Source organism: Caretta caretta, chromosome 14 (assembly GCF_965140235.1).
Source record: "Caretta caretta isolate rCarCar2 chromosome 14, rCarCar1.hap1, whole genome shotgun sequence".
In the NCBI taxonomy this organism is placed as follows: domain Eukaryota; kingdom Metazoa; phylum Chordata; order Testudines; family Cheloniidae; genus Caretta; species Caretta caretta.
This window is the reverse complement of record NC_134219.1, coordinates 37,611,239-37,683,327: the sequence shown is the minus strand read 5'-3', so window position 1 is coordinate 37,683,327 and position 72,089 is coordinate 37,611,239. Positions and strand designations below refer to the sequence as shown.

At 47.3% G+C, this 72,089-nt stretch overlaps 2 protein-coding genes and 1 pseudogene across 2 annotated transcripts; all 3 read left to right on the top strand.

The window, feature by feature from the left end:
* Positions 1–15,843: 15,843 nt before the first annotated feature.
* Positions 15,844–16,826, top strand: LOC125629708 (olfactory receptor 6N1-like). The gene is given in 2 exon segments (XM_048835110.2): positions 15,844–16,773; positions 16,776–16,826. Coding segments are annotated over 2 exon segments (981 nt in total).
* A 20,864-nt stretch (positions 16,827–37,690) lies between these two features.
* Positions 37,691–38,709, top strand: LOC142068929 (olfactory receptor 10A7-like; annotated as a pseudogene).
* A 23,779-nt stretch (positions 38,710–62,488) lies between these two features.
* Positions 62,489–63,519, top strand: LOC125621817 (olfactory receptor 6N1-like). Its single transcript, XM_048819153.2, is given in 2 exon segments — positions 62,489–62,509; positions 62,512–63,519. Coding segments are annotated over 2 exon segments (1,029 nt in total).
* The last annotated feature ends 8,570 nt before the right edge of the window (positions 63,520–72,089 follow it).

Below are 72,089 nucleotides of genomic sequence, written 5' to 3'. Positions count from 1 at the left end.
ACCTTTTGTTTTTCTCCCTCCTCCCAGCTTTTGAAAGTATCTTGTCTCCTCATTGGTCATTTTGGTCAGGTGCCAGTGAGGTTACCTTTAGCTTCTTAACCCTTTACAGGTGAGAGGATTTTTCCTCTGGCTAGGAGGGATTTTAAAGGGGTTACCCTTCCCTTTATATTTATGACAGAGCCCCTGATGGTGCAGCTGATGTGGTTGGATCTTATGATGGTGTTGCTAGAGTAGATATGGGAACAGAGCAGGCAACAGGGTTTGTTACGGGGATTGGTTCCTGGGTTAGTGTTTCTGTGGTGTGGTGTGTAGTTGCTGGTGAGTATTTGCTTCAGGTTGGGGGGCTTTCTGTAAGTGAGGACTGGCCTGTCTCCCAAGGTCTGTGAGAGTGAGGGATCATTTTCCAGGAGATGTTGTAGATCGTTGATGATGTGCTGGAGAGGTTTTAGCTGGGGGCTGTACGTGATGGCCAGTGGTGTTCTGTTATTTCCCTTGTTATTTCCCTTGTCTGTCTTGTAGTTGGTGACTTCTGGGTACCCGTCTCACTCTGTCAATCTGTTTCTTCACTTCCCCAGGTGGGTATTGTAGTTATAAGAATGCTTGATAAAGATCTTGCAGGTGTTTGTCTCTGTCTGAGGGATTGGAGCAAATGCGATTGCATCTTAGGGCTTGGCTGTAGACAATGCATCTTGTGATGTGTCATGGGTGGAAGCTGAAGGCATGTAGGCAAGAATAGCAGTCAGTAGGTTTCCGGTATAGGGTGGTGTTTATGTGACCATCACTTATTTGTACTGTAGTGTCCAGGAAGTGGATCTCTTGTGTGGGCTGGTCCAGGCTCAAGTTGATGGTGGGGTGGAAATTGTTGAAATCCCGGTGGAATTCTTCAAGGACCTCCTTCCCGTGGGTCCATATGATGAAGATGTCATCAGTGTAGCGCAAGTAGAAGAGGGGCACTAGGGGACGAGAGCTGAGGAAGCGTTGTTCTAAGTCAGCCATAAAAATGTTGGCATACTGTGGGGCCATGCAGATACCATAGCAGTGCCGGTGACTTGAAGGTATACGTTGTCCCCAAATCTGAAATGGTTGTGGGTGAGGACAAAGTCACAAAGCTCAGCCACCAGGTGTGCCATGGCCACATCAGGGATACTGTTCCTGACAGCTTGTAGTCCATCCTCATGTTGAATATTGGTATATACAGCTTCTACATCCATGGTGGCCAGGGTGGTGTTTTCAGGAAGATTACCAATGCATTGTAGTTTCCTCAGGAAGTCGGTGGTGTCTCAAATATAGCTAGGAGTGCTAGTAGCATAGGGTCTGAGGAGAGAGTCCAAATAGCCAGATAATCCTGCTGTAAGAGTGCTAATGCCTGAGATGATGGGGCATCCAGGATTTCCAGGTTTATGGATCTTGGATAGCAGATAGTCTACTCCTGGTCGGGGCTCTGAGGGTATGTCTGTGTAGATTTGTTCCTGTACTATAGCAGGGAGTTTCTTGAACAGATGGGGTAGTTTCTTTTGGCACTCTTCAGCGGGATTGGAGGATAGTGGCCTGTAGAATGTGGTGTTGGAGAGTTGCCTGGCAACCTCCTCTTCATAATCCGACCTGTTCATTATGACTACAGCACCTCCTTTGTCAGCCCCTTGAATTATAATGTCAGAGTTGTTTCTGAGGCTGTGGATGGCGTTGCGTTCTGTGCGGCTGAGGTTATGTGGAAAGTGATGCTGTTTGTTCATAATTTCAGCCTGTGCAGATCTGTAGAAGTCCAGGTCGTCATTTCGACTGTCAGGAGTCCACAGAGAATTCTTCTTCTTGTAGTGTTGGTAGGAGGGTTCCTGTGGGTCAGTACACTGTTCAGTGGTGTGTTGAAAATATTCCTTGAGTCGGAGACGGCAAAAATAGGCTTCCAGATCACTGCAGAACTGTATCATGTGCGTGGGGGTGGTGGGGCAGAACGTTAAATGGCCACTCAGTGGCAGCATGTGGTAAGGTTGATATATGGGCAGCTATTTTCAGAAATGCCCACTAGATGGCAGCATATATTGAATATTAATAATGGGGTGGTGCAAGTACATCAGGCCATAATATTGGTCAGGCATCTCCCAAATGTGTAAGCTGGTGTTTAATCACGATCTCAAAGATTTTCCACACTGGAGCATTAGACTTTAAAAAAGGTGCAATTATACAAGTCCCATTGTACAAGTCCCATTGGGCATTGTTGGCTACAAAGCTTTGAAGACACAAAATGAACCAAGTGGAAAAAGGTTGAAGTGGGACCGTACTAAAAAGTATGAAGACCGAATACAAATATGAGGGAGCATTTACACATTGTAAATTGAAGGGGAAACTCATTTTCCAAAGGTAGATCAAATGTACCTGCTTATTCCTTCAGGTAACTGCAGGTCTCTTTACTGAGAAAAACCAGTTTCTGCAGAAAGAGGAGAGACAAGAACCTCAGCTGAGGATCCTGAATCGTGGCGCCAAGCCCTGAGAAATAAGAGCTCATTGCTTCAAGCTCGGGGTATCCTGTAGTTATGGGTGAGCACCATCTTCCTGACTGCATTTCTATACCACCACCAAACAGGGGCATAAATGTGCTTTGTGAATATTAGAGGGACAAGGTGGGTGAGGTAATATCTTTTACTGGACCAAATTCTGTTGGTGAACGAGAGAAGCTTTTGAGCTACACAGAGCTCTTCTTCAGGTGAATATTAACAGTTTTAGCCTCTCCTTGCCACTGCAGTGCCAGTCAGCATTCATGGCACCATTTAACAGAGATGGAGGCTGAGATCCATATCTTGTGACAGGTCCTCAGCTGGGGATCTGCCCCAATGACAGAAATGGAGCTACCTTGTTTTACACCAGCTGGGGACCTGGCTCAGTGTGTGCCCCAATGGGGTGGAGAATGCTGATAGAGTCTTACTAGCCCAGATCACACATGCCAGAGTGTTTCTAGACTCCGAGTTCAGAGACAGCATCTTCCACACCCTCACCCCACCACTGCCTTTCTTGTTGCTGTACTATCATCTCACAATCATTATGGCGTGGGAAGGATCACTCCCCGGTGAGGGTTGCACATCAGCTTGGTTTTACCTCTTCCTAAGATCCACGCTCTAAAGAGTACAATTTTATTACTGCTACATAGTCAACGTCAAGAAACAGAAAAGTCATTGCTAGTCCCTCACCATATCACCATCACCACCACATGAACTGAGGGAGAATTTAGTCCACTTCAGAACTTATGGCATAAACTGATCTCTTGTGAGTGGGTGAAAATTATTTCTTCTCCAACAGGGCACTGAAAGGCTGAATATACCAGGATATATTGTTCGATTTATTTTCATTAATTCTAAAAAAAGATGGATGCCTAAGGACACTAGACTGAGTCCCAGATTTTAGTTGATGTATTTATTGAATTTGACTCACAAGATAATGCATGATTAGTGAAATACAGCATTTAAGCATCATTGTTAAGCTCCAGTATGTCACTAGATGGGGTATGATAGTAGATAAAGAAATGATCTGATCTGTCATATCAGTACTCAGCTACCAGAGGAATGGGCTTTGGTTACAGTAGTTATTGCTCTGATCACGGCAGAGGGAGGTCTACATGGGTACCAATATCCTGTTCTCAAAGTGCTCTGAATTCTACATTTAACCTTAAAATCTGCCTGTAACCAGAAGAGGAAGGGGAGTTTCTGACTATTTACGTAATTAATTCATGAGACTTGATTAACTTTTGCCTCTATGTTCTTCCAATTCAATTGAACAGTTTGTTTGATTATTCCAAGACTTGTCCCATGGCAGACAGAGACTGGAGAACCCAAACGGCTGTCACAGAATTTATCCTTCTGGAATTCAATTTCTGTCCATCCTCAATGTCATCCTAATTTCTCGTCCATCCTGCCCGTGGAAGGAAAAGGCCTGGGTAGGGACCGTCGAATCGTGGAAGTCAACGAATGGCTACGCAGGTGGTGTCGGACAGAAGGCTTTGGATTCTTTGACCATGGGATGGTGTTCAATGAAGGAGGAGTGCTGGGCAGAGATGGGCTTCATCTTACGAAGAGATGGAAGAGCATCTTTGCGAGCAGCCTGGCTAACCTAGTGAGGAGGGCTTTAAACTAGGTTCACCAGGGGAAGGAGACCAAAGCCCTGAGGTAAGTGGGAAAGCGGGATACCGGGAGGAAGCACAGGCAGGAACGTCTGTGAGGGGAGGGCTCCTGCCTCATACTGAGAATGAGGGGCGATCATCAAGTTATCTCAAGTGCTTATATACGAATGCACAAAGCCTTGGAAACAAGCAGGGAGAACTGGAGGTCCTGGTGATGTCAAGGAATTATGACGTGATTGGAATAACAGAGACTTGGTGGGATAACTCACATGACTGGAGTACTGTCATGGATGGTTATAAGCTGTTCAGGAAGGACAGGCAGGGCAGAAAAGGTGGGGGAGTTGCACTGTATGTAAGGGAGCAGTATGACTGCTCAGAGCTCCGGTACGAAACTGCAGAAAAACCTGAGAGTCTCTGGATTAAGTTTAGAAGTGTGAGCAACAAGAGTGATGTAGTGGTGGGAGTCTGCTATAGACCACCGGACCAGGGGGATGAGGTGGAAGAGGCTTTCTTCCAGCAACTCGCAGAAGCTACTAGATCGCACTCCCTGGTTCTCATGGGCAACTTCAATCATCCTGATATCTGCTGGGAGAGCAATACAGCAGTGCACAGACAATCCAGGAAGTTTTTGGAAAGCGTAGGGGACAATTTCCTGGCGCAAGTGCTAGAGGAGCCAACTAGGGGGGGGCGCTTTTCTTGACCTGCTGCTCACAAACCGGGTAGAATTAGTGGGGGAAGCAAAAGTGGATGGGAATCTGGGAGGCAGTGACCATGAGTTGGTTGAGTTCAGGATCCTGACGCAGGGAAGAAAGGTGAGCAGCAGGATACGGACCCTGGACTTCAGGAAAGCAGACTTCGACTCCCTCAGGGAACGGATGGCCAGGATCCCCTGGGGGACTAACTTGAAGGGGAAACGAGTCCAGGAGAGCTGGCTGTATTTCAAGGAATCCCTGTTGAGGTTACAGGGACAAACCATCCCAATGAGTCAAAAGAATAGTAAATATGGCAGGCGACCAGCTTGGCTTAATGGTGAAATCCTAGCGGATCTTAAACATAAAAAAGAAGCTTACAAGAAGTGGAAGGTTGGACATATGACCAGGGAAGAGTATAAAAATATTGCTCGGGCATGTAGGAGTGAAATCAGGAGGGCCAAATCGCACCTGGAGCTGCAGCTAGCAAGAGATGTCAAGAGTAACAAGAAGGGTTTCTGCAGGTATGTTGGCAACAAGAAGAAAGCCAAGGAAAGTGTGGGCCCCTTACTGAATGAGGGAGGCAACCTAGTGACAGAGGATGTGGAAAAAGCTAATGTACTCAATGCTTTTTTTTGCCACTGTCTTCAAACAAGGTCAGCTCCCAGACTGCTGCGCTGGACATCACAACATGGGGAGTAGATGGACAGCCCTCTGTGGAGAAAGAGGTGTTAGGGACTATTTAGAAAAGCTGGACGTGCACAAATCCATGGGGCCGGATGAGTTGCATCTGAGAGCGGTAAAGGAATTGGCGGCTGTGATTGCAGAGCCATTGGCCATTATCTTTGAAAACTCGTGGTGAACAGGGGAAATCCCAGGTGACTGGAAAAAGGCTAATGTTGTGCCAATCTTTAAAAAAGGGAAGAAGGAGGATCCTGGGAACTACAGGCCAGTCAGCCTCACCTCAGTCCCCGGAAAAATCATGGAGCAGGTCCTCAAAGAATCAATCCTGAAGCACTTACATGAGAGGAAATTGATCAGGAACAGTCAGCATGGATTCACCAAGGGAAGGTCATGCCTGACTAATCTAATCGCCTTCTATGATGAGATTACTGGTTCTGTGGATGAAGGGAAAGCAGTGGATGTATTGTTTCTTGACTTAGCAAAGCTTTTGACACGGTCTCCCACAGTATTCTTGTCAGCAAGTTAAAGAAGTATGGGCTGGATGAATGCAGTATAAGGTGGGTAGAAATTTGGCTCGATTGTCGGGCTCAACGGGTAGTGATCAATGGCTCCATGTCTAGTTGGCAGCCGGTGTCAAGTGGAGTGCCCCAGGGGTCGGTCCTGGGGCCGGTTTTGTTCAATATCTTCATTAATGATCTGGTGGATGGGGTGGATTGCACTCTCAGCAAATTTGCGGATGATACTAAACTAGGAGGAGTGGTAGATATGCTGGAGGGCAGGGACAGGATACAGAGGGACCTAGACAAATTGGAGGATTGGGCCAAAAGAAATCTGATGAGGTTCAATAAGGATAAGTGCAGGGTCCTGCACTTAGGACGGAAGAACCCAATGCACAGCTACAGACTAGGGACCGAATGGCTAGGCAGCAGTTCTGCTGAAAAGGACCTAGGAGTGACAGTGGACAAGAAGCTGGATATGAGTGAGCAGTGTGCCCTTGTTGCCAAGAAGGCCAATGGCATTTTGGGATGTATAAGTAGGGGCATAGCGAGCAGATTGAGGGATGTGATCGTTCCACTCTATTTGACATTGGTGAGTCCTCCTCTGGAGTACTGTGTCCAGTTTTGGGCCCCACACTACAAGAAGGATGTGGATAAATTGGAGAGAGTCCAGCGAAGGGCAACAAAAATGATTAGGGGTCTGGAACACATGACTTATGAGGAGAGGCTGAGGAAACTGGGATTGTTTAGTCTGCAGAAGAGAAGAATGAGGGGGGATTGGATAGCTGCTTTCAACTACCTGAGAGGTGGTTCCAGAGAGGATGGTTCTAGATTATTCTCAGTGGTAGAAGAGGACAGGACAAGGAGTAATGGTCTCAAGTTGCAGTGGGGGAGGTTTAGGTTGGATATTAGGAAAAACTTTTTCACTAGGAGGGTGGTGAAAGACTGGAATGCGTTACCTAGGGAGGTGGTAGAATCTCCTTCCTTAGAAGTTTTTAAGGTCAGGCTTGACAAAGCCCTGGCTGGGATGATTTAATTGGGGATTGGTCCTGCTTTGAGCAGGGGGTTGGACTAGATGACCTCCTGAGGTCCCTTCCAACCCTGATATTCTATGATTCTATGATTTCTGGGTATGGCAGGCTTTTGCAGGATATGGATCCCAGAGTTTGGACTATGGGCTAAACCCCTGTACGACTGCGTAAAAGGAGCAGATCATGACCCTTTCTGTTGGACCCCAGAGGCTGACAGGGAATTTAAAATCTTAAAAAGAAAGTTGATGGAAGCCCCGGCTCTGGGCCTGCAGGATCTCTCTAAGCCGTTTCAGTTGTATGTACATGAATGAAAGGGGGTGGCCCTAGGAGTGCTCACACAGCTGTTGGGAGCATGGCGATGTCCCGTGGCTTATTTTTCTAAGCAACTGGATCAGGTTGCACAGGGTTTGCCGGCATGTTTACGGGCAGTTGCAGCTATTGCCCTAGTGCTTGAGGAAGCCGAGAAGCTAACATTGGGAGGGGTTATGCAAATCTATACTCCCCATATGGTCCCAGCCTTATTGGATGCAAAGGGTGGGCTCTGGCTCACCCAGGCTCGGATTGCTCGGTACCAGGCTAAGCTGTTAGAGAACTCTGAAGTCACCTTACAGCCTTGCCCCTCCCTTAACCCAGCCACCCTCTTGCCAGAGACAGAGGAACAGAAACATGACTGTTTAAAGATCATAGATGCCCAGTACTCCAGCCGTCCGGATTTAAAGGATGTACCCCTCCCAAATGCAAATTATGAGTGGTACACTGATGGTAGCAGTACTGTAATAGATGGGCAAAGGAGGGCGGGTTATGCTGTTGTGACCCTCCATGACACCGTGGAAGCTGAAGGTTTGCCTGCTGGGACCTCTGCCCAGCTTGCCGAACAAATAGCCCTGACCCGTGCACTTGAACTGTCAAAAGGAAAGCGGGTCAACATTTTTACTGATTCAAAGTATGCTTTTGGTGTGCTGCATGCTCATGCTGGCCTATGAAAGCAAAGGAAAATGCTGACAGCCCAAGGGTCCCAGCCAAGTACGGGCCCCAAATTCTCCGGCTCCTAGAAGCCGTACAACTTCCCTCGGAAGTGGCGGTGGTACACTGTAAAGCCCATCAAAGGGAAGATCAAGATGTGGCCAGAGGTAACGCCTGGGCAAATAGAGAGGCTAAGCATGCTGCCACCCTGCCATCCCCTCAGGCTGAGAACGCCCATAGGCATGCCCTTATCCCATCAGTAGGGGAGCTTCCAACCCCTCAGTACTCTGGGGAGGAGAGACAGCTAACTGACAAACTCGGTCTCTGGGAAAAGGAGGGATGGCTCTATTCCCCGGAAGGGAAGGTCCTCCTACCAAAGGGCCTGATCCGGCTGGTGCTGCAGAAACTACATCAAACCACTCATGCTGGCAGAGAAGCACTTATCCAACTAACGGGAAAATACTTTATCGCTTCCGGACGCCGACCCCTGGCTGCCCAGGCACAAGCAGACTGCTTAGTCTGCCAAAAGCATAACCCCCGACCGGGTCATCCTGTGCCATCAGCTGCCCTAGAACCCACTCCGGGCCCTGGACAAGATGGGCAAATAGAGTTTACTGAGCCTATCTGAGTTTTACTGAGTTTACTGAGTTTTTACTGAGTCTTTACTGAGTTTCCCCAGACCAAAGGGTTCAAATATCTCCTTGTCATAGTGGATCGGTTCAGCGGATGGCCAGAAGCCTTCCCCTGCCGTAATTGCACTGCCAGAACAGTGGCCCTTAAGTTTGTTAAGGAGATTATTCCTCGCTTTGGACTCCCCCTGTGGATGGAATCTGACAACGGGACACATTTCACGTCAAAAATCATTCAAAGCATCTCACATTCCTTACAGATCCCCTGGAAACTCCATATGCCCTGGAGACCGCAAGCCAGTGGGGTCGTGGAGCGGACCAATCAGACCCTTAAATGGCATCTCTCAAAAGTGTGCCAAGAAGCCTCACTGCAATGGCCTGATGCTTTGCCCCTCGTCCTACTCGGTATCCGCATTCTCCCAAAGGGTAGATTAGGGCTTAGTCCCTTTAAAATTATGTTTGGAAGGGCATGGCCTATGAATGGCACCCCGGTTCTGTCAGGGGAATAGGAGTTGGGTAATGTTTTTTCGTCACAGCATATGTGTTCCCTGTCTGCTGTTCTCTTGTCTCTTCACAGGTATACCAAGGATTCCCAGCCTCTCCCCTTGGACTCTCCCGTCCACTCCTTACAGCCTGGTGACTCCATGCTTGTTCGTACCTGGAAAGACAAGCCTCTCCAGAAAAAGTGGAAAGGACCCTATACCGTCCTGCTGATCTCCCATACAGTGGCAAAGGTCGAGGGACACAAGAACTGGATCCATCACTCTCGTCTGAAGGCAGTACCCGCCCCCTCGTCAGCAGAACAGTGGACCGTCCAACCTGCTGACTCCTCATCTAGTGACGATCTCGGGCTAACGCTACTGTTTAAAAGACACAAATAGCTAGCACCTTAATGCTAAAATGGGCCCACCCAGGTACTGGAGACCCTGGGTTAAAAATAAACTCTGGTAGTAATTAATTGGGTAACATTGGTATTCTCTGTATTGGTATTTCCAAACTATGCATATCAGGAGAATAACTCCTTTGTTTCGCTTGTGCACCATGTTGCTACTTTAACAAACCAGACTGATTGCTGGGTATGTGCTCCAACTCCACTGTCCCCCAAAACGGGAATGCCCCTTGACATGCTGCCCCTGACTCTAGCAGAATTAGCTGCCACCAAAAAGCAAAAAAGAACGGACTTGCCATTCTGGAACAAAACCTCTTTACAGCAAGCCACTTATCAGGACCAGGAGTATTCAGTTGCAGTACTCACTGAGGGAGTATTATGTTTTACCCGAAACCAATCTGATCACTATGGGCGTCCTGTGAAAAAAAGCTCCTGTGTTATTACACAGTAGGCTAATGGATATTAAACAAAAACCAAAAAAAAAAAAAAAAAAGGTCAGCAGTGTAAATGTAATGGTTCCTCCCCTTTTAAAAAAAACTCTTACAAATAATCTCACCACAAAAAAAGGGTTTGGAAATATAACTTGCTGGAAATATAATATCTCCAATGTAGCAAGACCAATGGTGGGTTTATAGTGGTCCCTCTGGCAAGTGTAATTTAAATGGCACAATTAGAAACCCCCCCACTTGTACCCAATCAGGAGGATGGGATGCCCCCTTAGGGGCATATAAACTGTTTAAAAAAGCAGCCAAAGCAGCCTTAAATATCCCTTAAGAAACAGTCCTTACTGGGCCCTACAGGGTCACTATTTTGTATGTGACCAAAAGGCTTACAAGGTGCTGCCAGCCAACTGGACAGGTAGCTGTTATATAGCTCATGGAGTTCCCCATTTGCCAATAACTGCCACACTGCCCCCCCAAAAAAATTAGAAATGCCCAAGATACCTCTGTTAAGTCACACAAAAAACCCCCTGCGGCGACTGACTATGGCATTAAAGGGCAACATAAAGAATTCCCTCACACCCGAGAAGCTTGTAGGGTCCTCTGTACTGAGAATAGCGCCACTGTTTACCGGGCCAGCCATGGCATGCATAGGCCGCTATACTGTAAGGCTGCAAATGGTACTTGAGAAAGTTGCCTAAAAGTTAAAGGACTCGGTTAGTAATTTAAAGTCAGCAATAAAAATATTAAATAAAAAGGTACAGCAGCTCAGGACGTTTTCCCTCCAGAACAGGCTGGCTTTGAACTATCTCTTGGCATCCCAAGGGGCGGGGGGGTTGTGCCCTCGTCGGGCCACAATGTTGTATATATATAAATAATAGCAGTTATAAAATCTATAAAAAGGTGGTACAGGCTGAGGCCCATGCCCGAGCCGGAGCACAGCTTGCCTATACTGCCCCCGAGAGCGACTGGTTGCAAACCTTGTTTTCAAGCTGGGGTTTGTCGTTTTGGCTTGGTGGTTTATTTAGCCTGTTATTGACATTTCTTTTTCCTGTATTGCTTGTATTACTTGTATTATGCTGTGCAGTATCATGTGTGAAGACCCTTTTGCAAAAGTTAATAAGTCATTCTCTTCAGGGCTATCACAAAGTGCTTATGCAAAATCCTATTGTAAAAAAATAAGTAGCCCAAGTAAAAAACTCAGAGCCAAGGCTGTTGAGTGTTCTCAAAGGAGGGAGTTGTTGGGAACACTGGGGCATGGCCACTAGGTAACTCGAGGGGATGGAAGACCACGAGTGTCGATGAAGCCCCCTCGCACTAGGCCCAAGTGTCCTTGCCCCCGCGCCCCGGCCTGGAGGCACTCGCAGCAGCTATGCATACTAGGCCCAAGTGTCCTTGCAATATGTTGCAGAGTCAGACTGCCTGAAACGAAACAAGGCCAAACAAGACAAATATGGAAAAACAATGCTAAAGAAAGCAGCTTTATGTATAGTTTAACAGCTGGTACAAAGGACAAAAAAAACTAGCTGGTAACTAAATTGGCTGGCTATATGGATACTTAGGACAGCTTGCTATTAAATAAGTATGCTAAAAAAATGAAAAAAAGCCTGTGTAACTTCCTGCTCTGTGTGCAGGATTTGAGATTCTATTCTCCCTATACCTTCTTTAAAGCTACAAATAAACTTTTCTGCTTCTCCAACCCATTATAATTATTAAGTAACACACACCGGGCAGCAAACCCCTGCTGTTGCTCCCCTCTGGCACTGGGTGCTGGCAACAAGGTTGAACAAAACCGGCCCCAGGACCGACCTCTGGGGCACTCCCCTTGACCCCTGTTCATTGTTTCTGTTAGATAATAAAGTCTTGTCATCAAATTTAGACAGTCTAATACAAATAAAACACAATGGATGACATGTTGGTCCCGACAGATCATTTCTTATGCCCCTAAAGACACAGTGGAGAATCCAGGAAGAGCTCAGGTCAGTGTTGTCTATCTAAGTGAAAGGACCAAGGAGGGAAGTTGCCATAACCATGTTCCCATCATACAGTTTCTAAGAGGTGGAGTGGATACAATTGTTTGACCAATTTTTATTTATTGATCAAAATTAATGTTTGGACAATGAAAATACTAACTCCTGGTGCAGCATAGATGGGGACGTAAGCCTGGGAAATATGCCACCCCTGAAATTGTGCTTATTGCCATCCTCACCATATCCCGCTGCAAACCAGCTACCACCATTGCACTAACATACGCCGGATGCAAACAGCCAGGCCCCAGCAATGACCTCTTGACACTTCACCAGGAACAGCTTCATCGCTCTTATCTAGGCTAAGCCCAGCTGTGACCAGCTCCAGCAAAGCACCAGCATCGGGCTCACAGGACCCTTGGAGGCAGGGGGGTTGGGCAGACAAAGAGATAGACTCACAAACCAGGGCCACTGGGACTGTCCAGACCCAGCTGGGGGTTTGCTAAGGCACATGTAGAAAGCAGGACATTTCTGGGGTTGGGTCTGTCAAACGGCCAGCGAGGAGGGACTTGGCCTGTGGCCCTCAGGGCAGCAGCTGCTCTGCCGCCACCAACTGCACAGAGCAGTTCAAAGGGAGGGGACCTGTTACAATGAGTGTCCCCAAAACTGACTGTAACAAGTGCCCGTCCCGAGAGGGCTAGTTCTCAGGGCACCATGTCCAGCCAGCCTTAGGTACCACAGACAGCTCTGCTCCACGCAGGGTCCCCTTCTCAGGGAATGAGGCAACCTACGGTGAGAGGAAGCGGCTACCACCTACCAATGGACAGAACTCCTGTCACGCCAAAATGGCAGTGCTGGCTCAGTCAGTGGGAGCACGTCAGGGCTTGGCCAGAGGCAGGGGAGCTGGGCACCGGTGAGCACGGTAGAATTTCAGCACTGCAGAAAGGATTTTCCAAGGGACCGAATGGAGTTAGGCACCCACATCCCTGTGAAATGGCAGTTGAATGCTGAACTCCCTTATCAGGGGGTAGCCGTGTTAGTCTGTATCCACAAAAACACTGAGTCTTTAAGGTGCCACCGGACTCCTCATTGTTTAACTCCCTTCGACGCCTCTGAGAATCTCAGCCTGGAGAGCCAGTGAGATTCTGTTATGGTCGGTTCAATCTATGCATTTCCATTGGAAGCAGACACCACAGCAACAGAAATGCACTGGACTGATGGGAAACCCCTGCGAAACCTTTGAGAGCGTCCACTGTTGGGTGTGCTGTTGTAGCCAGTAATGTTCCATTCAAGCTGTTCTACGATTTGGTTCTCTGCGGCTCTAATTTGGAACAGCGCACACCTAGCAGTAGGTAAGAAATGAGGAAAGATGTGATTATGCCCTTTAGGGTCACTAGAGGGCAGGGGAATGAAAATGTGCAGCCATGCTGACCAATGGCCAATGGATAGCAGTCAAAGCAGAAGGACAAGAAAGGAGATTTTTGTTGCCAAATGACCATCACAGGGAAGTGGAAAGGGAGGTGAAGCTGTATAATGGCATATAAGTGGTGAGGAATGGGCTTCTAGGTATGTAATGATAGTAGCAGATGTTGAGGAATGAGAAAGGGGCTGTTATACAGGCAGTCCTCAGACTTAAGACACAATTGGTTCCTGAATATCACGTCTTAAGTCGAAACGTCCTAACTCGGAACCAAGAGTTGTAAAGTCGAAACCAGCATTGTAAAGTGGATTTTATATTTCAATTTATAAATGTCATAAGTGCCCTTTGTCTTAACTCAAACTTCATAAAGTCGAGGACTGCCTGCACAAAATAATGGCCAGCATGTGACAAGAGTCAAGAACTGGAAACAGGCAGCTATAGCAAGAAGAATCCACTAGAAGAGAGCAGAATAATGGGCTGTCATGCTGGGAAATGAACACTAGATTGCAGCAGAGTAGAGGAAATGAGCGGGGGGTTGCAGAAATATTGACTAATGACCAATAGATTTTAGTATCCAACACAATGATGGAAAAGTCATACTGTAAAATGGCCACTAGGTGGCAGCATGTTGTAAGGGTGAGATATGAGCTGCTATTTTCAGAAGTACCCACTAGATGGCAGCATATATTTCATATTAATAAAGGTGTGGTGGGAGTACATTATAACAGGCCATCACCTTGGACAGGCATCTTCCAAAAATATAAGCTCGTGTTTGTTCATCATCAAATTATTTTCCATATAGGATCATTAGAATTAAATAAAATGCAATTGTACAAGTCACACTGTACAAGTCCCATTGGGCATTGTTAGCCACAACGCTTTGGAGACACAAAACGAACCATGTGGGAGAAAGGTTGAAGTGGTACCATATTAAAAAGTGTGAAGACCGAATACAAATAGGAGGGAGCATTTACACTTTGTAGATCGAAGGGGAAGCTCATTTTCCAAACGTAGATCAACTGTACCTGCTCATTCCTTCAGGTAACTGCAGGTCTCTTCAGTGAGAAAATCCAGTTTCTGCAGAAAGAGGAGAGACAAGAACCTCAGCTGAAGATCCTGAGTCCGAGTGGCCAATCCCTGAGAAATAAGAGCTCATCGCTTCAAGCTTGGGCTGTGCTGTGGTTACAGGTGAGCACCGTCTTCCTGACTGCATTTCTATACCTCCACCAAATAGGGGCATGAATGTGTTTTGTGAATATTAGAGGGACAAGGTGGGTGAGGTAATATCTTTTACTGGACCAACTTCTGTTGGTGAATGAGAGAAGCTTTTGAACTACACAGAGCTCTTCTTCAGATTAGTATGTGTAGTTTTAGGTTCACCTTCCCACAGCAGTGCCAGTCAGCGTTCACAGCAGCATTTCACAGAGATGGAGCTTGAGATCCATGTCTTGTGACAAGTCCTCAGTTGGGGATCTGCCCCACTGACACAAATGGAGCTACCTTGACTTACACCAGCTGAGGATCTGGCTCAGTGTGTGCCCCAATGGGGTGGCAAGTGGTGCTGGAATCTTACTAGCCCAGATCACATATGCCAGATTGTTTCTAGACTCCGAGTTCAGGGACAGCATCATCCCCCCACCCCCGCACCCTGTGCCTTTCTTGTTCCTGTATTTTCATCCCACATTCGTTATGGAGTGCAGAGGGTCACACCCCACTTAGGGTTGAACATGAACCTGGTTTTGCCCCTTCCTAAGATCCACCCTCCAAAGAGCTGTATTTTATTACTGCACCAGTCAACATCAGGCAACAGAAAAGGCATTGCCAGTCTCTGACAACATCACCATCACACCCAGAGGAACTAAGGGAGAATTTACGCCACTTCAGAATTTATGGCATAACCTGATCTCTTGTGAGGGGCTGAAAATTATTCCTTCTCCGACAGGGTACTGAAATGCTGAATAGACCAGAATATATGGTTAGACTAATTTCCATTAATTCTAACAGAAGATCGTGCCTAAGGGTACTAGACTGCACTGGAAATCTCAGTCCAAAGTATTGGTTGATGTATTTATTGATTTTGACTCTGGTCATTGCCAGAAGCGAAATACAGCATTTAAGCATCATTGTTAAGCTCTAGTATGTTACTAGATGGGATATGACAGTAGATAAAGAAGTGGTCTGATCTGTCTTATCAGTACTCGGCTACCAGAGAAATGGCCTGTTATATTAGTCATTGCTCTGATATGGCAGAAGGAGGTCTACATTGATACCAATGATCTGTCCTCGGACTGAAACTCCTGGCACTTAGCTCTGAAGTCTACATTTAGTCTAAAACTTAGACTCAGTAAGTTTTATAAATGACTAAAGTCTACATTTAGTCTAAAACTTAGACTCAGCCTGTAACCAAGAGAGGAAGGTGCGTTTCTGAATATTTATGTAATTAATTCATGAGACTTGATTAACTTTTAACTTTATGTTCTTCCAATTCAATTTCACAGTTTGTTTTCTTGTTCCTTGACTCAACCCATGGCAGACAGAGACTGGAAAAATCAAACAGCTGTCACAGAATTCATCTTCCTGGGATTCGGGGATCTCCCTGATCTGAAAATTCTTCTCTTCCTCATGTTCCTAGTGATCTATATCGCAACCGTGACTGGGAACATGCTCATCACTGCACTAGTTGTGACGGATGAGCACCTTCACACCCCCATGTACTTCTTCCTGGGGAACTTGTCCTGCCTGGAGACCTGCTACACCTCAACCATCCTGCCCCGGATGCTGGCCAGTCTCCTGACTGGGGACAGAACCATCTCATTCAGTGGCTGCATCACACAACTGTATTTCTTTTGTGCTCTGGCGGCTACAGAATGCTGTCTCCTAGCAGCGATGTCTTATGATTGGTATTTAGCGATATGTAAACCCCTGCACTATTCAACTATTATGAATACCAGGTTTTGCCTCCAGTTGGCTGCTGGGTCAGGGTTAAATGGTTGTTTGGCTACTGCAATCTTTGTATTATTCATGTCTCATTTAATATTCTGTGGCCCGAATGAAATTGACCATTTCTATTGTGATCTCATCCCATTGATAAAGCTTTCCTGCAGTGACACACACCTGAGCATACTGCTGGATTTCGTACTGGCCTGTGTATTCACCCTGCCTCCATTCCTACTTACACTGACATCCTACGTGTGTATCCTCACAACCATCCTGAGAATCCCTTCCACCACTGGGAGGCAAAAGGCCTTTTCCACCTGCTCCTCTCACCTCATCGTGGTGACGATTTACTATGGAACCCTCATGATTGTCCACGTGCTACCGAATCGTGACACATTAAACATCCTAAACAAAGTGCTCTCTCTTTGCTACACAGTCCTGACTCCCCTGGTTAACCCACTCATCTACAGCCTGAGAAACAGAGATGTCAAGGAAGCCTTGAGCAAAGCAGTCAGTAAATATGTGGCTTTCACAAAAACAAGCAGAGAATCCTCGATTATAACTTAGCCTAAATCACCCAGGCAGCTTTGAAAACCTCAGGCTATCAGCCTCCACTGAAATTCATTTGAAATCCCCCATTGAAAATCTCACCACTAATGTGAAAAAAATGGAGATGATCTGTATGGAGTCACTGAGACAGTGTTGGCAGTCCCACGCTGTCTCCATGTAACAGAACAGAGAGGAAAGTGAGATTGCGGACAGCTCTGTCACGCTCTCATGTTCACCACTGACACACGCAGAATGATGGTATTTTTCTCCATAGTCTTGTCTTAACATTCACCCTCTGTGAGGAGCGTGTACAGCGTCTGAAACTGCACAGAGCTGACACTGTGTAAGGCACAAAGTCCACTAACGATCAAAGTAAATCCCTGTGTGTATCCGCTGTTCATTGTTTCTCTGTGCTAGATACTTAAGTCTTGTAATCAAATTCAGACAGTCTCATACAAACAAAACGCAATGGGTGACATCTTCATGTTTCTTGCTGCAGACCGTTTCTTATGCCCCTAAGGACACGATGGAGAATCCAGCTGGAGCTCAGGTCAGTGTGGTCCATCTAAGTGGAAGGACCAGGGAGGGAATGGCCATAACCATGGGCCCATCACGGAGTTTTTAACTGCGCAACAGGCAGAGTGGAGACCATTTTAACCAAGTTTTTATATCCATAAAAAAGCCATTTCTGATCAAAATTCATGTTTGGACAATAAAAATACTAACTCCTGATGTAGCTGAGATGGGGATGTAAGCCTGGGGAATCTGCCACCCTTGAAATTGTGCTTATTGGCATCATATCCCTTTGCAAACAAAACACCTTCCCGACGCTCACACAGACCAGATGCAAACACCCAGGCCACAGCAGTGGCCTCTGGACACTTCACCAGGAACAGCTTCATCGCTCTTACATGGGCTAAGCCCAGCTGTGACCAGCTCCAGCAAAGCCACAGCACCAGGCTCACCGGGCCCTTGCAGGTGGGGAGGTTGGGCAAACGAAGAGGTTGTTCTCACAGCGAAGCAGTGTAAGAGACACCCCACGTTGGAAAATTGAGGGGACTCAGCTGTCCCTCTGTGCAGATTGTACCCCAAATAATGTCACAGTATCTTAGTTCTTGCTTTATCTCCAGCACTTTTTTGATCCACTCTGCCATTCTCAGGAGGTCGATATCCCCTATCTTTGTGTCCTTATCTAGGGATTTTACTATTAGGTCATTTCCCCCCATTTCCTTTTCCTGCCCTCCTATTCTTCTTCTGGTTCCAGAGAATCTACGCTTTTCTTTTTCCTTGCTTGCATCCACTCTTCTTCAGTGCTTCCCCTATCCTCATGGTCTAGCCTGGTTTCAGTTCACTTATCTCTTTCATCTCACACTGCCAGCCAGCCAGCAGCTCCTCTGTCAGCCCATGTGATAAATAAAGGTGGGGGTGGGAGGGAGTAGCTTCCTTTGATGGACACCCAGCCAGCCAGTTTGCTGTAAAATCTCTCTTGGTAGCTGTTCTTTCCTTGCTTTACCTGTAAAGGGTTAAAAAAAAAATCCCCTAGGTAAAGAAAAAAAAAGTGGGAAGCACTGCAGCTCCTTGATGTTCCAGGAGGGCCACCCAGGTCTGGATAGCGTTCACCTTCCTGAGGTCCATCCAAAGGCTCTCAGAGTAACACAAGTACTCCATGGAGTGCTGGTCAAAGCTGCCCCCCTTTTGTTTGCAACATGGGGAGTTCCATCTCTCAACCCATTCAGGTGTACCTCGCGCCCCTTGGATCATGCTGGATAGAGGACGACCCACTTCCTCCATGTCCCACAAGGACAGCCTTCTACAAGTGTTAGGGGTGGTCCAGACAAACTGTCAGGATCCTGGACAAAGGTAGGCAGGAGTAGTGGCAGGAGCTTGGGGTCCCAGTCAAGCTGAGGGTCAGTGTCAAAGACAGAGTCAGGAATTGGGCCGAAGTTCAATACCAGGTATTGGTGTCCCAATCTAAGGTTCCAGGGGTCGATCAGGAGTCAGAATCCAAGTCAGAGCAGAGGTCAGTACTGTGCGTACAGCAACAGAGAGGCAGGGCGATTGTGGCAGATAGCTGGAATCCATGTTGTTCCCTGAACACTTCCTGGTGCGCCCCATGGGCACATATGGGAGTCAAGACCACTGTCAGTCCGATCACTCGAGGTGAAGCTTACTGTGGCACCCAACCACTGCAGATTGTGGGCCGCAGGGAATAAATCAGCTGCAGCTGCTGGCAGGTGGCTGCGTGGAGCTATTAGTTACCTAATAACTCTACAGGTTCAAGTCCTGCTGATACTTACAGCCACTTTGGGTGGCTTGCTCAAAGGTAGATAAGGGTTATATTCTGCAGGAACCCCACCCGTGGTAGATGTAGACAGATCTCAATGGTGTGGTGCTCAAAAGGACTATCCTAGGAAAAGTCCCTTGGGGGAAATGCATGAACCAGTTTACTAGAGAGACAAGATGGGTGAGGTAATATCTTTTATTGAACCAACTTCTGTCAGTGAGAGAGACAAGCTTTTAGCTACTATACTGCATGAACCAGTGTAGTCAGATTCAGATGCCCTTCTCAACCCCCCAGGGGACCTTTGGGAAGGAACCCTGAACTAAGGGACTTTGAAGTCGATAAAAAAAAAAACCAGCCTGTGGCTCAAAGGGTTAATGTGATACTTGGATATATAAACAGGGTAATCTAGAGTAAAGAGGCTATTTTACCTCTGTATTTGGCCCTGGTGTGACCACTGCTGGAATTCTGTGTCCAGTTGTGGTGCCCACAATTCATGAAGGATGTTGAAAAACTGGAGAGGGTTCAGCGAAGAGCCATGAGGATGATTAAAGGATTTGAAAACCTGCCTATTCGTGATTGAACTCCTTGAGTCTATCTGTTCAGCTTAACAAGGAGCAGGTTAAGGGGTGGACTAATCATAATCTGTAGGCAACCATGTGGGGAACAGAAATGTGATAATGGAGGGCTCTTCAACCTAGCAGAGAAAGGTAGAACAAGATCCAATGGCTGGAAGTTGAAGCTAGACAATTAATACTGGAAATAAGGCACAGTTTTTATCAGTGAGGGTAATTAGCCATTGGAACAATTTACCAAAGAGTCATGGTGGATTTCCCATCAGTGGAAATTTTTAAATCTAGATTGGGTATTTTTTTTCTCAAGGGTCTGCTCTAGTTCAAACAGGAATTAATTCAGGGAAGCCTTACAGCCTGTGTTACACAGCGGTTCAGACTAGATGATCCCAGGGACCCTTTCTGGCCTTGGAATCTATGAATCTATGAATAAGTGGGGAGAGATTCTGATTGGGGTGTCAGACTGTACGAGAGGCCGTGACTGCAGGGGGAAATCTGCCTCATTGTTCTTGGGGGTGTACCTGGGTTAAGTGGAACCTGCTTCAACTGGCAAGGAAAGGCAGTGTTTCTATAAGACAATATGTGCATAGGATTTTATTGTTTTAACCCTGTTTCCCTCTGGCTATGACCACAGTAATAGTTCTTATGTTACAGTTAACTTTCTGTGGCCCCAATGGAATTGATCCTTTCTACTGTGAATCCACAGAAATAATAAATCACTACTGCTGCGACACCAACCGCACGGAGCTTGCCAATACCATTGTGGCTGCTATATTCACTCTGCCCCCATTGACACGGCTGTCACCAACATGTTAACTGAGCACCTCCCGGTCATTAACAATAGGACACCTCAAGAAAGAAGAGTTTGTCGATATGGGGAGAAATTATATCAATTTGAAGAAATATGGACCCTGTTTCTTGATACTTTTGAATAAAGAGTGTTGAAATAATGCCTGACTTCCATTCCACAGGACCTCTCTGCTTTCTCCCTCCTATTTCCTGCTCCTGTTCCCAACTTACATTTTTTGCCAATTTGTGTCTTTTTTAAATTGTTGTTACCCCCTCCCTCTCTTGCAATGTTTGTCTGATTTTGTATTGTCTAGTCTTGAATCTCTGGCAAATTGTAAAGTTGCATAATTGCATTTTTAGCTCACCTGTAACATATGCAGTGTTAGGTAACATGTACAGGTTGAAACAATTGTTCTTGTTTGTTTCTTTTTGAAAATTAATAAAAAATGAATCACAAAAATAAAATGACAGGACACCTCACAATTACTCCCAGGAGGTAGGGAATTAATATCCCCGTATTGCAGAGGCACAAGGCAGATTACGGGATATGCCCAAATCCACGCAGGAAATCTGTGGTTGAGCTGGAAATTGAATGCAGATGTCCCACATCATGCTCCAGGGTCCTATCACTACACCATCCTTCAGCACCTGAGAGGGTAAAGCCTCCTCATTCCCATTGGTTAACCTCCTGTGCCTTCTACTGGCCACAAAATACTGACCCCACAAGCAGAAGGTAAGGTTTGAGAAACAGGCATTTATTCACTGTAAGAGCCATTGGATGGCTAACAAGGCAACTGGTGAAAAAGGGGATGCTGTACTGTTTAATGGCTACCCTGGTAGAGGGTGAGGGACGGGAAAGGGGCAGCTATACTGTATTATGGGCACTACGGGGCAGCAGTAATTCTCTAAAATGCCCTCTAGAATGCAGCTTTTATGACTATCGACAAAGCAATACTACTGTCATTATTCCTTTGTATTATGGCCAGGCTGTAATAGGATCATCCAGTAATCTGGCCCTGGCCCCATTGTGCTGTACAATGTACAAACACAGAATAAGAGAGTCTCAAAGAGCTTACAATCTAAATAGACAAGACAGACCCGGGGTGTGGACAGGGCTATAACTAGATTTAGAAGGATTCAATTTTTATGAGTAAATGATGGTACATTTTGATTCACTGCACACACATTGTCAGCCAATACTATCAAGTAAACAAACACTTGGATGCCACCATTATGGGTATGGTGCCATAAGATAGATAGATAAATAGATATTGTAGTCAGTTCTTTGTCTACACTTTGGTTTCTTATGAAATATATTCAAGAGACCAAATAACTGATGTCAGTCTTGTTTATCAGTAGGGTACAGGAAAAAGTTTCTATAGAATACCAGTCTCAGAAGAGCAGTCCCATGCAGCGATGTTATATTCACCTTACGCAGAAGGTGTACTCCCAAGATTACACATTTCAGCTGGTATTACTTCCATGATTTTACAAGTTACACATTTCTTTATAGAACAAGGAGTCTGGTGGCACCTTAAAGACTAACATTTATTTGGGCATAAGCTTTCATGGGTAAAAAACCACTTCTTCAGATGCGTGGAGTGAAAATTACAGATGCAGGCATTCGATACTGACACATGAAGAGAAGGGAGTTACCTCACAAGTGGAGAACCAGTGCTGACAGGGCCAATTCCATCAGGGTGGATGTAGTTCACTCCCAATAATTGATGAGGAGGTGTTAATTCCAGGAGAGGCAAAGCTGCTTTTGTAGTGAGCCAGCCACTCCCAGTCCCTATTCAAGCCCAAATTAATGGTGTTAAATTTGCCAATGAATTTTAGCTCTGCAGTTTCTCTTTGAAGTCTGTTTCTGAAGTTTTTTTGTTCAAGTATGGCTACTTTTCTTTACCCATTACTAAAATCCAACCCTCAGTTCATTCCAGTTCCCTAACATGTTGTTCTGTTCCTTCCTTATCTTTGTTTCAGATAGTAGCATTCCAGGTACTGATCTGCGAAGGTACTTCCATAGCTTGTAGGAAGACATAAAGCAAATGTATCTTGATTTTGACAAGTTTCCTATCTGCTTCTGCCAAATGCTTACTTCAGCAAATGCAAGATGTTATGGGATACTTACTGTAGGTGAACAGGATTATGGTATAGGCCAGTTTAGGCTATATCACTGTTATAATATTTGTGCTTCATGTTATTGGTGCTTAATGCATATCTATATCTATCTATCTATATTGTGACAGGGTCGGGCCAGATGGCTATAGGAGAGTAATTTTTTTTTTTTTTGAGCAGGAAAGAGTTTTATTTGCATAACACTTACAAAGAATCACCAAAAAGGATAAAGCAAAGCTATGCAACAAAACAAAAGCAAACGCAAGGTATAACACAGCAGCCTTCAGGAGGGAGAAGTGTTCAGGCTATCCTGGGCCCAGAGCAGGGGGGCTTCCTCAACACTCGTGGTCTTCCACCCTCCTGAGTTACCTGGTGGCCTAGAGCGGGGGGTCTTCCTCAACACTCCTTCCACCCCCTCGTGTTACCTAGTGCCATGCCCAGTGTCACCTATTATTCCTCTCCTGATAGTGCCCGACAAGATGGGCACGGCTGTGGGGTGGGCAGTTTGAGGGTAGGGGGACGTACACCCACGTGTGATAGGACCCCTCCTAGTGATGATGGTATCCACAGTGGCAACAGCTGTGGCTGGGGTCTCTCAGTCTTCTCCTCAATCAAAGGGTCAGACGGAGGGAACCGGACGGGGTCACCGAGCAGAGAACCTCAGACAACACCCAGCACTCCTCAAAGGTGTCAAGGGAGTCAGTGGACGCCCGGATACGTGAATGTACTGAGGATCGTAAAATGGCCCTACAGTTGCAGGACACTTCATTGGCCAACCTCCTCTCTCTTGTTTTATAGATGGCTGTTTTATCTCGGGCTAGGAGGAGGTTAACCAGGAGATCCCGCGACTTTGTGGGGCCACGGGTGGGGAGTGTGTAGATAAAAAGGTGAGGGGAAAAGTGTAGCCAAAAGCATAATAAAATATTCGTGAGGAGCCGGAAAAGGGGCTGCAGCCTGGCACGTTCTAAATATACGTGTGCCAGGGTTTCCCTCACGTTGCAAAAAGGGCAAGTATCCGGGATGGGGGTGAACCGGGTCAAAAACACACACGTGCTCACAGCTCAGTGAAGGAGCCGCCAACTAATGTCGCCAACGGGCCTCGGGACCAAGGTGGAATACAGGCTGGCCCACCGGGGCTGCTCACCCTCCAAAGGTGGCAGGACGTCCCCCCACTTTGTATCGGGGCAGGACACCAGGGTGTGGGTGTGAAGGGTGTGAAGCGTGAGTGTATATAGATGTTTCCATGGTGCGATTTGGAAGCTGACCGGCTGCAGTTCATGCAGCCGGCTCACAGTGAAAGGGCGAGGGGTTTGTTGGGATCTACGGGGCAGGGGCCCAATTGAAAGGTCCGGTGGGCCTGGGGTAGAGGATGGGCGGGGTGCGCCCTCGCGCAGGACTCGGTTGAGATAAGCCCGAGCAGCAGGCGTCAAGGCGGCCTTCACCTCCTGAAGTACGCGCCGGGGGGTACCAGGTCTGGAGAGCCCCATGCGCCGAGCGAGCGTCAGGGGATCCAGCCAGTCTCCCCAGGAGGTATCCGACTCTCATGACTTCCGCCAGGACCAAACTCTGGCGCACCGAGCGGGACTCCGCCACCTGCACAGGGAGCTGGGGGTTGTGTAGCAGGGGCTCCGCAAGGAGATCTGCTCCCACGGTGGCCGCCATGGACCTGGTTGTTGAAAACAGTTTCCAGGTCCGGAGGAGGTCGTGGTAGAAGACTGGCAGCCCTGAGAGGTCTCGCGGAAAACCTCTCGGACAGAGATAAAAGAGCTGCCGGTCGTATCGGAGCCCTTGGAAGTGGCGGAGGAAGGCGTGCGCCAGTATGCTCTATGTCGAACTACCTGCACTATAAAGGAGCCTCTGCAGGGCCTGGAGGCGGAAGACACGGACCTGAGTGTGCAGACACTTCAGGCCCTGCCCTCCTTCCTTCAGGGCTAGATGAAGAACCCCAACAGGGGCCCAGTGCATTCCTGACCAAAAGAACTCTAGAATCGATGTCCAGAGGTTGGTCAGGAAAACCGGGGCCGGGACCAGGGTTTTGAGCTGGTACCAGAGCGTGGACAGGACTAGTTGGTTAAGCACCAGTGCTCTCCCTCGGAGGGAGAGACATCAGAGTAGCCTCATCCATTTCCAGATCCGCTCTGTAACCCCACCCTCTAAATTTTGCCAGTTCTCCGGTGGGGAAGGGTGCGTGGCGGAAAGGTAAACGCCTACGTAGAGCAGTGGCCCCACGCTCCACCAGATGGTCTGAAGCGCGGGTGGGAGGGAGCTCACCTGCCGCCAGTCCCCCACCGCCAAGCCAGAGCACTTGACCCCGTTGACTCGGGCGGAGGAGGCTGCCGAAAAGATGCCCTGGCAAGCCTCCACGCGCGCCAAGTCGCCCGGGTCCTGGACCATGAGGAGCACGTCATTGGCGTACGTCGACAGGACCAGCTGCATGTCCGGCTCCTGCAGCACCAACCCTGTCAACCTCCTTTGGAGGAGACAGAGGAAGGGCTCGATTGCCAGAGCTTACAGCTGGCCCGAGAGGGGGCACCCCCGCCATACTCCTCGCCCGAAACTGACCGGTTCGGTCAGGGTCCAGTTGAGCCTAACGAGACACTCCGCGGAAGCGTACAGCACCCGGAGAAAACTCACAAACTGAGGTCCGAATCCAAACGCCTGCAGAGTGCCCAGGAAGTACCCATGGTCCACTCTATTGAACGACAGACCGTCTCTACGCCCGAGTTCCAAAAGGTCTCGGACTAGAAATAGGTTGTCAAAAATGCTGCGGCCCAGGACACTGTAGGTCTGGTCTGGGTGGATCACGTCCGCCAGCACGGACCCTAGCTGCAGCGAGATTGCTTTCGCTATGATTTTGTAGTCTGTGCTAAGGAGCGAGAAGGGATGCCAATTTCATAAATCGCAAAGGTCCCCCTTCTTCGGCAACAAGGCGAGCAGCGCTCGCCTGCATGAAAGATGGAGGACGCCACCCTGCAAAGACTCGGCCCAGACAGTGGCTAGGTCTGGGCCAAGGATGTCCAGAACGCGCGGTAGAACTCCACGGTCAGCCCGTCCATGCCTGGAGATTTATTGGTGGGCATGCGACGGAGGGCTTCCGAGAACTCGGCCAGGGTGAGAGTCAGCTCGAGTTGGTCTCGGTCGCCCACGCTGACCGTGGAGAGTTCCTCCCAGAGCACCCTGCAAGCACCAGGATCCGTCGGATCTGGGGAGAAAAGGCTTGTGTAGAAGTCAAGGGCCTTCCCACACATCTCCACTGGATCCGTGAGGGGGGTGCCATCTTCTGGTAGAAGGCAGATGACGTGTTTCTTGGCTCCCCTTGTTTTCTCCAGGGCGAAGAAGAAAAGGGAGCCACGATCCATCTCCCGAAGGAGGCGGATGTGAGATCGAACAAGGGCACCTCGGGCCTGATGGTCCTCGAGGGCCCAGAGCTCCTCCCTCTTCTCCCGGCACACTCCACAGAGGAACGGGTCCTCGGGGCTGGCAGCCAGACGCCTCTCCATCTCTAAGACCTCCCGTTCCAACTGCTCTATCACTGCATTCCTCCGTCGGCTGGTGCCCCAGGTGTAGTCACGGCAGAAGAGCTTGGCGCGCACCTTCCCTAGATCCCACCGTCCCTACGCCAAGGGAAAGGCGCGCTGCTGCTCTCGCCAGGCCAGCCAGAACTCCTGGAAGGACGTCACGAAGCCCTCATCCTCCAACAGGCTGTTGTTAAAGTGCCAATAGGCCGGCCCTGGCCTCTCTGCATGGAGGGAGGCTGTTATGGTGGCTAGATGGTGGTCGGAGAAAGGGGGCAGCCGAATATTGGAGGAGTGGGCTCGTGAAAGATGGAAATGGGATAAATAAATACGGTCCAACCAAGAGTGGTGTGACCGATGAGCCTCCACCCGGACAAAGGTGAAATTGGAAGTGTCATCTGGGTGGTGGTCACGCCAGACGTCCACTAGGGAGTGATGTTCGACTATTCCTCAGAGAATGTTGCGGCGGCCGGGCTCAGCTCGGCCCCTGAGCGGTCCCGTTCCTCGAGGGTGGTGTTAAAGTCCCCTCCCAGGACTAGGCACTCGTGAGAATCTAGGGTGCTGAGGAAGTCGGTGACCTGCTGATAGAATTGCGGCCACTTCAGGCTCGTTGTTGGGGCATAGATGTTAACGAGGTTGACCGCGAGCCCCTCCATATGGACTCGAAGATGCAGCAGGTGGCCCGGCAAGGTGTCAGTGACGCCTAGCACCTCGGGCCATAGGTCGGGGGAGAACAGGGTTGCCATTCCAGCTTGTCGAATTGTGAAGTGGCTAAAGTAGACCCCTCCCCCCATTCCAGCCGCCAGCTGTCCTTGGCGGTCGGATCCGTATGGGTCTCCTGCAGGAAAACCACAGAGTACCCCCCCTTCCTGAAGGTAAGAGAGCACCTGGGACCTGCGGAGAGCCATCTTACAGCCCCTGGTTTTTAAAGTTGCGATAATGAGAAGCGTCATGCGGAGGGTTGGGGGGGTGGGGGTTCCTTGTTGGCTGGGGTGTTCGCGTCCCCTGGCGGGTCGTGCAACAATCCGTGACCCATCCCGTAAGTGAGTAAATCATCACGGAAGCTGCGGGCCCGCCTGTAGGCCGTGGCACCGTGCCTTCCTTTCCCTCTACCCTACTTTATAAGGGCCCTTGTGGCCTGGAGGAGTTGATCAAAGTCCCCCCATAGCTGGAAAGCTAGCTGTACCCTGTTGCAGGAGCCACAGATGTCTTCTAAAAACTCCCGCAATGCTGAAGATTCATCAGTAACCTGAAGGTAACCTGTGGGTAGCTATCCCACAGTTCCCGCAGTCTCCGCTGCCCATTGGAATTCTGGGTTGAGATCCCAATGCCTGATGGGGCTAAAACATTGTCGCGGGTGGTTCTGGGTACATATCGTCAGGCTCCCGTTCCCTCCCTCCCTCCGTGAAAGCAGCAGCAGACAATCGTTTCGCACCTTTTTTCTTGAGTTACCTGTGCAGACGCCATACCACGGCAAGCATGGAGCCCGCTCAGGTAACCGTCACCGTATGTCTCCTGGGTGCTGGCAGACGTGGTACTGCATTGCTACACAGTAGCAGCAACCCATTGCCTTGTGACAGCAGACGCTACCGTACAATTGGTAGCCGTCATCGTCATGTCCGAGGTGCTCCTGTCGGCCAGGAGTGCCTGGGCAAACATGGGCGCAGGGACTAAATTTGGAGTGACTTGACCAGGTCATTCTCTTTAGTCCTGCAGTCAGTCCTATTGAACCATCTTATGGTGAGCAGGCAGGCGATATGGATGGCTAGCAGTCCTACTGCACCATCTTCTGCCAAGCAGCCATGAGATGTGGATGGCTTGCAGTCCTTCTGCACTGTCTGCTGCCAGCCAAAGATGTAAAAGATAGATGGAGTGGATCAAAACAAGAAATAGACCAGATTTGTTTTGTACTCATTTGCTTCCCCCTCTCCCCCATCTAGGGGACTCATTCCTCTAGGTCACACTGCAGTCACTCACAGAGAAGTTTCAGAGTAACAGCCGTGTTAGTCTATATTTGCAAAAAGAAAAGGAGTACTTGTGGCATCTTAGAGATTAACCAATTTATTTGAGCATAAGCTTTCGTGAGCTACCGCTCACTTCCACAGTATGCATCCGATGAAGTGAGCTGTAGCTCACGAAAGCTTATGCTGAAATCAATTGGTTCGTCTCTAAGGTGCCACAAGTACTCCTTTTCTTTTTACTCACAGAGAAGGTGCAGCGAGGTAAATCTAGCCATGTATCAATCAGAGGCCAGACCAACCTGCTTGTTCCAATAAGAACAGTTACTTAGGTGCACCATTTCTTATTGAAAGTCTCATGAAGTCCTGCCTGAAATACTCATTGATGTAAAGCCACCCCCTTTGTTGATTTTAATTCCCTGTAAGCCAACCCTGTAAGCCATGTTGTCAGTCGCCCCTCCCTCCGTCAGAGCAACAGCAGACAATCGTTCCGTGCCTTTTTTCTGTGCAGATGCCATACCAAGGCAAGCATGGAGGCCGCTCAGCTCACTTTGGCAATTAGGAGCACATTAAACACCACACGCATTATCCAGCAGTATATGCAGCACCAGAACCTGGCAGAGCGATACCGGGCGAGGAGGTGACGTCAGCGCGGTCACGTGAGTGATCAGGACATGGACACAGATTTTTCTGAAAGCTTGGGCCCTGCCAATGCATGCATCATGGTGCTAATGGGGCAGGTTCATGCTGTGGAAAGCCAGTTCTGGGCTTGGGAAACAAGCACAGACTGGTGGGCCGCATAGTGTTGCAGGTCTTGGACGATTCCCAGTGGCTGCGAAACTTTCGCATGCGTAAGGGCACTTTCATGGAACTTTGTGACTTGCTTTCCCCTGCCCTGAGGCGCATGAATACCAAGATGAGAGCAGCCCTCACAGTTGAGAAGCGAGTGGCGATAGCCCTGTGGAAGCTTGCAACACCAGACAGCTACCGGTCAGTTGGGAATCAATTTGGAGTGGGCAAATCTACCGTGGGGGCTGCTGTGATGCAAGTAGCCCACGCAATCATAGATCTGCTGATATCAAGGTTAGTGACCCTGGGAAATGTGCAGGTCAGAGTGGATGGCTTTGCTGCAATGGGATTCCCTAACTGTGGTGGGGCCATAGACAGAACCCATATCCCTATCTTGGCACTGGAGCACCAAGTCAGCGAGTACATAAACCGCAAGGGATACTTTTCAATAGTGCTGCAAGCTCTGGTGGATCACAAGGGACGTTTCACCAACATCAAGGTGGGATGGCCGGGAAAGGTACATGACGCTCGCACATTCAGGAACTCTGGTCTGTTTCAAAAGCTGCAGGAAGGGACTTTATTCCCAGACCAGAAAATAGCTGTTGGGGATGTTGAAATGCCTATAGTTATCCTTGGGGACCCAGCCTACCCCTTAATGCCATGGCTCATGAAGCCGTACACAGGCAGCCTGGACAGTAGTCAGGAGCTGTTTAACTACAGGCTGAGCAAGTGCAGAATGGTGGTAGAATGTGCATTTGGACGTTTAAAGGCGCGCTGGCGCAGTTTACTGACTCGCTTAGACCTCAGCGAAACCAATATTCCCACTGTTATTACTGCTTGCTGTGTGCTCCACAATATCTGTGAGAGTAAGGTGGAGACGTTTATGGTGGGGTGGGAGGTTGAGGCAAATCGTCTGGCTGCTGGTTACGTGCAGCAAGACACTAGGGCAGTTAGAAGATCAAAGGAGGGCGCGGTACGCATCAGAGAAGCTTTGAAAACCAGTTTCATGACTGGCCAAGCTACGATGTGAAAGTTCTGTTTGTTTCTCCTTGATGAACTCCCCCGCCCCTTGGTTCACTCCACTTCTCTGTAAGCTAACCACCCTCCCCTCCTCCCTTCAATCACCACTTGCAGAGGCAATAAAGTCATTGTTGCTTCACATTCATGCATTCTTTATTCATTCATCACACAAATAGGGGGATGACTACCAAGATAGCCCAGGAGGGGTGGTGGAGGAGGGAAGGAAAATGCCACACAGCACTTTAAAAGTTTACAACTTTAAAATTTATTGAATGCCAGCCTTCTGTTTTTTGGGCAATCCTCTGTGGTGGAGTGGCTGGTTGGCCGGAGGCCCCCCCACCGCGTTCTTGGGCATCTGGGTGCGGAGGCTATGGAACTTGGGGAGGAGGGCGGTTGGTTACAGAGGGGCTGCAGTGGCAGTCTGTGCTCCAGCTGCCTTTGCTGCAGCTCAGCCATACACTGGAGCATACTGGTTTGATCCTCCAGCAGCCTCAGCATTGAATCCTGCCTCCTGTCATCACGCTGCCACCACATTTGAGCTTCAGCCCTGTCTTCAGCCTGCCACTTACTCTCTTCAGCCCGCCACCTCTCCTCCCGGTCATTTTGTGCTTTCCTGCACTCTGACATTATTTGCCTCCACGCATTCCTCTGTGCTCTGTCAGTGTGGGAGGACAGCATGAGCTCAGAGAACATTTCATCACGAGTGCATTTTTTTTCTTTCTAATCTTCACTAGCCTCTGGGAAGGAGAAGATCCTGTGATCATTGAAACACATGCAGCTGGTGGAGAAAAAAAAAGGGACAGCGGTATTTAAAAAGACACATTTTATAAAACAGTGGCTACACTCTTTCAGGGTAAACCTTGCTGTTAACATTACATACATAACACATGTGCTTTCGTTACAAGGTCGCATTTTGCCTCCCCCCACCGCGTGGTTACCCCCTCAACCCTCCCCCCTCCCCATGGCTAACAGCAGGGAACATTTCTGTTCAGGCACAGGCAAACAGCCCAGCAGGAACGGGCACCTCTGAGTGTCCCCTGAAGAAAAGCACCCTATTTCAACCAGGTGACCATGAATTATATCTCACTCTCCGGAGGATAACACAGAGAGATAAAGAACGGATATTATTTGAACGCCAGCAAACATACACTGCAATGCTTTGTTGTACAATGATTCCCAAGTACGTGTTACTGGCCTGGAGTGGTAAAGTGTCCTACCATGGAGGACACAATAAGGCTGCCCTCCCCAGAAACCTTTTGCAAAGGCTTTGGGAGTACATCCAGGAGAGCCGCGAATGCCAGGGCAAATCAATCCTTTCACATGCTTGCTTTTAAACCATGTATAATATTTTAAAAGCTACACTCACCGGAGGTCCCTTCTCTGCCTGCTGGGTCCAGGAGGCAGCTTTGGGTGGGTTCGGAGGGTACTGGCTCCAGGCCCAGGGTGAGAAACAGTTCCTGGCTGTCGGGAAAACCGGTTTCCCCGCTTGCTTGCTGTGAGATAGCTACAACCTCATCATCATCATCATCTTCTTCGTCCCCAAAACCTGCTTCCATGTTGCCTCCATCTCCATTGAAGGAGTCAAACAACACGGCTGGGGTAGTGGTGGCTGAACCCCCTAAAATGGCATGCAGCTCATCATAGAAGCGGCATGTTTGGGGCTCTGACCCGGAGCGGCCGTTCGCCTCTCTGGTTTTCTGGTAGGCTTGCCTCAGCGCCTTAAGTTTCACGCGGCACTGCTTTGGGTCCCTATTATGGCCTCTGTCCTTCATGCCCTGGGAGAATTTGACAAAGGTTTTGGCATTTCGAAAACTGGAACGGAGTTCTGATAGCACGGATTCCTCTCCCCATACAGCAATCAGATCCCGTACCTCCCGTTCAGTCCATGCTGGAGCTCTTTTGCGATTCTGGGACTCCATCATGGTCACCTCTGCTGATGAGCTCTGTATGGTCACCTGCAGCTTGCCACGCTGGCCAAACAGGAAATGAGATTCAAATTTCACGGTTCTTTTCCTGTCTACTTGGCCAGCGCATCTGAGTTGAGAGTGCTGTCCAGAGCGGTCACAATGGAGCACTCTGGGATAGCTCCCGGAGGCCAATACCGTCGAATTGTGTCCACAGTACCCCAAATTCGACCCGGCAAGGCCGATTTAAGTGCTAATCCACTTGTCAGGGGTGGAGTAAGGAAATGAATTTTAAGAGCCCTTTAAGTCGAAATAAAGGGCTTCATCATGTGGATGGGTGCAGGTTTACGTCTATTTAACGCTGCTAAATTCGACCTAAAGTCCTAGTGTAGACCAGGGCTTAGAGAGAAAAGGTGGGTGAGGCAATATCTTTTGTTGGACCAGCTTCTCTTATCAAAAGACTAGCTTTTGATCTTACACAGAGATCATCTTCCTGTCAGACCCAGACTCATGCTCACTGCACTGGGAAATTTGAAAAACGTACCATATCCTCCCAGGAAAAATAACACCTGAAGAAACATTGGAAGTCCTGAGAAGTCCTCATGGAAACAATCAGTGTTAATAGATGCTGCAGGGTCTGCGTTTGGATAGAAAAGAACCATATCTTGAATGCCAAGAAGAAATCCAATTACAAGCTAGAGACCTCACAGCAGAGGAAAGGTCCAGACTAGTCCAAATATTCCAGGAATTTGACTGTTTTCTCTAAAGAAAACCTCGTTGTGGACTCGGTGTGCTCCACATTGTAGAGATCCCCTAGCTTTCCATAGAATATTAGGGTTGGAAGAGACTCAGGGGGTCATCTAGTCCAATCCCCTGCTCAAAGCAGGACCAACACCAACTAAATCATCCCAGAGAGGGCTTTGTCAAGCCAGGCCTTAAAAACCTCTCATGATGGAGATTCCATCACCTCCCGAGGTAACCCATTCCAGTGCTTCACCACCCTCCTCGTGAAATAGTGTTCCCTAATATCCAACCTAGACCTCTGTCACTGCAACTTGAGACCATTACTCCTTGTTCTGTCATCTGCCACCACTGAGAACAACCTAGTTCCATCCTCTTTGGAACCCCCCTTCAGGTAGTTGAAGACTGCTATCAAATCCCCCCCTCACTCTTCTCTTCTGCAGACTAAGTAACCCTAGTTCCCTCAGCCTTGCCTCGTAAGTCATGTGCCCCAGCCCCCTACTCATTTTTCTTGCCTTCCGCTGGACTCTCTCCAATTTGTCCACGTCCCTTATGTAGTGGCGGACTAACTCTGGACGCAATACTCCAGGTGTGGCCTCAACAGTGTCGAATACAGGGGAATAATCACTCCCTTTGATCTGCTGGCAATGCTCCTACTAATACAGCCCAATATGCCACTGGCCTTCTTGGTAATGAGGGCGCACTGCTGACTCCTATTCAGCTTCTTGTCCACTGTAATCCCCAGGTCCTTTTCTGCAGAACTGCTGCTTAGCCAATCGCTCCCCAGCCTGTAGTGGTGTGGGATTCTTCTTTCCTAAGTGTAGGACTCTGCACTTGTCCTTGTTGAACCTCATCAGATTTCCTTTGACCCAATCCTCCAATTCGTCTAGGTCTCTCTAGACCCTATCCCTACCCTCCAGCCTATCTACCTCCGCCTCCAGCTTAGTGTCATCTGCAAACTTGCTGAAGGTGCAATTCATCCCATCATCCACATCATTAATAAAGATGTTGAACAAAACCGGCCCCAGGACCGACCCCTGGGGCACTCCGCTTCATACCGGCTGCCAACTAGACATCAAGCCATTGATCACTTCCAGTTGAGCCTGACAATTTAGCCAGCTTTCGGTCCACCTTTTCAGTCCATTCATCCAATCCATACTTCTTTAACCTGCTGGCAAGAATACTGTGGAGACCATTTCAAAAGTTTTGCTAAAGTCAAAATATATATCACATACACCGCTTTCCCCATATCCACAGAGCCATTTATCTCATCATAGAAGGCAATCCGGTTGATGAGACATGACTTAGCCATAGTGAATCCATATTGACTGTTCCTGATCCCTCTCTTCCAAGTGCTTCAAAATGGATTCCTTTAGGATCTGTTCCATGATTTTTGACGGGGACTGAAGTAAGGCTGACCAGTCTGTAGTTCCCTGGGTTGTCTTTCTTCCCTTTTGTAAATATGGGCACTATATTTGCCTTTTTCCAATTCTCCAGGACCTCCCCTGATCACCACGAGTTTTGAAAGATAATGGCCAATGGCTCTGCAATCACATCAGCCAACTCCATCAGCACCCTTGGATGCATTAGATCTGGACCCATGGACCTGTGCACATCCAGCTTTTCTAAGTAGTCCTTAACTTGTTCTTTCACTACCGAGGGCTGCTCATCTCCTCCCCATACTGTGTTGCCCAGTGCAGCAGTCTGGGAGATGACCTTGTCTGTGAAGACCAAGGCAAAAAAGCATTGAGTACTTCAGCTTTTTCCACATCATCTGTCACTATGTTGCCTCCCCCATTCAGAAAGGGTCCCACACTTTCCCTGACCACCTTCTTGTTGCTCACATGCCTGTAGAAACCCTTCTTGTTACCCTTCACATCCCTTGTTAGCTGCAATTCCAATTGTGCCTTGGCCTTCCTGATTACACCGCTGCATGCTCTCGCAATATTTTTATACTCTTCCCTAGTCATCGGTCCAAATTTCCACTTCTTTTAAGCTTCCTTTTTGAGTTTAAGCTCACCAAAGATTTCACTGTTAAGCCAAGCTGGTGGCCTGCAATATTTGCTATTCTTTCTGAACTTCAGGATGGTTTGTTCCTGCACCCTAAATAAGGCTTCTTTAAAATACAGCCAGCTATCCTGGACTCCTTTCCCCCTCATATTCGCCTCCGAGGGGATCCAGCCCATCGGTTCCTTAAGGGAGTCTGTCTGCTTTTCTAAAGTCCAGGGTCCGTATTTTGCTACTTTTCTTTCTTCCTTTTGTCAGGATCCTGAACTCAACCATCTCATGGTCACTGCTGCCTAGGTGGCCGCCCGCTTCTACTTCCCCTACCAATTCTTCCCTGTTTGTAAGCAGCAGGTCAAGAGAAGCACGGCCCCTAGTTGGTTCCTCCAGCACTTATACCAGGAAGTTGTCCCCAACACTCTCCAAAAACTTCCTGGCTTGTCTGTGTATTGCTCTCCCAGCAGATGTCAGGGTGATTGAAGTCCCCCATTAGAACCAGGGTCTAGGATCTGGAAACTTCAGTTAGTTGTCCGAAGGAAGCCTCATCTACCTCATCCTTCTGATCTGGTGGTCTATAGCACATGCCCACCAGAACATCACTCTTGTTGCTCTCACCTATAAACTTAACCCAAAGACTCTCAACAGGTTTTTCTCCAGTTTCAAAAGGGAGTTCTGGGCAATTATACTGCTCTCTTACATACAGTGCAACTCCTCCACCTTTTCTCCCCTGCCTGTCCTTCCTGAACAGTTTATACCCATCCATGACAGTGCTCCAGTCATGTGAACTGCCCCACCACGTTTCCAATCATGTCATAGTTCCTTGATTGTGCCAGGACTTCCAATTCTTCCTGCATGTTTCCCAGGATTCTTGCATTCGTGTACATGCACCTAAGATAACTAGCTGATTGCCCTACTTTCTTAGTATGAATCAGAAGTCCTCCTGTCTTTTACCCTCCTTGTGTTTCCTCCCGGTATAGGAAAGGTGCAGCCCAATGGACAATGGACAGCAGCCAAAGTGGAAGGGCAAGAAAGCAGAACTTGTGTTGCCAAATGACCAAGAGAGGGAAGTAGAAAGGGAGGTGAAGGTATAGAATAGTGTATAAATAGCGAGGAAAGAGCATTGAAGAGCAAAGGACCTCTATGCTATGTAATGAACGCTGGATAGTAGTAGATGTTCGGGATTGAGAAATGGGCTGTTTTACTAACTAATGTCCACCAAGTGACATGAGAGTCAAAAATGGGAAAGAGACAGCTATAGCAAGAAGAATCCACTAGAGGAGAGCACAGTAACAGGCTGTCATGCTGGGAAATCGACATTAGATGGCAGCAGAGTAGAGGAAATGAAAGGGGGGATCAGAACTACTGACTAGTGACCAATAGATTTCAGTAGCCAATAAAATAATGGGAAAGTGATACTGTAAAATGGCCACTAGGTGGCAGCATAGAACATAGGGTTAGAAGGGACTGCAAGGGTCATCTAGTCTGACCCCCTGCCAAGATACAGGATTTGGTGAGTCTCAGCCATCCAAGCCTGATTACTGTCCAGCGTCCACTTTCTCTTCATCCTTTCTATACATTGGTGACCAAAATTGGACACAGTCTCCAGCTGAGGCCTAACCAGAGCCCAGCAGAGCCTTACTGTCACCTCCCGAGACTTGCATGCTATGCCTCTGTTAATGAAACCTAAAATTGCATTTGCTTTTTTTGAAACAGCATCACATTGCTGACTCATGTTGAGGTTGTGATCCACCACAACTCCCAGATCTTTCTCAGAAGTGCTGCTGCCAAGCCAGTTATCCCCTATTCTGTATTTGTGCATTTGTTTTTTCATCCCTAAGTGAAAGCAGGTGGTAAGGGTGATATATGGACAGCTAGTTTCAGAAATGCCCACTAGATGGCAGCATATCTTGAATATTAATAAAGGGCCGGTGTAAGTACATTATAACAGGCCATCACCTTGGACAGGCATCTTCCAAAAATGAAAGTTGGTGTTTGTTCATGATCTCAGATATTTTCCACATAGGATCATTAGACTTAAAAAATTTGCAATTCTACAAGTCCCGCTGAACAAGTCCCATTGGACATCGTTAGCTACAAAGCATTGGAGACACAAAATGAACCAAGTGGGAGAAAGATTGAAGTGGGAGCATATTAAAAAGCATGAATGCTGAATACAAATATGAGGCAGCATTTACACTTTGTAAATCCAAGGGGAAACTCATTTTCCAAAGGTAGATCAAATGCACGTGCTCATCCCTTCAGGTAACTGCAGGTCTCTTCACTGAGAAAATCCAGTTTCTGCAGAAAGAGGAGAGACAAGAACCTCAGCTGAGGATCCTGAATCCTGGTGCCCAAGCCCTGAGAAATAAGAGCTCATCGCTTCAAGCTTGGGATGTCCTGTGGTTACAGGTGAGCACCATCTTCCTGACTGTATTTCTATACCACCACCAAACAGCGGCATGAATGTGCTTTGTGAATATTAGAGGGACAAGGTGATGAGTTAATATCTAATATTGCACTAACTCTAGTTGGTGGAGGAGAGAAGCTTTTGAGCTACACAGAGCTCTTCTTCAGGTGAATATTAGCAGTTTTAGCCTCTCTTTCCCACAGCAGTGCTAGTCAGCATTCATAGCACCATTTCACAGAGGTAGAGGCTGAGATCCATGTCCTGTGAGGAGAGCGGAGAAGTTATTTCTTCTCCTACAGGGCACTGAAATGCGGAATATACCAGGAAACATTTTTAGAATAATCTGCATTTATTCTAACAGAAGATCAATGCCTAAGGAAAATAGACTGCAGCGGATATATCAGTTCAACATTTTAGTTGATGTATTTATTGATTTCTGACTCCTAAGTCGTAGCATGATTCTGGCAGTTGCCAGAAGTGAAATACTGCATTTAAACATCATTGTTCAGCTTCAGTATGTCACTAGATAGGATAGGACAGTAGATAAAGAGTCTGATCTGCATATCAGTACTCGGCTACCAAAGAGAAATAGTCTGTTATATTAGTCATTGCTCTGATACGCCATAGGGTTGTCTAGGTGGATACAAAAGATCTGTTCTTGAACTGTGACTCCTTGCACTTTGACTAAAGTCAACACTTAGTCTTAAAACTTCAGCTGGTAACCAGGAGAGGGAGGGGAGTTTCTGAATATTTATGGAATTAATTAACATTTGATTAGCTTTCAGCTCTATGTTCTTCCAATTCAATTGCACAGTTTGCTTTATTATTCCTAGACTCAACCCATGGCAGACAGAAACCAGAGAAACCAAACGGCTGTCACAGAATTTATCCTCCTGGGATTCGGGGATCTCCCTGAACTGAAAATTCTTCTCTTCCTCATGTTCTTAGTGATCTACATGGCAACTATGGTCGGGAACATGCTCATCACTGCACTAGTTGTGACTGATCAGCACCTTCACAGCCCCATGTACTTCTTCCTGGGGAACTTGTCCTGCCTGGAGACCTGCTACACCTCGACCATCCTGCCCCGGATGCTGGCCAGTCTCCTGACTGGGGACAAAACCATCTCATTCAGTGGCTGCATCACACAACTGTATTTCTTTTGTGCTCTGGCGGCTACAGAATGCTGTCTCCTAGCAGCGATGTCTTATGATCGGTATTTAGCGATATGTAAACCCCTGCACTATTCAACTCTTATGAATACCAGGTTTTGCCTCCAGTTGGCTGCTGGGTCATGGTTAAATGGTTGTTTGGTTACTGACATCTTTGTATTATTCATGTCACAGTTAATATTCTGTGGCCCGAATGACATTGACCATTTCTACTGTGATCTCATCCCATTGATAAAACTCTCCTGCGGGGACTCACACCTGATCATATTGTTGAATTTCATACTATCCTGTATATTCACTCTACCTGCGTTTCTACTAACCCTGACGTCCTATGTGTGTATCATTGCGACCATCCTGAGAATCCCTTCCACCACAGGGAGGCAGAAGGCATTTACTACCTGCTCCTCTCACCTCATTGTGGTGACAATTTTCTATGGAACCCTAATGATTGTCTACATGCTACCGAAACATGAGACACTGAGAGACCTAAACAAAGTGCTCTCTCTTTCCTACACAGTCCTGACTCCCCTGGTTAACCCACTCGTCTACAGCCTGAGAAACAGAGAGGTCAAGGAAGCCTTGAGCAAAGCAGTCAGTAAATATGTGGCTTTCACAAAAACAGGCAGAGAATCCTAGATAACAACTTTGCCTAAATCACCCAGGCAGCTGTGAAAACCTCAGGCTATCAGCCTCCAGTGAAAATGAGTTGAAAACCCCCATTAAAAATCTCATCACTATTGTGAAAAAAAATGGAGATGATCTGTATGGGGTTACTGAGCCACGGTTTACAGTTCCGTGCTGTCTCCATGTGTCAGGGTTCCCACCCCACTTTGAACTCTAGGGTACAGATGTGGGGACCCGCATGAAAGACCCCCTAAGCTTATTTCTACCATCTTAGGGTAAAACTTCCCCAAGGCACAAATTCTTTACCCTTGGAGGGTACATTGCCACCACCAAGTGATTTAACAAAGATTCAGGGAAAGGACCACTTGGAGTTCCTATTCCCCCAAAATATCCCCCCAAGCCCTTACACCCCCCTTCCTGGGGAGGCCTGAGAATAACCTAGATGAGCAGAGACCAGCCTTGGGTTTTTAGGGTCCTAAAATCAGATTCTTTTAAAAAAAGAGCTTTATTAGAAGAACAAAATAAAGATAAAAGAACAACTCTGTACGATTAGAATGGAAGATAATCTCACAGGCAGTCAGATTCATATGTGGACATATCGATTCATGGGACACAATCACAGGGGCTAATCACATCAGCCACACTATCAGAGGGCTCATTCACCTGCACATCTACCAGTGTGACATATGCCATCATGTGCCAGCAATGCCCCTCTGCCATGTACATTGGCCAAACCTGACAGTCTCTACGTAAGAGAATAAATGGACACAAATCTGATGTCAAGAATGATAACATTCAAAAACCAGCCGGAGAACACTTCAATCTCTCTGGCCACTCGATTACAGACCTAAAAGTCGCAATATTGCAACAAAAAAGACTTCAAAAATAGACTTCTACGAGAGACTGCTGAATTGGAATTAATTTGCCAACTGGACACCATTAAATTAGGCTTGAATAAAGACTGGGAGTGGATGTGTCATTACACAAAGTAAAACTATTTCCCCATGTTTATTCCCCCCCCCACACTGTTGCTCACATGTTCTTGTCAACTGCTGGAAATGGCCCATCTTGATTCTCATTACAAAAGCTTTTCTTCCCCCTCTCCCTCTCCTGCTTGTAATAGCTCATTTTAACTGATCACTCGTGTTATATTGTGTATGGTAACACCCATGGTTTCATGTTCTCTGTGTATATGAAATCGTCCTACTGTATTTTCCACTGCATGCATCTGATGAAGTGGGCTGTAGCCCATGAAAGCTTATGCTCAAATAGATTTGTTAGTCTCTAAGGTATCACAAGTACTCCTGTTCTTTTTATGCAGGATGATGGTATTTTTGTTCACGGTCTCGGCTGAACATTCACCCTATGTGAGGAGTGTGTACGGCATTTGAAAATGCACAGAGCTGACATTGTATAAGGCACAAAATCCACTAATGATCCAAGTAAATCCCTGTGTCTATTCCCTGTTCATTGTTTCTCAATGTTAGATAATAAAGTTTTGTAATCTAATTCAGACAGTCAAATGGAAATAGAACACAATGTGTGGCATCATGTTTTTTGCTGCAGTTCTTAAGTTCCTAAGGACACAATAGAAAATGCAGCCTGAACTCGGTTCCATGTTGTCCATCTAAGTGGAAGGACCAGGGAGGGAGGTGGCCATAATCATGTTTCTATCATGGAGTTTAACTGGGCATGAGGCAGAATGGAGACAATTTTAACGAATTTTTTATTTCCATAAAAAAGCCATTTTTGATCAAAATCATTTTTATGTTTATATTAATTGTGATTATTGCCATCATACCCCTCTGCAAACCCACCTTCACTGCACTCCCACAGGCTGGAGGCAAACAGCCAGGCCCTCTGGACACTTCACCAGGAGCAGCTTCATTGCTCTTATCTGGGCTAAGCCCGGCTGGGACCAGCTCCGACAAAATACCAGCACCAGGCTCACTGGGCCCTTGGAGGCAGGGAGGTTGGGCAAACAAAGAGGTAGACTCACAAGCCAGGGGCACTGGGACTGCCCAGACCCAGCTGGGGTTTTGCCAGGGCACCCGTAGAACTGAGGCCGTTCCTGGGGGCGGGTCTGTCAACTGGGCACCGAGGAGGGACTTGGCCTGTGGCTCTGCAGGGCAGCAGCTGCTTTGCTGCTGCCAGCTGCACAGAGCAGTTCAAAGGGAGGGGACGTGTTACACTGAGTGCCCGTCCTGAGAGGGCTAGTTCTCAGGGCAGCATGTCCAGCCAGCCTCAGGTGCCTTAGACAGCTCTGCTCCATTACAGGTTCAATTATGCATTTCCATTGGAAACAGACCCCACAGCAACAGAAAAGCACTGGATGGATGGGAAACCCCTGATAAACCTTTGAAAGCCACTGCTATTGTTGTATGTGCTTTTGTAGCCACTAATTTTGCAATCATGCTGTTGTCCGGTTTTGTTCCTAGTGGCTCTAATTTGGAACAGCGCACCCCTAGCAATAGGTAAGAAATGAGGCAAGATGTGATTATGCTCTCTAGGGTCACTAGAGGGTAGAGGAATGGTAAAGGTGAAGTGGTGCTGCCCAGTGGATAGCAGCCAAAGTGGAAGTCAAGAAAAGGAAGTTATGTTGCCAAATGAACAGCAAATGGAGGTGGACAGAGGTAAAGCTGTATAATACAGATTAGATGGCATCAGTGTAAATGGTGAAGAAAGAATTTTGTGGAGCAATGGACCTCTATGCTATGCAAGGAACTGGAAATATCTTTAGCAACCAAAGTGAGGAATGTGAGTGAGCAATGTACAAATGAAGATATTGAGGAATTCTGAAATCGTGCCTAAAGATGGGAAAAGTGTACCATGGTGGAACAAGGATTGTGAAATGGTAGCAGGTGTTACGGGACAAGAAATGGGCTGTTATACTGAATAATGACCAACAGGGACACAAGAGCATCAAGGTTGGAATGAGGTCGATACAGCATCCACTGTGATTAACTCCAGAAGAGAGCAGAGGGTAAGAACTGAGCAATAGACTGTCATGCTGTGTAATCGACCCTAGGGGAATCAGATTGAAAGAAATGAGGAAAGCTCAGGAATATTGGCCAATATATTTCAGAACAGGATAAAGTCCTCAATGTGAAAAGGAAAGGTCATTGATGCTGCAATGTGTCCACTAGAGGGCAGCATATTCTAAGCAGGAGAATTGGGCTGCTATTATCGGAAATGTCCAGTAGATGGCAGCAGATAAAGGCTTCATATTATTTATTATTATAGGTTTCAGAACAGCAGCCGTGTTAGTCTGTATCCTTAAAAAGAACAGGAGGACTTGTGGCACCTTAGAGACTCACAAATTTATTAGAGCATAAGCTTCCGTGAGCTTCATCGGATGCATCCGATGAAGTGAGCTGTAGCTGACGAAAGCTTATGCGCTAATAAATTTGTTAGTCTCTAAGGTGCCACAAGTACTCCTGTTCTTTTTATTATTATAGGGGCAGTAGGTTTTAACAGGCCATCACCTAGTGCAGTGGTTCCCAAACTTTTTGGCATCACACCCCCTTTTTAATTTTTGAGACACCCTCATGCCCCCCCACCTCTCCTTTACCATCATCCAACCCGCCCTGTTCCTTGTCCCCTGACCACGCCCTCCCAGGATCCCCCTTCCCTAACCTCCCTCCCGGGACCCTACCCCCTATCCAATCCCCCCGCTCCCTGTCTCCTGACCATCCCTGTCCCCCCCAGAACCTCCGCCCCATCCAACTGCTCCCTGTCCCCTGACTGCCCCGCCGGGACCTCCTGCCCCTTATCCAACCTCCCTCGCCCTGCTCCCAGCCCCCTTATCAGGCTGCTCAGAGTGGCAGAACTGGCTTATTGGAAAGCCTGGGAGGTGTGGGTGCAATCTGCGCTGCCCGCACGGCGGCGTAACTGTGGGGGAGGGTGGGCAGGAGGGGAGGGGGCAGGGGCTCGCCTCCCCAGACGGGAGCTCAAGGGCTGGGCCGCCTCGTGCCCCCCTTGGAATTTCTTCATGCCCCCCCGGGGGGGATGCCCCCCCAGTTTGGGAACCAATGATATAGTGTTTCACCATTATGTCAAATATTTTCCCCAGTGGGATTTTTCCCCCCTTTTATAAGTATAAGCAAGGTCTGCATGAACTCTTCCCTGACCTCTCGCAATGAGCTGGGGAAGAAGATTTCATGAACTGACCTTGTTTGCATAGACACGCCCACTCTGCCTAGGCATGATGGGAATGCTTTGCCCAGCATGCATCCGACGAAGTGGGTATTCACCCACGAAAGCTTATGCTCCAATACATCTGTTAGTCCAAAAGGTGCCACAGGACTCTTTGCCTCTTACCCAGATAATGACTTTTGGTGGTGGTGGATCACAAGTCACTTTGTTATTGGGGCAGGGGTAATAAAGGATTGTGTATCCTTATTGTGGGGATCAAGGGCAACAGAACTGTGCTTGGCATCTCCTGATAGAGGGACTCACCCTCAACTAAACTTCATTCGCTAAGCAGGGGACGTGGGTGCCAAAGCCCAGTGGAATTGAGAGAGGGTGTGGACAGGTAGTTCATGGTGTGAGCTTAGCTGAAGGGTACTAAACACTAGTTGACCCTTCTTTTCTGTACTGTGTAATAATAGAGTTGAGTAAGACTCAACTGAGAGTCTTGTTGCAAGCCAACAGAATTGAAATCACTAATACTTGCTTACAGACAGCCCCCGCAACCTAAAGCAAATACTCACCAGCAACCACACACCACAAAACAAAACCACTAACCCAGGAACCTATCCTTGCAACAAAGCCCGTTGCCAACTGTGTCCACATATCTATTCAGGGATACCGTCATAGGACCTAATCACATCAGCCACACCATCAGAGGCTCGTTCACCTGCACATCTACCAATGTGATATATGCCATTATGTGCCAGCAATGCCCCTGTGCCATGTACATTGGCCAAACCGGATAGTCTCTACGTAAAAGAATAAATGGACACAAATCAGATGTCAAGAATTATAACATTCAAAAACCAGTCGGAGAACACTTCAATCTCCCTGGTCACTCGATTACAGACCTAAAAGTTGCAATATTGCAACAAAAAAGACTTCAAAAATAGACTTCTACGAGAGACTGCTGAATTGGAATTAATTTGCCAACTGGACACCATTAAATTAGGCTCGAATAAAGACTGGGAGTGAATGGGTCATTACACAAAGTAAAACTATTTCCCCATGTTTATTTCCACACACACACACACACCCCACACTGTTTCTCACACCTCCTTGTCAACTGTGGGAAATGGGCCATCTTGATTATCACTACAAAAAGTTTTTTTCCTCCTGCTGTTAATAGCTCACCTTAACTGATCACTCGTTATAGTGTGCATGGCAACACCCATTTTTTCATGTTCTATCTATCTATCTATCTATCTATCTATCTATCTATCTATCTATCTATCTATCTTCCTACTGTATTTTCCACTGCATGCATCCGATGAAGTGGGTTTTAGCCCACAAAATCTTATGCTCAAATAAATTCGTTAGTCTCTAAGGTGCTACAAGTACTCCTTGTTCTTTTTGCTGATACAGACTAACATGGCTACCTCTCTGAAATCTGTACTTACTGCTGCTTTTCACCACATCTGCTATTTCAATTAGGATGTGAATTCGAATACATTGTCCCGTTCCCTATCTCTTGAGTCAGTTGGACCAGGGATAGTGGGGACTAGTTAGGCAGCCTCCAAATGTCCAGGTTCCATTCTGTAACCAGGCAGGGGCTCCAAAAGAGCAGACTATCAAAGGACACATTTATGGAAAACGTTTTCAAAACTGTCATCTCTACAATCTCTCTGACACTTTTGCAGGTACAGTTTTGAGAACTCCTCAGTGCCACTTGGGATGAACATTGGCCAAATCAAAGAGATCGGAAAACCGAAGAAGTTTACTTTAAAACAGGGTTTTCCCCAAAACTGGGATCTATGTATAACACCAGTGGGCTCAGGACTGAGACGGCTGGACATTTTCTTTCCCACTGTAAACAATTTATTTGAGAGGCAGGAACCTCTCAGAAATGAGAATCCAACACACAGAATGGTCAGGCAACCCACAGGGCACATCCCAGGAACAACACTGGAACTATAGAGAAACTATTGCAATAGCTATTATGATACAGTCCAGAGGGCTGTTGCATCGAAAATATCTGAACAGTTAGTTCATGATGCAAAAGCATTAGAGACAAGCATGCAACACTCGTCAGAGTGATCATAGTGAGAAGTAACCTGTCTTGCCCAGCTCCCACTTGCTGGTGATGACCCAGCTTTCACCTTAGTGTCCTGGGATAAGAGTATCGTGTGGGGGAAGGTCCTTGCATGCTAGTCCTGCTCCTGGTGTATGGGCTGAGATCCCTAAAAGAGGGGAGTCCCTGCATTTTGTCTGTGGCCACCTCTGCTCCAGGACTGGTGTATATAGTGTAAAAACAAACAAGTTACCTTCAGCAATTACCCAGACTCCACATCACTGAATTCTCCTCCCATGGGAAACCAATCTGCAAGACCCTGAATTCTGCTCCTGCTCATCAGATGGTTGAGAATATTGCTAAATAAACAAACATTAGTAATTACTAATAACATCAAAGTTCCTTCGGAAAAATATTTCCATTGGGGATGTGAGTGTGTGAGAGATGCATCTTTCTTTCCATATCTTTCATTTGCAAATTATGGATTAAATTTACTTTATATTCAGTTTCCTGTGTGTTTGTTAAACTCCATGGCTTCAGCACCCAATCAGGTAAGCCGGAGTCATGTTAGCCATTGTTACTCACGCTATTCTTCCACTGAAGGCTGTTGTCACTTGTTGACTGTGTGCAGGGCTGGCTCCAGGCACCAGCTTTCCAAGCAGGTGCTTGGGGCGGCATTCAGAATGAGGCGGCCATCCGTGTCCCTCGGCGGCCATTCGGCAGCAGCTCTGCCTCTCTTCTGGGCGCGGCAGCAATTCGGCGGCGACTGCTCGGAGTGGCAAAATCGGTAGAGCCACCCCTGGCTGTGTCTGTGTTCTCTCTGTGAGCTGCACCAGCTCTGTGCCGATAGATGGTCCAGCAGACTCCAGTCGAACTGCCCAAGAAGACCACAGGCTCGACTCGGTGGCGACGACACTAGGCCAGGTTTATTGTCAATGAAGCATAGTCCTAGCGTTCTATACGTGCTACCGGTACGCTAACCCATGTACACCCATTACAATAGTCTCGGCTCAGTGAGCAGTGGGCTCTTCGCTCCCCCTTCAGCCGGGCCAATACGCCCTCTCTCTGACCCCTCTTTTATACAGTGATACAAACAAGTTACCAATTGCCCCTCTAACGTGCCTACTTACCACTTTACCTTGTACTTGTTGGTTCCATCCAACTATCTCTATCCATCACCCTGTTATCCTGACCTTATCTTTAGGAGGCATCGGTGTGTCCCTGTTATCTTCGGGGAGTGTATTTACACCGTACTCGGTGTCAGGGTGTTCTGGTACCACCCTTCTGGAATGAGTTTACATGAGTGTCCCGTGCTTAGCACTTCTGAGGAATCTTTCTGTTTTGGCAATGCCAGCCCTGTTCTTGCTAGGCTCTGTGAACTTGCAAGTAGGCATGTTTTGTGACAAGGCCTGAGTCCTGCTCACAGCCTGACTTTTCCTAACTTGGTTTTATTTCACACTTGCCTGTGTATTCACCCTGCCTCCATTCCTACTAACCCTGACGTCCTACGCGTGTATCGTCGCCACCATCCTGAGAATCCCTTCCACCACCAGGAGGCAGAAGGCGTTTTCCACCTGCTCCTCTCACCTCATCGTCGTGACAATTTTCGAAGGAACAATAATGATTGTGTACATGCTACCGAAACGTGATACACTGGGAGACCTGAACAAAGTACTCTCTCTTTGCTACCTGGTCCTGACTCCCCTGGTCAACCCCCTCATCTACACCTTGAGAAACAGAGAGGTCAAGGAAGCCTTGTGCAAAGCAGTCAGCAAATGTGACTTTCACAAAAACGTGCAGAGACGCTGAGATAACTTAGCCTGAGGTTTTCAAAGCTGCCTGGGTGATTCCATTAAGTTGAAAAGTCCCATTGAAAAATCTCAGCACTAAAGTGAAAAGGAGTTGGAGATGATCTGTAGAGAGATACTGAGACAGTTTTCGTGGTCCCCCGCTGTGCCCATGTAATACAACTTGCAGGAAAGTGCCATTGTGGACAGCTCTGTCACTCTCCAATGTTCAGCACTGATACACACGCAGTATGATGGTCTTTTTTGTCATGGTGCTGGCAGTTCACTCCATGTGAGAAGGGTGCACAGTGTCTGAAAATGCACAGAGCTGACATTTTGTAAGGCACAAAATCCACTAACCATCAAAGTAAATCCCTGTGTATATCCCCTGTTCTTTGATTCTCTGTGTTAGATAATAAAGTCTTGAAATCAAATTCAGACAGTTTCATATGAATATTGTCTGTGCCTCAGTTTCCCCTATGTGGTGCATATTTAATTAGGTGGGGGAAGAGGCTGTTTATGCTTTGCAAAGTCTCAGGGACACAGGTGGTGACCGACGGCTAGCTGCCTGAGTCCCCATGCCCATGGAGACTCCCAGAAGACAATGGCCACTCCAATTGCCCAGACATGGGGCGCCTAGCAACAAATGACCATGGATGGCCTATCCTCCACAGGAAGCCAGCTGGGTGTGACCAGCTGGAGGACAACGGACTGGGGAGGGGCCAGGTGGGGTTCTTAAATGTGGGCTGTTGGAGGCAGGGAGAAGCTTCTGGACTGGGACTACAGAGGGGTCAGAGGGCTCTGGGCTCTGGGACTGTCCCGGGTGGGCTCTGCTGTAACTTTCCATTCTATATGACAACGAGGGTTTTTCTACGCTGTGTTCCAGACATCTCATAAACCCTTCTGCTTTTACAAGGCTGGCTGAGAGTCACTCCAGAGTCAGGAAGTTGGGGGTGCATTGCTCCTTTTCGGTGTGCAAGTCTTCCCCAGGGATCCAATTCAGGTGGACTCCCTGAGGGGAGCTCACAGTGAGAAGCAGGGGTTCCTAAGTTGGGTCCCCGGAGGTGGTGAAGCCAAGAGGTATACCCTAATGAGAGTGTGACCCTAAGTGGGCTGACACACTACAGGGGCCCTCCCAGGTACTGTTCCAGAGCCATTCAAGAGCACCAGACCTGTGGATCCATGACAGGTGGTAGCAGAGTATGGTTGGCGAATGCACCCAGTAGACGGTTGGCTGCTGAAGGTACCAGAAGGGCCTTGCAGTAAGTGACTGGCAGCGGTAAAACAAGGGAAGTTAAAGGAAAGAGCGAGGAAATGGCCTATAACCATCTCTCTAAGTAGAACATTGCAAACCTGGGTAGGGAGAGAGGCTTAAGCATTGGGAAGCTCAAAAAGGCATGGCTGATTGCATGACTAGAGAAGGAGGACCAGTCTAAATAGTAGGTTCCAGGCCCAACAGAGTCTGGGAGCAGCAGAGACCGCAGCCAGAGCAAACCAGGTCATTTATCAGACCTGGTTTCACCTCCAGCAGGGGGTCTTCACGACCTGGTTCCCCATCAGTAGATTTGAACCAGTTGGAGTTGTAGCTGAGAGCACAGGAGGTAGAGGACAAAGAGAAGCAGCAAAAGCCTGAGCTAGAACAGCAGGAGAAGCAGCAAAAGCATGAGCTGGAGATGGAGAAGAGGAGGGGCAAGAGGACCCACTGATGGGTAAGTGGGGAAAGGCCCTGAGATGCCCATTCTTTAGGGAACCAAGGCTACGAGGTTAACTATGAGGTTAGGTCGAATTTAGCTGCATTAGGTCGATTTTATAATGAATGTGTCTACACAACCAACCCCGTTACACTGACCTAAAGGGCTCTTAAAATCGACTGCTGTACTCCTTCCCAACGAGGGGAGTAGCACTAAAATCGACCTTCCTGAGTCAAATTTGGGGTAGTGTAGATGAAGCACTGCGCAATTCAATGGTATTAGCCTCCAGAAGGTATCCCAGAGTGCTCCAATGTGACCACTCTGGGCTGCACTTTCAACTCCGCTGCACTAGCCAGGTACACAGGAAAAGCTCCGGGAACTTTTGAATTTCATTTCCTGTTTGGTCAGCTTGGCAAGCTCAACAGCACAGGTGACCATACAGTCCCAGAATTGCAAACAAACTCCAGCATGGAGTGAACTTGAGACACTGGATCTGATTGCCGTATGGGGAGAAGAATCTGTGCAGGCAGAACTCCCATCCAGCAGAAGAAATGCTGATATATATGCCAAAATCACCCAGGGCATGGTGGAGAGAGGCTAGACCAGGAATGCACATCAGTGTTTTGTGAAAATTAAGGAGCTCAGGCAAGCCTCCCAAAAGCAAGACAAAGGAGGCACCCCAGACATGCCACTTCTATGATCAGCTGCATGCCATTCTAGGGGGGGACCCTACCAGTACCCCAACACGGAGGAGGATTTTGTGGATGAGGAAGAGGAAGAAGAGGAGGAGAATGCAAAGCAGACAAGCGGAGAATGCATTCTTCCTGGCAGCCAGGACCTTTTCCTCAGCCTGGAGCCAATACACTCCTAGGGCCTGTTGTTCCCGGACCCTGAAGGAAGAGAAGGCACCTCTGGTGAGTGCACATTTGTAACGACACTACAGGGGTTAAAAGTAATTGTGTTTCATGTTTGATTTGCCTTGAACAATTGGGATGCATTTGCGGCCAGTACAGCTAATGGAAAAATCTGTTAACGTGTCTGGGGATGGAGCAGGAATCCTCCAGGGACATCTCCAGGAAGCTCTCCTGGAGGAACTCTGAAAGCCTTTGAAGAAGGTTTCTGGGGAGGGTTGCCTTATTTCATCCTCCACGGTGGGACACTTTACCATGCCAAGCCAGTAGCAAGTGGTCTGGAATCATTGCAGAACAAAATATGGCAGCAAATGGTCCTGGGTTTTGGTCGCATTCATGCAACATTTGGTCTTTATCTTTCTTTGTCAGCCTCAGGAGAGTGATATCATTCATGGTTGAAATAGGGGAAGTTTTGTAAGGGACCAATAATCCCCTCTGTGTGGTGAGCCCCAACACATTAGACCCTGGTCATGCTGGGCTGTTTGCGCTTGGCTAAAAGGGATCATCACGAAGTATAGCCTCCCTGGGGGGTGGGACAGGGGGTGCTGCTGCACATCCACCCCAAAAATGCAGCCCCTCCTTCTAAATGGCAACCCCAACCAGCATTGGTTGCTATGGGAAAGGAGGGCGCTGCACTTTCAAACCATTCCCACATGTTATGAACGCGGAAGAAGCCAACCCCGTGTACCCTTTGGCTTACCATGGCTGCCTGCAAAATGAATGCTGTTGCCCAGCTGTATGTGATGTGTCACCATACCGGCAGGCGCTCAATATAAAAGGCAAAATGTGACCTTGTACCTAAAAAAATGTGCTCTCCGCTGTGAATTGCTTGATTCACTGTGAAAGAGTTTCCCTTTTGTTCTCAGAAATGTATCTTTTTAAAAGTCTACTCTCCCTTCCCCCCTCCCTGCAGCTGCAAATGCTTCTATGCTCCCTGCGTCAACTCTGTCCCTAGGTTATCGCAGATGAGAAGGCGAAAAAAACGCACTCGCGATTACATGTTTTCAGATCTCATGCAGTCTTTCTGCACTGATAGGGCATAGCTGAATGCATGGAGACATTCAGTGGCAGAGGCCAGGAAAGCATATAGCGAGCGTGATCGGAACACGCAGGAGGAGATACTGAGGCTAATGGGGGAGCAAACGGACATGATGAGGCATCTGGTGAAGCTGCAGGAAAGGCAACTAGAGTACAGACCCCCGCTGCATCCATTGTGTAAGTGCCCGCCCTCCTCACCAAGTTTCATATCCTCCTCACCCAGAGGCCCAAGGTGGTGGGTGGGGGGAGGCTCTGGGCACCCTGCCACTCGACTCCAGGGGATGGCCCAAGCAACAGAAGGCTGTCATTCAAACAGCTTTGATTTGTAGTGTGTCTATAATAAGCAATGTGGCCTTGTCCTTCCCTCTTCCCCCACTCCACCCCATTATGAACGCCCGGGTTTCCTTTTGTACGCCCGGGTTTCCTTTTACTAGTCAGCGTTGTCAGTGATCTCCTTTTTTTTTAAACAAATAAAGAATGAATGGATTCAGAACAATAGGGTCTTTATTTCCTGTGCCAGCTGTGGTCGAAGGTGGGAGGGGGATTGGTATACAGGGAAGTACATTTACCAAAGGGGGTGGGTTTCCATCAAGGACAAACACACACAACTGTCACACCGTAGTCTGGTCAGTCATGAAACTGTTTTTCAAAGCCTCTCTGATGCGCAGCGCGCCTCGGTGTGCTCTTCTAATTGCCCTGGTGTCTGGCTGTGCTAAAGGGGGAGAGACACCCGATTGTATACCTGAGCAAGAAATGGCTTCCCCAGGAGCAGAACTAGGCCACCAATGAGAAGGAAAGCCTGGTCATGGTGTGGGCTCTTAAAATGTTGCAGCCATATATAGCGGGGGGTCGCTTTACTGTGTATACTGACCACTCTCCCCTGGCATGGCTGAATCAAATGAAAGGGGCTAATGCCAAGTTTTTGAGATGGAGTCTGATCCTCCAGGATTATGATATGGAAGTGATCCATGTTAATGGGAGTGCAAATCTTATGGCAGATGCTTTCTCATGGAAAGGGGTGCCTGAATTTCCCCAGGTCACTGGCTGAAGTGACCCCACTCAGTTCAGTCTCGAAGGGGGAAGAGATGTGACAAAGTGGGAATTTTTCCTAATGTTGTGTGTGAATATTGTGTGTGCCTCCGTTTCCCCTATGTGTTTAATATTTAACCAGGTGGGGGGTATGACCTGGAATTGTGGGACCGCTGTGCCCCCTGAACTCACTAGCCTGGGGTGTCTCTCACAATGCTGTGCTGGTGACATGCAGCAAACCCCTCCAGGTGCTGTTATCACTCAGTCCAGCAGCATGTGAAGCCACACACCCAGCTAGCTTGTCTGAGTGCTCCCAGAGTCACTCATGAAATCTCACAGAGAAAGGCACCAACCAGCTCCCCCCAGCTCCCAGCCTTGTGCCTCAGGAGTATACTGTCCTGCACTGTTCAAGATCCTTTCTTGAACATGGCAAATGTATTAACTGATTCGCCACTTACTTCAAGGGAAAGTGGACATGCACAGCCCTTGTTACCTGAGCAGATTTACCAAACACTTCAGACAAACTCATTGGTAAGAATAAACATAAAAGTAAGTTTATTGACTTCCAAAGATAGATTTGAAGAGGTTAAAAGTGATAAGTTACCAAAAGTAAATAAAAGATAAGCAGGCAGTCAAGACTCTAAATGTGGTTAGACATAGACAGTATCTAGTTTAAGCAGTTTTTTTCACCCTACTGCATACTGAAGGTTGGGAACAGTTTTTCTTACACAGGCTTCCTTCCGAGCCTGGTACCAGTCTCCCCAGCTCCAGCGTTCCCATTGCCTTCAGTCTAGGTGTGGGGAGGAGAAAGGACAAACTTTGGTGCCCCTGTGTTCCATTTAATATCTTAGCCATGTGCTCTGGAAGACAAGTGCAAGCATGTCTGGCGGGGGCGGGAGGGCATTGCTGAGTCACAGGGTTGAGTAATTCCCTGGTGTGGTCTTCTGCCAGGTGAGTCATCGGGTTCGTCCCTGCCTTGCCAGACAATAAATTGTGATGATCTTCAATGTCCGCCTGGTCGCTAATCATTTCCTTTGTCACTCTCTGTGAGTTGATTTCTGGGCTACACCCAAATTTACAGCATGCATATTTCAATGATAATCACACAGCACAATCTTATAATTTCATATGCACTCATGCTACACATAATTCAGTAGGATGATGATTTTCAACTGATCATAACCTTTCCCATGATACCTTACATGATGTGCTTTACATGAAGTATCACAATTATATACCATTGATGAATATGGGGGTTTACAGGGTGCTCCCCTCAGGGCGTGAGGCAACCTATGGTAAGAGGAGGCGGCTACCACCTACCAATGGGCAGATCTCCTGTGATACCAAAATGGCAGTGCTGGCTCAGTCAGTGGGAGCACGTCAGGGCTTGGCCAGAGACAGGGGAGACGGGCACCACTGAGCAGAGTAGGACTTCAACACTGCAGAAATAACTTTCCAAGGGACCTAACAGAGTTAGGCACACAAATCCCTTTGAAATGGGAGTTTGATACTTAACTCCCTTCGACGCCTGTGAGAATCTCAGCCTGAAGAGCCACTGGGAATCTGTCATGGTAGGTTCAATCTATGCATTTCCATTGGACACAGAGCCCAGATCAACAGAAATGCCCTAGATGGATAGGAAACCCCTGCTGAACCTTTGTGAGCCGCTGCTGTTGTTGCAGGTGCTGTTGCAGCTGCTGTCGTTAGATGTTTTGGCTGCATGTGTGCGTTCTCACCGTGTGCGTCACTGGCTCTGACCAGGTAGCCAGTACAGCAGGCTTTGGTCAAACTGCCCAATAAAACCACCAGACTCCCGTTCAGCAGCGAAGGCACTCGGCCAGGTTTATTGCCGACGAAGCACGATCCTAGTTGCCTGGATCAATGTTTACAGTTACACTAATATGTATGGTTTCAGAGGAACAGCCGTGTTAGTCTGTATTCGCCAAAAGAAAAGGAGGGCCTGTGGCACCTTAGAGACTAACCAATTTATTTGAGCATGAGCTTTCGTGAGCTACAGCTCACTTCATCGGATGCATACCGTGGAAACTGCAGCAGACTTTATATATACACAGAGAATATGAAACAATACCTCCTCCCACCCCACTGTCCTGCTGGTAATAGCTTATCTAAAGTGATCATCAGGTTGGGCCATTTGAGAAAACCTGGATTTGTGCTGGAAATGGCCCAACCTGATGATCACTTTAGATAAGCTATTACCAGCAGGACAGTGGGGTGGGAGGAGGTATTGTTTCATATTCTCTGTGTATATATAAAGTCTGCTGCAGTTTCCACGGTATGCATCCGATGAAGTGAGCTGTGACTCACGAAAGCTCATGCTCAAATAAATTGGTTAGTCTCTAAGGTGCCACAAGTCCTCCTTTTCTTTTTACTTATATGTAAGCCCGTGGCAATGGACACGGCTGAGCAAACGGTGGGCCTTTCCGTTCCCTCCTAGGCCGGGCAAAGACACCCCCTCTGTGACTCTTCTTTTAGACACGGATGCAAACAAGTTTCGTATTGTCCCTCTGATATAGTTAGTGACTGCCCCCTGACGTAGCTTGTTACCACTCAATACCTTATCAAAACAACTCTATCCATCTTACTGTCATCCTGACCTTATCTTTAAGGGGTCAGCATGTTTCTCTTATCTTTGGGGAGCGTGCTTGTACCATTCTTGGTATCAGGGTGTTCTGGTACTATCCCTCTGGAATGTGTTTACGTGACTGGAGTGCTTCTGTTTTTGCAATATTGGGAAAGTTCATATATCGAAGAGTGAACCTGCCAGCAGGCATGTTTTCTAACAGCCTGACTTCTGCTCACAGCCTGCCTTTGCTTTATAGCAGCAGGGCCTGACTTCTACTCAGACTTTAGGCCTTATGTCTCAGGCTCTTTCTACCACAGCCACTAATGTTGCAATCAGGCTGTTCTACGATTTGGTTCTCAGTGGTTATACTTTGGAATAGCGCTCACCTAGCGGTAGGTAAGAAATGAGGAAAGGTGTGATTCTGCTCTCTAGGGTCACTAGAGGGCAGAGGAATGGACAAGATGTAGTGGTGTTGCCCAGTGGATAGTAGCCAAAGTGGAAGGGCAAGAAAGGAGATGTTATGTTGCCAAATGACCACCTGAGAGAAGTGGAAAGGGAGGTGAAGTTGAATAACGGTATATATATGGTGAGGAATGGGCCCTGAAGAGAAAAGGACCTCTGCAATATGTAATGACCTGTGGATAGTAGCAGATGTTGTGAAGTGAGAAATGGGTTGTTATACTAAATAATGGCCAGCAGGCGACATGAGTCAAGAACTGAAAGAGGCAGCTAGGACAGCAAGAAGAATCCACTGGAGGACAGCAAAGAAACAGGCTGTCATGCTGGGAAATCAACACTAGATGGCAGCAGAGGAGAGGAACTGAGAGGGGGTGTTAGAAATACTGACTAGTGACCAATAGATTTTAGTAGCCAATACAATAATACTAGGAAAAGGGCCACTAGGTGGCAGCATATCTTGACTATTAATAACCGGGCGGGGCAAGTACATTATAACAGGCCAACATCTTGGACAGGCACCTCCCAAAAATGGAAGCTGGTGTTTGTTCATGATCTAAAATATTTTCCACATGGAATCATTAGACTTAATAAAAGATACAATTATACAAGTCACACTGTACAAGTCCCATTGGGAATTCTTAGCTACAAAGCTTTGGAGACAAAAAATCAACCAAGTGGGAGAAAGGTTGAAGTGGGACCATACTAAAAACCGTGAAGACCGAAAACAAATATGAGGCAGCATTTACACTTTGTAAATCCATGGGAATGCTCATTGTTCAAAGGTAGATCAAATGCACCTGCTCATCCCTTCAGGTAACTGCAGGTCTCTTCACTGAGAAAACCCAGTTTCTGAAGAAAGAGGAGAGACAAGAATCTCCGCTGACTGACCTGAATCCTGGAGGCCAAACCCTGAGAAATAAGAGCTCATCGCTTCAAGCTTGGGCTGTGCTGTGGGTACAGGTGAGCTCCGTCTTCCCGGCTGCATTTCTATACCACTGCTAAACAGAGGCATGAATGTGTTTTGTGAATATTAGAGGGACAAGGTGGGTGAGGTAATATCTTTTATTGGACCAGCTTCTGTTGGTGAATGAGAGAAGCTTTTGAGCTACACAGAGCTCTTCCTCAGGTGAATATTAGCAGTTTTAGCCTCACCTTCCCACAGCAGTGCCAGTCAGCGTTCATAGCACCATTTCACAGAGATAGAGGCTGAGATCCATGTCCTGTGACAGGTCCTCAGTTGGGGAACTGCCCCACTAACACAAATGGAGCTGCCTTGATTTATATCAGCTGGGGATCGGATTCAGTGTGTCCTCCAGTGGGGTGGGGAGTGGTGAAGGAGACTTACTAGCCTGGATCACACATGCTAGATTGTTCCTAGACTCCAAGTTCAGGGACAACATCTTCTACCCCCATCCCCAAGTGAATTATCATCCCACAAACATTTTGAAGCGCAGAGGGTCACTCCCCAGTTAGGACTGCACATCAGCCTGGTTCTGTCCCTTCCTACGATCCACCCCCACAAAGAGCTGTATTTTATTATTGCAACAGTCAACATCGGGAAACAGAAAAGGGATTGCCAGTCCCTGACCACATCGCCATCACCACCACAGGAATTAAGGAAGCATTTACGCCACTTCAGAATTTATGGCATAAACTGATCTCTCGTGAGGGGCTGAAAACGATTCCTTCTCCTACAAGGCACTAAAATGCAAAATATATCAGGATACATGTTTAGATTAATTTCCATTAATTTTAACTGGAGATTGGTGCCTTAGGCCACTAGAGTGGGTTGGAAATCTCAGCCCAACATTTTAGTTGATGTATTTATTACTTTTGACTCCTAAGTCATAGCATGATTCTGGCCATTGCCAGAAGTGAAATACAGCATTTAAGCATCATTGTTAAGCTCCAGTATGTCACTAGATGGGGTATGATAGCAAATAAAGAAATGGTCTGATCTGTCATGTCAGTACTCAGCTACCAGAGGCTATGGTTACAGTAGTTATTGCTCTGATCATGGTAGAGGGAGGTCTACATGGGCACCAATATCCTGTTCTTGAAGTGAGACTCCTGGCACTTGCTCTGAATTCTACATTCAGCCTTAAAATCAGCCTGTAACCAGAAGACGAAGGGGAGTTTCTGAATATTTATGCAATTAATTTAGGAGACTTGATTAACTTTTAACTCTATGTTCTTCTAATTCAATTGAACAGTTTCTTTTATTATTCCAAGACTCATCCCATGGCAGACAGAAACTGGAGAAACCAAATGGCTGTCACAGAATTTATCCTTCTGGGATTCGGGGATCTTCCTGACCTTCAAATTCTTCTCTTCCTGATGTTTACATGACAACCTTGGCCAGGAACACCCTCATTGTGGTGCTCATTGTGACTGATTGGCACCTTCACATCCCCATGTACTTCTTCTTGGGGAACTTGTCCTGCTTCGACACCTGCTACTTCTTGACCATCCTGCCCAGGTTGCTGGCCAGTCCCCTGACTGGGGACAAAACCATCTCAGTCAGTGGCATTATCACTCAACTGTATTTCTCTCATTCTCTGGTGGCTACAGAATGCTGTCTCCTAGCAGTGATGTCTTATGATTGGTATTTAGTAATATGTAAACCCCTGCACTATTCAACTCTTATGAATACCAGGTTTTGCCTTCAGTTGGTTGCTGGGTCCTGGTTAAATGGTTGTTTGGCTACTACCAACTTTGTCTTATTGCTATCACAGTTAATGTTCTGTGGCCTGAATGAAATTGACCATTTCTATTCTGATGCCATCCCGTTTATGGAACTCTCCTGCAGTGACACACACTGGTTAGTATTGTTCCATTTCATACTATCCTGTGTATTCACCCTGCCTCCATTCCTACTAACCCTGACATCCTATGCGTGTATCATTGCCACCATCCTGAGAATCCCTTCCACCACCAGGAGGCAGAAGGCGTTTGAAAATGCACAGAGTTGACATTGGTAAGGCACAAAATCCACTGTCAGAGTAAATCCCTATGTATATCATAGAATCATAGAATATTAGGGGTGGAAGAGATGTCAGGTCATCTAGTCCAACCCCCTGCTCAAAGCAGGACCAACACCAACTAAATCATCCCAGCCAGGGCTTGGTCAAGCCAGGCCTTAAAAATTTCTAAGGAAGGCGATTCCACCACCTCCATAGGTAACCCATTCCAGTGCTTTACCACCCTCCTAGTGAAATAGTATTTCCTAATATCCAACGTAGATCTCCTCCACTGCAACTTGAGACCACTGCTTCTTGTTCTGTCATCTGCCACCACTGAGAACAGCCGAGCTCCATCCTCTTTGGAACCCTCCTTCAGGTAGTTGAAGGCTGCTATCAAATCCTCCCTCACTCTTCTCTTCTGCAGACTAAATAACCCCAGTTCCCTCAGCCTCTCCTCGTAAGTCATGTGCCCCAGCCCCCTAATCATTTTTGTTGCCCTTGGTTGGACTCTCTCCAATTTGTCCACATCCCTTCTGCAGTGGGAGGACCCAAACTGGACGCAGTACTCCAGGTGTGGCCTCACCAGTGCCAAATAGAGGAGAATAATCACTTCCCTCGATCTGCTGGCAATGTTCCTACTAATACAGCCCAATATGCCATTGACCTTCTTGGCAACAAGGGCACACTGCTGACTCATATCCAGCTTCTCATCCACTATAATCCTCAGGTCCTTTTCTGCAGAACGGCTGCTTAGCCAGTCGCTCCCCAGCCTGTAGCGGTGCATGGGATTCTTCCTTCCTAAGTGCAGGACTCTGCACTTGTCCTTGTTGAACCTCATCAGATTTCCTTGGGCCCAATCCTCCAATTTGTCTCGGTTACACTGGACCCTATCCCTACCCTCCAGCATACCTACCTCTCCCCACAGCTTAGTGTCATCTGTGAACTTGCTGAGGGTGCAATTCATCCCACCATCCACATCATAAATAAAGAGGTTGAACAAAACCGGCCCCAGGACCGACCTCTGGGGCACTCCCCTTGACCCCTGTTCATTGTTTCTCTGTTCGATAATAGAGTCTTGTCATCAAATTTAGAAAGTGTAATACAAATAAAACACAATGGATGATATGTTGGTCCCGACAGATCATTTCTTACGCCCCTAAAGACACAGTGGAGAATCCAGGAAGAGCTCAGGCCAGTGTTGTCCATCTAAGTGAAAGGACCAAGGAGGGAAGTTGCCATAACCATGTTCCCATCATACAGTTTCTAAGAGGTGGAGTGGAGACAATTTTTGATCAATTTTTATTTTAATAAAAAAGCCATTTTTCATCAGAATTAATGTTTGGACAATGAAAATACTAACTCCTGGTGCACCATAGATGGGGACGTAAGCCTGGGAAATATGCCACCCCTGAAATTGTGCTTATTGCCATCCTCACCATATCCCCCTGCAAACCAGCTACCACCATTGCACTAACACACGCCGGACGCAAACAGCCAGGCCCCAGCAATGACCTCTTGACACTTCACCAGGAACAGCTTCATCGCTCTTATCTAGGCTAAGCCCAGCTGTGACCAGCTCCAGCAAAGCAGCAGCATCGGACTCACAGGACCCTTGGAGGCAGAGAGGTTGGGCAGACAAAGAGATAGACTCACAAACCAGGGCCACTGGGACTGTCCAGACCCAGCTGGGGGTTTGCTAAGGCACACGTAGAACGCAGGACATTTCTGGGGTTGGGTCTGTCAAACGGCCAGCGAGGAGGGACTTGGCCTGTGGCCCTCAGGGCAGCAGCTGCTCTGCTGCCACCAACTGCACAGAGCAGTTCAAAGGGAGGGGACCTGTTACAATGAGTGTCCCCAAAACTGACTGTAACAAGTGCCCATCCCGAGAGGGCTAGTTCTCAGGGCACCATGTCCAGCCAGCCCCAGGTACCACAGACAGCTCTGCTCCACGCCGGGTCCCCTCCTCAGGGAATGAGGCAACCTATGGTGAGAGGAAGCGGCTACCACCTACCAATGGACAGAACTCCTGTCACGCCAAAATGGCAGTGCTGGCTCAGTCAGTGGGAGCACGTCAGGGCTTGGCCAGAGGCAGGGGAGCTGGGCACCGGTGAGCACGGTAGAATTTCAGCACTGCGGAAAGGATTTTCCAAGGGACCGAATGGAGTTAGGCACCCACATCCCTGTGAAATGGCAGTTGAACGCTGAACTCCCTTATCAGGGGGTAGCTGTGTTAGCCTGTATCCACAAAAACATTGAGTCTTTAAGGTGCCACCGGACTCCTCATTGTTTAACTCCCTTCGACGCCTCTGAGAATCTCAGCCTGGAGAGCCAGTGAGATTCTGTTATGGTCAGTTCAATCTATGCATTTCCATTGGAAACAGACACCACAGCAACAGAAATGCACTGGACTGATGGGAAACCCCTGCGAAACCTTTGAGAGCGTCCACTGTTGGGTGTGCTGTTGTAGCCAGTAATGTTCCATTCAAGCTGTTCTACGATTTGGTTCTCTGCGGTTCTAATTTGGAACAGCGCACACCTAGCAGTAGGTAAGAAATGAGGAAAGATGCAATTATGCCCTTTAGGGTCACTAGAGGGCAGGGGAATGAAAATGTGCAGCCATGCTGACCAATGGCCAATGGATAGCAGTCAAAGCAGAAGGGCAAGAAAGGAGAAGTTTTGTTGCCAAATGACCATCACAGGGAAGTGGAAAGGGAGGTGAAGCTGTATAATGGCATATAAGTGGTGAGGAATGGGCCTCTAGGTATGAAATGAAAATAGCAGATGTTGAGGAATGAGAAAGGGGCTGTTATACAGGCAGTCCTTGGACTTAAGACACAATTGGTTCCTGAAAATCACGTCTTAAGTCGAAACATCCTAACTTGGAACCGAGAGTTGTAAAGTCGAAACCAGCATTGTAAAGTGGATTTTATATTTCAATTTATAAATGTCATAAGTGCCCTTTGTCTTAACTCAAAGGTCATAAAGTCGAGGACTGCCTGCACGAAATAATGGCCAGCATGTGACAAGAGTCAAGAACTGGAAAGAGGCAGCTATAGCAAGAAGAATCCACTAGAAGAGAGCAGAATAACAGGCCATCATGCTGGGAAATGAACACTAGATTGCAGCAGAGTAGAGGAAATGGGGGGCGGGGGGTTGCAGAAATATTGACTAATGACCAATAGATTTGAGTAGCCAACACAATAATGGACAAGTTATACTGTAAAGTGGCCACTAGGTGGCAGCATGTTATAAGGGTGAGATATGAGCAGCTATTTTCAGAAGTACCCACGAGATAGCAGCATATATTGAATCTTAATAAAGCTGTGGTGGAGTACATTATAACAGTCCATCGTCTTGGAAAGGCATCTTCCAAAAATATAAGCTCCTGTTTGTTCATCATCAAAATATTTTCCAAATAGGATCATTACAATTAAATAAAATGCAATTGTACAAGTCACACTGTACAAGTCCCATTGGGCATTGTTAGCCACAAAGCTCTGGAGACACAAAACGAACCATGTGGGAGAAAAGTTGAAGTGGGACCGTATTAAAAAGTGTGAAGACCGAATACAAATAGGAGGGAGCATTTACACTTTGTAGATCGAAGGGGAAGTTCATTTTCCAAACATAGATCAACTGTACGTGCTCATTCCTTCATGTACCTGCAGGTCTCTTCAGTGAGAAAATCCAGTTTCTGCAGAAAGAGGAGAGACAAGAACCTCAGCTAAGGATCCCGAGTCCGAGTGGCCAAGCCATTAGAAATAAGAGCTCATCGCTTCAAGCTTGGGCTGTGCTGTAGTTACAGGTGAGCACCATCTTCCTGACTGCATTTCTATACCACCACCAAATAGGGTCATGAATGTGCTTTGTGAATATTAGAGGGACAAGGTGGGTGAGGTAATATCTTTTATTGAACCAGCTTCTGTTGGTGAATGAGAGAAGCTTTTGAACTACATAGAGCTCTTCTTCAGATTAATATATGTTTAATCTTCAGATTAATATATACAGATTATATTACAGATTAATATATATAATCTGTATATAATATACAGATTAATTATATATAGATTAATTCTTCAGATTAATATATACAGCAGTGCCAGTCAGCATTCACAGCAGCATTTCACAGAGAGGGAGCTTGAGATCCATGTCTTGTGACAAGTCCTCAGTTGGGGATCTGCCCCACTGACACAAATGGAGCTCCCTTGACTGACACCAGCTGGGGATCTGGCTCAGTGTGCCCAATTGGGTGGCAAGTGATGCTAGAATCTTACTAGCCTGGATCACATGTGCCAGATTGTTTCTAGACTCCGAGTTCAGGGACAGCATCTTTCCCCCCCACATCCACCCCCACCCCCAGTGCCTTTCTTGTTCCTGTATTGTCATCCCACAATCATTATGGAGTGCAGAGGGTCACTCCCCACTTAGGGTTGAACATGAACCTGGTTTTGCCCCTTCCTAAGATCCACCCTCCAAAGAGCTGTATTTTATGACTGCACCAGTCAACATCAGGCAACAGAAAAGGCATTGCCAGTCTCTGACAACATCACCATCACACCCAGAGGAACTAAGGGAGAATTTACGCCACTTCAGAATTTATGGCATAACCTGATCTCTTGTGAGGGGCTGAAAATTATTCCTTCTCCGACAGGGCACTGAAATGCTGAATAGACCAGAATATATGGTTAGACTAATTTCCATTAATTCTAACAGAAGATTGTACCTAAGGGTACTAGACTGCACTGGAAATCTCAGTCCAAAGTATTGGTTGATGTATTTATTGATTTTGAGTCTGGTCATTGCCAGAAGCGAAATACAGCATTTAAGCATCATTGTTAAGCTCTAGTATGTTACTAGATGGGATATGACAGTAGATAAAGAAGTGGTCTGATCTGTCTTATCAGTACTCGGCTACCAGAGAAATGGCCTGTTATATTAGTCATTGCTCTGATATGGCAGAAGGAGGTCTACATTGATACCAATGATCTGTCCTCGGACTGAAACTCCTGGCACTTAGCTTTGAAGTCAACATTTAGTCTAAAACTTTCAGCCTGTAACCAAGAGAGGAAGTTGCATTTCTGAATATTTATGCAATTAATTCACAAAACTTGATTAATTTTTAACTCTATGTTCTTCCGATTCAATTTCACAGTTTGTTTTCTTGTTCCTTGACTCAACCCATGGCAGACAGAGACTGGAAAAATCAAACAGCTGTCACAGAATTCATCTTCCTGGGATTCGGGGATCTCCCTGATCTGAAAATTCTTCTCTTCCTCATGTTCCTAGTGATCTACATCGCAACCGTGACTGGGAACATGCTCATCACTGCACTAGTTGTGACTGATCAGCACCTTCACACCCCCATGTACTTCTTCTTGGGGAACTTGTCCTGCTTGGAGACCTGCTACACCTCAACCATCCTGCCCCGGATGCTGGCCAGTCTCCTGACTGGGGACAGAACCATCTCATTCAGTGGCTGCATCACACAACTATATTTCTTTTGTGCTCTGGCGGCTACAGAATGCTGTCTCCTAGCAGTGATGTCTTATGATCGGTATTTAGCGATATGTAAACCCCTGCACTACTCAACTCTTATGAATACCAGGTTTTGCCTCCAGTTGACTGCTGGGTCATGGTTAAATGGTTGTTTGGTTACTGCAATCTTTGTATTATTCATGTCTCATTTAATATTCTGTGGCCCGAATGAAATTGACCATTTCTACTGTGATTTCATCCCATTGATAAAACTTTCCTGCAGTGACACACACCTGATCATATTGCTGGATTTCGTACTGGCCTGTGTATTCACCCTGCCTCCATTCCTACTAACACTGACATCCTATGTGTGTATCCTCACAACCATCCTGAGAATCCCTTCCACCACTGGGAGGCAAAAGGCCTTTTCCACCTGTTCCTCTCACCTCATCGTGGTAACGATTTACTATGGAACCTTAATGATTGTCTACATGCTACCGAAACGCGACACATTAAACATCCTAAACAAAGTGCTCTCTCTTTGCTACACAGTCCTGACTCCCCTGGTTAACCCACTCATCTACAGCCTGAGAAACAGAGATGTCAAGGAAGCCTTGAGCAAAGCAGTCAGTAAATATGTGGCTTTCACAAAAACAAGCAGAGAATCCAAGATTATAACTTAGCCTAAATCACCCAGGCAGCTTTGAAAACCTCAGGCTATCAGCCTCCACTGAAATTCATTTGAAATCCCCCATTGAAATTCTCACCACTAATGTGAAAAAAATGGAGATGATCTGTATGGAGTCACTGAGACAGTGTTGGCAGTCCCGCGCTGTCTCCATGTAACAGAACAGAGAGGAAAGTGAGATTGCGGACAGCTCTGTCACGCTCTCATGTTCACCACTGACAAACGCAGAATGATGGTATTTTTCTCCATAGTCTTGTCTTAACATTCACCCTCTGTGAGGAGCGTGTACAGCGTCTGAAACTGCACAGAGCTGACACTGTGTAAGGCACAAAGTCCACTAACGATCAAAGTAAATCCCTGTGTATATCCGCTGTTCATTGTTTCTCTGTGCTAGATACTTAAGTCTTGTAATCAAATTCAGACAGTCTCATACAAACAAAACGCAATGGGTGACATCTTCATGTTTCTTGCTGCAGACCGTTTCTTATGCCCCTAAGGACACGATGGAGAATCCAGCTGGAGCTCAGGTCAGTGTGGTCCATCTAAGTGGAAGGACCAGGGAGGGAAGTGGCCATAACCATGGTTCCATCACAGAGTTTTTAACTGCGCAACAGACAGAGTGGAGACTGCGCAACAGGCAGAGTGGAGACCCCTATCTTTGTGTCCTTATCTAGGGATTTTACTATTAGGTCATTTCCCCCCATTTCCTTTTCCTGCCCTCCTATTCTTCTTCTGGTTCCAGAGACTCTACGCTTTTCTTTTTCCTTGCTTGCATCCACTCTTCTTCAGTGCTTCCTCTATCCTCACGGTCTAGCCTGGTTTCAGTTCATTTATCTCTTTCATCTCACACTGCCAGCCAGCCAGCAGCTCCTCTGTCAGCCCATGTGATAAATAAAGGTGGGAGGGAGTAGCTTCCTTTGATGGACACCCAGCCAGCCAGTTTGCTGTAAAATCTCTCTTGGTAGCTGTTCTTTACTTGCTTTACCTGTAAAGGGTTAAAAAGTCCCCTAGGTAAAGAAAAAAAAGTGGGCACCTGACCAAAAGAGCCAATAGGAAGGAAGAGCTTTTTAAAATTGGGAAAGAAACTTTCCCTTTGTCTGTTGTTCTCTGGGCTGGAGGGACAGAGCAGCCATGCAATAAGCAGCATAAGGCAGGTATGATTGCAAATGAGCAGATCATGCCCAGAACTACTTACCTGAACTCCAACTCTGTAAGTAGATCAGAATGTTTAGCTAAACGCGATTAGGGTTATTTCTTTAAGTTCTTATTGGCTTGTGAACTTCTCTGTGCTAACCCCAGATGCTTTTGTTTGCTTGTAACCTTTAAGCTGACCCCTCAAGAAAGCTATTTTGGGTACTTGATTTTTGGAATTGCTCTTTTAAAATCTAGCCAAAACCTAAGTTCCAAATGTATTTTCTTTCTTTTTGTTTTTAATAAAATGTACCCTTTTTAAGAACAGGATTGGACTTTTGGTGTCCGAAGAGGTTTGTGCCTGTTGTTTGATTAGCTGGTAGCCACAGCTAATTTCCTTTGTTTTCTTTCTCAGCTCTTCCCCAGAGAGGGGCTGAAAGGGCTTGAGGGTCCCCACAGGGAGGAATTCCCAAGTGCTCCTGCCTGGGTTCCAAGGGGTTGGGTTTTTTTGCATTTGGGTGGTGGCAGCATTTACCAAGCCAAGATCAGAGAAAAGCTGTCACCTTGGGAGTTCAATACAAGCCTGGAGTGGCCAGTATTAATTTTTAAAATCCTTGTGGGCCCCGCTTCTGCACTTGGAGTGACAGAGTTGGGATTCAGCCTTGACAGCCCACAATCACCACTGAGACAACCCCTCTTCAGACCTTAACCACTTCCTGCCACACCCCATGGGCTTATATAGGGTCAAGGAGCCAATCAGGGATTGCTAAAACCACTGTCAGTCAGATCACTTGAGGCGGAACGTGCCATGGTGTTCTACCACTGCAGATTGCGTGCTGTGGGGAGTAATCAAATGACAGGTGGCAACGTTGGTTGCCTGGTCGCCCTATAGACCAGGGTGAAAGTCCCCCCAGGCCTTAGAATCATAGAATCATAGAATATCAGGGATGGAAGGGACCCCAGAAGGTCATCTAGTCCAACCCCCTGCTCGAAGCAGGACCAATTCCCAGTTAAATCATCCCAGCCAGGGCTTTGTCAAGCCTGACCTTAAAAACCTCTAAGGAAGGAGATTCTACCACCTCCCTAGGTAACGCATTCCAGTGTTTCACCACCCTCCTAGTGAAAAAGTTTTTCCTAATATCCAATCTAAACCTCCCCCACTGCAACTTGAGACCATTACTCCTCATTCTGTCATCTGCTACCATTGAGAACAGTCTAGAGCCATCCTCTTTGGAACCCCCTTTCAGGTAGTTGAAAGCAGCTATCAAATCCCCCCTCATTCTTCTCTTCTGCAGACTAAACAATCCGAGCTCCCTCAGCCTCTCCTCATAAGTCATGTGTTCTAGACCCCTAATCATTTTTGTTGCCCTTCGCTGGACTCTCTCCAATTTATCCACATCCTTCTTGAAGTGTGGGGCCCAAACCTGGACACAGTACTCCAGATGAGGCCTCACCAATGTCGAATAGAGGGGAACGATCACGTCCCTCGATCTGCTCGCTATGCCCCTACTTATACATCCCAAAATGCCATTGGCCTTCTTGGCAACAAGGGCACACTGCTGACTTATATCCAGCTTCTCATCCACTGTCACCACTGTCACCCCTAGGTCCTTTTCCGCAGAACTGCTGCCTAGCCATTCGGCCCCTAGTCTGTAGCGGTGCATTGGATTCTTCCATCCTAAGTGCAGGACCCTGCACTTATCCTTATTGAACCTCATCAGATTTCTTTTGGGCCAATCCTCCAATTTGTCTCGGTCCTTCTGTATCCTATCCCTCCCCTCCAGCGTATCTACCACTCCTCCCAGTTTAGTATCATCCGCAAATTTGCTGAGAGTGCAATCTACACCATCCTCCAGATCATTTATGAAGATATTGAACAAAACCGGCCCCAGGACCGACCCCTGGGGCACTCCACTTGACACCGGCTGCCAACTAGACATGGAGCCATTGATCACTACCCGTTGAGCCCGACAATCTAGCCAGCTTTCTACCCACCTTATAGTGTATTCATCCAGCCCATACTTCCTTAACTTGCTGACAAGAATACTGTGGGAGACCGTGTCAAAAGCTTTGCTAAAGTCAAAAAACAATACATCCACTGCTTTCCCTTCATCCACAGAACCAGTAATCTCATCATAAAAGGCGATTAGATTAGTCAGGCATGACCTTCCCTTGGTGAATCCATGCTGGCTGTTCCTGATCACTTTCCTCTCATGCAAGTGCTTCAGGATTGATTCTTTGAGGACCTGCTCCATGATTTTTCCAGGGACTGAGGTGAGGCTGACTGGCCTGTAGTTCCCAGGATCCTCCTTCTTCCCTTTTTTAAAGATTGGCACTACATTAGCCTTTTTCCAGTCATCCGGGACTTCCCCCGTTCGCCACGAGTTTTCAAAGATAATGGCCAATGGCTCTGCAATCACAGCCGCCAATTCCTTCAGCACTCTCGGATGCAACTCGTCCGGCCCCATGGACTTGTGCACGTCCAGGTTTTCTAAATAGTCCCTAACCACCTCTATCTCCACAGAGGGCTGGACATCTCTTCCCCATTTTGTGATGCCCAGCACAGAAGTCTGGGAGCTGACCTTGTTAGTGAAGACAGAGGCAAAAAAAGCATTGAGTACATTAGCTTTTTCCATATCCTCTGTCACTAGGTTGCCTCCCTCATTCAGTAAGGGGCCCACACTTTCCTTGGCTTTCTTCTTGTTGCCAACATACCTGAAGAAACCCTTCTTGTTACTCTTGACATCTCTTGCTAGCTGCAGCTCCAGGTGCGATTTGGCCCTCCTGATATCATTCCTACATGCCCGAGCAATATTTTTATACTCTTCCCTGGTCATATGTCCAACCTTCCACTTCTTGTAAGCTTCTTTTTTATGTTTAAAATCCGCTAGGATTTCACCATTAAGCCAAGCTGGTCGCCTGCCATATTTACTATTCTTTCGACTCATCGGGATGGTTTCTCTCTGTAACCTCAACAGGGATTCCTTGAAATACAGCCAGCTCTCCTGGACTCCTTTCCCCTTCATGTTAGTCCCCCAGGGGATCCTGGCCATCCGTTCCCTGAGGGAGTCGAAGTCTGCTTTCCTGAAGTCCAGGGTCCGTATCCTGCTGCTTACCTTTCTTCCCTGCGTCAGGATCCTGAACTCAACCAACTCATGGTCACTGCCTCCCAGATTGCCATCCACTTTTGCTTCCCCCACTAGTTCTACCTGGTTTGTGAGCAGCAGGTCAAGAAAAGCGCCCCCCCCTAGTTGGCTCCTCTAGCACTTGCGCCAGGAAATTGTCCCCTACGCTTTCCAAAAACTTCCTGGATTGTCTATGCACTGCTGTATTGCTCTCCCAGCAGATATCAGGAAAATTAAAGTTACCCATGAGAATCAGGGCATGCGATTTAGTAGCTTCCGTGAGCTGCCGGAAGAAAGCCTCATCTACCTCATCCCCCTGGTCCGGTGGTCTATAGCAGACTCCCACCACTACATCACTCTTGTTGCACACACTTCTAAACTTAACCCAGAGACACTCAGGTTTTTCTACAGTTTTGTACCGGAGCTCTGAGCAGTCATACTGCTCCCTTACATACAGTGCTACTCCCCCACCTTTTCTGCCCTGCCTGTCCTTCCTGAACAGTTTATAACCATCCACGACAGTACTCCAGTCATGTGAGTTATCCCACCAAGTCTCTGTTATTCCAATCACGTCATAGTTCCTTGACATCACCAGGACCTCCAGTTCTCCCTGCTTGTTTCCAAGGCTTTGTGCATTCATATATAAGCACTTGAGATAACCTGTTGATCGCCCCTCATTCCCAGTATGAGGCAGTATGAGGCCTCATTCCCAGTATGAGGCCTTACATCACCCCTGTTGGCAGTGCTGCCCAGCCAGTTTCTTCAGTAAGGATGATTGTGTGCTTAGCAGATAAGGGAAGCTTGTCTATAAAATCCAACATAATGGCCACCGAGGGCTGAGACGGGGTTTCTGAAGGTGTTAGGGTGCTGAGGGGCTCCTCCTTCCTAACTGAATGAATAAGGGACAGGAGGCCTTGGGGAATAGGACACCTGGTAAATTATGGGGCTTGAGGATGTATGTCAGCTCTGTATGGGTGTGGTAATGGTCAGGGAGGTAGTCCCCTTTTTGGGACAGGGCATTGGTTGCCTTGTTCTGGGCTCCTGGGTGATGGAAAAATAAAAGTGTGTGAACAACGGGGCCTCTTGAAGCTGTCTTTGGTTCAGCGCGTTTGCCCTATGGAGATACTCCATATTTTTATGATCTGTGTATACCTGTATCAGGTGTCAGGAGCCTTCAGGGTGGTGGCACCATTCCCCGAAAGTGGCTTTGATTGCGAGAAGCTCCATATCTAAAATATCATAATTTTGTTCTGCTGGTGTGAGTTTCCGAGAATAATAGGCACAAGGGAGCAGGTGCTGTTGGGGGCCAGATCTTGGGGAAGTATGGTCCCAATTGTAACATTACATGCATCGGTCTCACGGACAAAGGCCCATGTTTGGTCAGGATGGATCAGGACTGGAGCACTGGTGAAGGCCATCTTGAGTTGGTCCAACACCCGTTGAGCCTCTGGAAAGGAGATGAAGGAGGTTGTTTGCGGAGCACTGTCAATGAGGCTATCTGGTCCAAAAACCCAGGCATGAAGTGCCTATAAAAATTAGCGAACCCAAAGAAGCACTGCAGCTCCTTGATGTTCCAGGAAGGCCACCCAGGTCCGAACAGTGTTCACCTTCCTGGGGTCCATCCAAAGGCTCTCAGAGTAACACAAGTACTCCATGGAGTGATGGTCAAAGCTGCCCCCCTTTTGTTTGCAACATGGGGAGTTCCATCTCTCAACCCATTCAGGTGTACCTCGCACCCCTTGGAACATGCTAGATAGGACCACTGCCTCCATGTCCCACAAGGACAGCCTTCTGCAAGTGTTAGAGGTGGTCCAGACAAACTGTCAGGATCCTGGACAAAGGTAGGCAGGAGTAGTGGCAGGAGCTTGGGGTCCCAGTCAAGCTGAGGGTCAGTGTCAAAGACAGAGTCAGGAATTGGGCTGAAGCTGAATACCAGGTCTTGGTGTCCCACTCTAAGGTTCCAGGGGTCGATCAGGAGTCAGAATCGAAGTCAGAGCAGAGGTCAGTACCGTGCGTTCAGGAACAGAGAGGCAGGGCGATTGTGGCAGATAGCTGGAATCCATGTTGTTCCCTGGACACTTCCTGGTGCGCCCCATGGGCACATATGGGAGTCAAGACCACTGTCAGTCTGATCACTCGAGGTGAAGCTTACTGTGGCACACAACCACTGCAGATTGTGGGCCACAGGGAATAAATTAGGTGCAGCTGCTGGCAGGTGGCTGCGTGGAGCTATTAGTTACCTGGTAACGCTACAGGTTCAAGTCCTGCTGATACTTACAGCCACTTTGGGAGGCTTCCTCAAAGGTAGGTAAGGGTTATATTCTGCAGGAACCCACACGTGGTAGATGTAGACAGATCTCAATGGTGTGGTGCTCAAAAGGACAATCCTAGGCAAAGTCCCTTGGGGGAAATGCATGAACCAGTTTACTAGAGAGACAAGATGGGTGAGGTAATATATTTTATTGAACCAACTTCTGTTAGTGAGAGAGACAAGCTTTTAGCTACTATACTGCATGAACCAGTGTAGTCAGGTTCAGACGCCCTTCTCAACCCCCCAGGGGACCTTTGGGCAGGAACCCTGAACTAAGGGACTTTGAAGTGGATAAAAAAAACAGCCTGTGGCTCAAAGGGTTAATGTGATGCTTGGATATATAAACAGGGTAATCTAGAGTAAAGAGGCTATTTTACCTCTGTATTTGGCCCTGGTGTGACCACTGCTGGAATTCTGTGTCCAGTTGTGGTGCCCACAATTCATGAAGGATGTTGAAAAACTGGAGAGGGTTCAGCGAAGAGCCATGAGGATGACTAAAGGATTCAAAAACCTGCCTATTTCTGATTGAACTCCTTGAGGCTATCTGTTCAGCTGAACAAGGAGAAGGTTAAGGGGTGGACTAATCTCGATCTGTAAGCAACCATGTGGGGAACAGAAATGTGATGATGGAGGGCTCTTCAACCTAGCAGAGAAAGGTATAACAAGATCCAATGGCTGGAAATTGAAGCTAGACAATTAATACTGGAAATAAGGCACAGTTTTTATCAGTGAGGGTAATTAACCATTGGAACAATTTACCAAAGAGTCATGGTGGATTTCCCATCAGTGGAAATTTTTAAATCTAGATTGGGTATTTTTTTTCTCAAGGGTCTGCTCTAGTTCAAACAGGAAGTACTGGTTCAAACAGGTACTGATTCAGGGAAGTCTCACAGCCTGTGTTACACAGCGGTTCAAACTAGATGATCCCAGGGACCCTTTCTGGCCTTGGAATTTATGAATCTATGAATAAGTGGGGAGAGATTCTGATTGGGGTGTCAGACTGTCCAGAGGCCGTGACTGCAGGGGGAAATCTGCCTCATTGTTCTTGGGGGTGTACCTGGGTTAAGTGGAACCTGCTTCAACTGGCAAGGAAAGGCAGTGTTTCGATAAGACAATATGTGCATAGGATTTTATTGTTTTAACCCTGTTTCCCTCTGCTAACTATGTTTCTGTGAACCAATTGATCACACCTGTTTTTGAAGAGTCCATCCTGAGTCACTAGAGGTTCACTTTGGTCACAGTGTTCCCGAGAGGATTCCATTGAAGGGAACAAAGCCAATTGTAGCTGCTGAAGATAAATACAGCTGGTGAAACAGGGACGCTGTAGCCTGCAGACCCATAGCACCCATTCTATATACGTGGGAGATAGATAGATGGATATACAGCTGATTACTTAAGAAGCAATAGTAACACACATTTGGATAAACTTTGTCATGAGAAGAGACATGAGATGACATGAATCAAACGATGTGTGTCTAAATGGCTGCCCATTAGTGTGGTCTCAGACCCATCAATATAGCAACTGAGTTCCTGGTCTAATTTGAGAGAGGTTGACATATTGTTGAATCTGCTACATAAAACTTATCCATAATATATCCAAAGAGTCAACATGGAAGCCAGCTCTATTCCCGCAACTCCATTATCAGAGCATGGGGTTTCCTTTCCCCCAACTTCTTCTTTGCTGAATTAAAGCTTAAGTCTGTTTTCTCCAGTTATCGCCAAGAAGTGTTTTTCTTTTCTTCAGTTTTTATTCTTCCTAGATACACCCTATGGCAAACACAGAAGGGGGGAATCAAATATCCATCACAGAATTCATCCTCCTGGGATTCGGGGATCTCCCTGAACTGCTGACCCTTCTTTTTCTGCTGTTTCTAGTGATCTACCTTCTGACCTTGGCTGGGAACATCTTCAACATTGCTCTTGTTCTGTCTGATTGGCACTTTCACACCCCCTCGTACTTCTTCCTGGGGAACTTGTCCTGCTTGGAAACCTGCTACA